Below are 72,089 nucleotides of genomic sequence, written 5' to 3' on the forward strand. Positions count from 1 at the left end.
TCTTTTTCGAATGGATCAGCGGGATCCACGCGTCCGGCTTCCCGTTGCCCGTCCCGTTTTCTTGTTCGTCCCGCCAGACCCAGTACGTCATCATGACGTTCGCGCTAGCTGCGCTGTCATTGGCTGGACGCATCCGACAATCCGTCCGCCGTGCGAAACTATCTGGCGCGTTGGACGCACGTCGGATCGCCGATCCGACGCCTGAAGCGACCAAATTTTTCGGATCAGGCAGTCGTATTGCCGGATCGGACGTCGGATCGGATGGATTTTTCGCGCATGTGTCTCGCGCTTTATACATACAAAGCAGGAGAACGTACGCCGGGGCGCCTGCAACGTCTACTTTCTTGCACGACCCTTGATCCGTCTCCTCACGCTATCGGATCTCGGCGAATAGCGGCGCGGTGGCACGAGGAAAACTGACGCACATCTCTGGCTAACGTAGGGAGCCTATCCAGGAACTCTACTCCCGAACCAATACAAACAGCCGTGCAGTTCCCTCAGTGGCCGCTGCGGGAAAAATGGACGCGTTGCGATCGCCATTAGCTAGGCTCTCGAGTACGGATCGGTGCCACTTCTTAAAGAGCAGGCTCTATGGCAGTTTTCCAACTGAGTGGTTCTAGTAACGTTGGAGCCAACCAAGCAACGCCAAAATTGCACGATCACTGCTCTCGTTATTGTCGTCGGTTTGCTATGAGCGGCTAAAGCATTCACGTACAAAAGAAAGCGCATGAATTGCGGCGCATTTATTATGCGTGATTGGCTTTGTCGGTTGTTATAAACGCGTAAGAACGACGAGCGCCGTGACGATGCACTTTCGGCAACCACAGCCGACCTTACGACCATATCGTAAGGTCGGCTGTGGTGGGACTCGAACTGTAACAGACCACACTGCTCTGCTTTATCTTGAAGACCACCCTGGACCTTAGTGGCGATATCCAGCGGTTTTATAAGGCAAATCGCTGCAGCGTAGAATATCACGTTTCAGAGGTGTATCATACTCTTGTTCTGAAAAATATTCGAAGAACTAACCACGGTTTAAGAACTTTAGGCAGGTGCAAACTGCGGTAGAAATGATTTTTTTTGGACGAACATTTTTTTTATATATATTTTTTTTTCAAGGTCGAGACAATCCTCTTGGACTCAAGTGTTATGGCCAGGTTTACAGGTGCAGTCTTTGACTCCTCCCACCTGCTTCCAAAGCTACCATTGGCGGGAAAATTCTCATGGAATCGCACATTGTGAGGAACACGCCTACAATCTGTGATATAAATAAGGCAGCAAACTGTCCACATCTCAGACTAGCAATCGCCACTTCAAGATTCTTGAAGCAAGAAAGCCTTACGTAAGTTCTCCTCGAAATTGCTACACTTTTGTATTAGTTTTTGTCGCATTACCGTGCCGTGAAACTGTTTTCATAACGCCCTTGGTTTGAATAACGGATTGCTGTAGGTTGGTTTGTTGAGCTACGTTGTCATGCCATTTGTGCGGTTTTGAGGGATATTTTGAGTTTTCCAGAAATTAAAAAAAAAAACTAACTAATTATGTCTCTAAATTAGCAATCAGGATTGCGTACTCACGATCCATATCTTTTTAGGGGGTTCGCCCAGATAGGTGAGGAAACAAAAAGTCAACCTATGTTAATGAACTGAATGGAAGTACGCAAACGAGCTTGTGTATATTTCGTTATAATAAAAAACGATACTGCAGGTAAAAGACCGACACAAACTTAGACACTTCACTCTGTTTTTTTTTTTTTTTTTACTTGCTTTTTCGGGTGGTTTGTCCAGACATGCACCTAACGCGTTACTAGTATTGAGTTACTCCTACCTAGTTACTTTTTTCAGTAACAAGTAACCTACTTAGTTATCTTTTTACAAAAGGAACGAAAAAAGTTACTTTTTTCAGTAAAAAGTAACCTACTTAGTTACATTTTTAGAAAAGGAACGAAAAAAGTTACTTTTTTCAGTAAGAAGTAGCCTACTTTGTTACCTTTTTAGAAAAGGAACAAAAAAAGTTATTTTTTTCAGTAACAAGTAACCTATTTAGTTACCTTTTTTAAAAAGTAACGACTAATGTATTTAGTTACTTTTACGGCCAAGTAACGAGTAACGGTATTTCGTTACTTTTTGAGGAGTCACATGTACAACAACGTATCAACAGCCTCGTTTTAATTCCAAGCTTAGTATGCATCTGTTGCGACGAATGCAGGTGGGCAAACCGAAAAACAACCAAACAGTATGAGGGCATATACAACGTTTATTGCTAAACTCTTCAGGTGGGAATGTTCATCATCCAGCGAACACAATTAGGTTGGTTTGTTGAAGCTTCTAGAATTGTGCGCAGACCGAATGTGAGCCCGGAGGTTGTTAATCGGGGAAAAGCACAGAACCCAAAGTCAACATCGAACTTTAGAAGCAGTGAGAACAAAAGAGAGAGGAGGATCCTAGTTTTACCAGCTCTTCCTGAAGCACAACTCTGCCGTTCCTTCGAGCGCGTCAGTAGAACAACTCTTCTTCATAGCCGGAGATCTATTGTCAAAGAAGCGGGGAAACATGATTGATAAAAACTTCGAGAGGCAGCTACTTAATTTCAAAGAGTACTGAATATAACACGATAAACTGCGAAACAAAAGCAGTTGTGTATTTTGTCATCAAAGTAACGAGAAAACTAACTCGATACTCTTGAGGTAAAGTGACGCTTTGCTTTTGAGAATCCCTAAGAAGTATCGTATTTTGTTACTTTTTGTGCGAGTAAACAGTAACATCATTTAGTTACCTTTTGGGGGTAAGATGTACAGGTCTGGTTTTGTTGTGTTTAACCTACGTTCTAAAGTGCCGCTTGAAAAGAAAAAAAAATTGCGAGAGTAGTATTTCAAGGCATCAAAAAATACACGTTGCAAGCGAGATTTTGTTTTGTGTTTATTTTGCGAGTCTACCTTAATGTTTCTTTGGTTTCGTTTCGGCTCAAAAAAAAAAAAATCTACTTAATATTCCTGTTGACATACTCAAAAAATCTCCTTTGTGAAACTTCAACAAAAATATTTAAGTATTTTTATGCCGCGTTTCTTGTTTCGAACCGGACTTCGTATCACAATATCACAGTACCAACCTTACTAGTCCGCCATCTTCCCTTGACAAACGATATCGTGTAAACATCAGCACGTAAGGGAAGCTGGAGCCTGCCTCGCCCAGCGTCAGAAGCCGTCGCGATCGTCCGTGGAAAACTATGGACTAAGCTTCATGAATCTTTTTCTGGGTCAAGCAATGACCGGCAAATGTTTCAAGTTCAACATGAGATTTTAAACAATTCGCCGTTCGCATTTGATTTGCCGTCATTGCCTTCATATATTGCACCTACCGGTTTAAGGACAAAACAAAAAACAAAAAAACCTGGATAACAAAATTTATTTGATAAAACAAATTTATAACGAAACAAAAAAATGTTTTAGAACTATATTCACAGCGCGAAACCAATTTGTAGTTGGCGCACGTAGGAACACGGAGAAAAATGGCTACTAGAGTCACGTGGCTGGCCACTATAGTCACATGGTGCTTGCGCTCTTTCGCAAGCTTCCTGTGGGCTATAAAGTTTGTTAATTATACGAAAGCATTTGTCTCATGGAGCGAGCCGACGGCAACTAAATTCCCCTGTCCGAAAGGAGCGAAGTGAACCGCCATATGAAGCATTCCAGTTTTGAAGCCGCGCAATAAGCCACGCAGACTGTCAGCTAAATTCACCTCTACAAAAGGAGCGAAGTGAAGCCCTGATAAATTATGCTTCCATCGGCTGGCTTGCGTGTAGTGAGTCGGATACCCGTCAGGCGGCTACGACTGCCCGATAGGCTTTCCCCTCCTCCCGCTGGGTGCGCCCGCTCCGCCCGCCGACGGTGGGGCCTCGGAACATCTGGGCATACCCCCCTCCCCTCCCTCCCCCCCTCCCTGCTCCCCTCACACACACACACTACGAAAAGGTGGAGTGGCAGAAAACGAATGAGAGGAGAGCCACGTGACTGGCGCCCCGCTGTGGTGAGATGCCGAAACACACTTCTCCCGAGCGAACGAGTGTGTTTCGGGTCCTCGCCGCTGCAAAAACTTTACGCTGACGTCTAGGTTCCCCGAGAATGTCTCTTTGACGTTCTGTATAGACCTTTTCTGTGTACTCTCGTCCTCAATCACCCAATAGGCGTATCCGGTATGGGCGACGAAAAAATACTAAAACGTTTTAACCTGTAACTAGCAGAAAAATAAGGGGGAGGCAAAACTAGAACGTGTCACGGTTACGCTTATATCCTAAGTGTCTTCTACTGGCGTGGCGACGGCTAAACAATGTTTTCGCCCATACTGGAAGTGACGCCAATTAAATATGGCGGCGCCCTTGGAGAAAGGGTCTATAGTACCAGATACTCGCGCTCCAAATCTGCGACAGGGCAGTCTATGGCCCCGTTGTCAAACTACCAAGCTCTGTGAGTGTAGAGGAGGCTATGGTTTTGTTCGCTAACTCGGTGCAAACTGCTTGCTAGCACGCCGGGAACGCTGAGAGCCTGCTTTCGCGTCGCACTGGCCATGCCCGCTTCCATCTCATTCACTTGTCGGTCGTAAACCGATGATATCTCGCTCTCCTGCATTTCTTCGCGGAGTTGTGGCACCCACTACCAGAGGGTATATCCCCCTCCCCCCTCTTTATTGTTCATCGCATACCAGACACAGCACGCAAAGCTAACAGGAGCTCATTATTGACAGCGTTCGACACCTAGACGGGACGCGGGAAGCCACACGGGAAGCCAGTGGTTGGCAGCGCCGTCCACGTCAGCGTCTGCGTTTATCGAGGCTGTACCCACTCGGACCTGTGCCTGCAGCATCTTCGCCGCGTCTGGGCCTTCCCGCGACCGTGTTTCTCGGCCTCGATCCAGCGTGAAGTTGTGACACCCTGAAATTCGAAAACCTGCCCGCGTCCAACATTCTCTGTGTGGGTTTTCACTTCATTCGACCCGTAGCCGTTGCTCGGAGCTCGGTTTTAATCTTGTGTCCGCAGTCGTAAGCGTCAGCGACGGCCACCCGACGCCAAGGTTTTATTTTATCTACTCTGGAATATGCCTCTGCAAAGCGTTCGTGTTCGCGGGGGTCTGCAAATCACTACGAGACGACATGCATCAGAGCCAGCAATTGATAAAATTTACGTGAGAGGTAGTTTTCGCTCCTCTTAACAATCAAATTGCTCTTCGCTTGCCGGCGGATTGCTTACACGTGCTGGAATTAAAATGATCGCGACGTTTCTTGCCGGCGCATGGAGGGGGATCTGTGCAGTGCCCTCAGAAAGGGGTGAGGGGGGGGGGGGGGGGGGGGGGCGGACCGCCTCGGGTGCCGCTGATCATAGTGACGCCACTGGATCTGTGTTCTCAAGTTCGAGTTCTCGCGTAAAAAAAAGTTAGCGCCGAGTACGGCCTTGAATGCATCGCTGTGCTAAAAAGCCAACCTTAGAAACTAAGGCGGATTACTACACAGAATGTCTTTGCCAGTCATGTCGCGTTTAATACGAAATGCTTCTGCGAGGAGCTGCACCGGATGGGGACTGCTCTTGGATACAACTTTTGACGTCACAATCAAAGCTGCCGATGCTCAGTGTGGCCGGTAGAGTGGCAGTTTGAAGTTTGCGCGGACGCGTAAACTTCAAAATTTGTTTTCTGAAAAGAAAATAAATATTTTGATCTTTAGACTTGTGTCGGGGAGAATATTTAGTACGTGCTGAATGTTTTATAAAATTCGATTATCATTAATGTTTCGCGGGAGCTCTCCTTTAAAGGGGCACTGACACATCAAAGTCATATTTTTTTTTATTATCCGAAACGATTGAAAACGATGCCGGAACATTACCCTCAAAATTTGAAATTCGGGAATTCAGTATTTGTGAAGTAAAAAAACAATTTCCAAATGCCGAATTCGAAGTTCCCGCACGATCGGCGCCGGTGCCTTGACGTCAAAAATTGCGGAGACCTGAGAGTCGACTTTCTTTCACCACTCCCTGCTGTTGCCATGGCGACCCAAAGCGAGGAGGAAAGGAGTGAGCGGCGGCGTCGCGGCGGACCGGTTTTGAGCGGTGTCGCCTGTTTTCCGTTGGAGGATACAAATCCAGGAGACGGCACCACAACGAACTCCCGATTTTCGGTATTTCAAAAAGAAGGGCCGTAGTGCGTTCGCAATTGCGTTAAAAAACATGTTTTAGGATTGCCGTAATTAAATGTTATAGAGATGACGCCTACTAAGCTTCTAAATTTCCTGATTTTTGACGTCACCGATCAAAAGAAGCGAGGAGGCGAGAGGCGGGAAAATCAAACGCCAAAAACAAAAAGGCGCGCGCGCGCGCGCGAAAATTTTTTTTCGCGATGCGGTTTTTTTTGCGTGTCTATGACTGCAACTTGCATCGTTTTAAACAATAAAAATAAATACGACCTTTGGGGTGTCAGTGCCCCTTTAAACGCGTTGCCTCTACATTTCAAAATCTCCAAGATTCAAGCCGTTACACGATTTCAAAAAAACAACAACAAAAAAATGCGTTGTCGAGTATAGAGGCTCTATTTATGCTATTGCTACTCTTTTAGGTAGACACTCCCGTTGGACTGTGATTATATTTTGGAATATATGCAACATGCTGCTCGTACTTTGCGCCGTGGTGCTTCTTCTACCGGCATTTCAAGTTGGTAAGTCGTTTTAGAGATATGGACATTTAACAAATATGATATTTTCTTTGTTATTTCTTTCGAAATATTTTTGCTTGTTTTAATTCTTTAAGAAATAAGAAACACCAGTGATTGGATGTCGCCGCTGCTGTCTGAACGTCGTTTGATATTGCAAGCAATGCTTTAGAACGGCAGGTGTCGGACGACTGAAAAGGTTGTAATAAGTAGTATTAATAGAGATATGACCAAAAGGAAGTCGGTGTATCGCATACCATTTAAGAGTCTCACACACGGTACACTGCAGGACTGCCAATCTTTAATTTATTACATGGATTCAAGAAATTAGATTATCTTGATGTTGCAAATAAGGTGGTCACGACCCTCCGGGGTATTGCGGTTTGAAGCTGTACATAGGGTTAAAAAATCAGTTATGAAAAACCACATAAGTTGTAGTACTAAAACTAACAGGGATGAAGATATTCATCAATATCATTGGATGTTTTTTGCAGATGGCCCAATTTGCAAATCTGCCATTGAAATGTTTTGTTCGATTACCTAAAATTGTTATTGTTACTAATAAAAAGGTTCAACAATAGTAAAAGTAAAATCAAATTTAATTAGGCAAACTTGTGCCTACAATATTTGAAAGAAAGGTACCAGCATTTACGTAGTGTTAACGCAAACACGCAGTGCCTGGCGTTTGCTCGTATTCCAAATACTAAAACTCACTCTAATCTTCTTGCCTACTTTTACCCTCATAACATTTTTTTTTTCAGAGGGCGAACGTTATCGTAGGGATACTCGTGGTGCTTCCTGCTACAGAACTTTTCTTGGGGCAGTAGATATTTGGTGCGGAATAAATGGACATGGCGTAAGTCGTAATTAGTAAGTCTTGCGAACAATAAAATACACATCAGATATTCCAAAGCGACTTTATAGTTTTTGTATGATGCGAAGACTAATATTTTAAGACAGTTTTTACCGAAAACCTGGGTTTGACATGAAATGTTTTAATATATTAGAAAATGCTCACAATGTCAGCAACTTAGTGTTATATGGCTTAAACATAGGGGCACATGAGGTGAAAAAACACGGCGCTTTTTAATATATCGTCGTTTCTACTGGTATCAGGTGAAGCGAGTAGTTCGACATGCTCGAAAGCGGTGGGTATTCAAGAGGTTAAAACTCCTTGACAATAAACGTCTCAAAAAATCTATTTTGAAAACTTTTTTTTTTTTTTTAGTAAAACAAAGTAAGAATTTTTAGCACGAACGAGTACCTGAGGCTTCTGGTGCTCATTCATTTCTTAGCGCTGAGGTCACGCTTGTTCTCTCACTAGCATATTATCACATATGCCATGGTTATTTAACTGCTCACGCAATCTTAGATAATTCTATAGTGTGCTTGACAATAGCCAACGTCTCTGGTCAACTCAGACACTAATAGTCGTTTTTTATAGACACACCAAAAGACGGCCCTGACGTCAGACAGCTGCGGTGGCGCTGCTGTCATCGTGGCACATCAACAGACATATCAGTGACGCGGATCTGGTTCCCGTGCACGCGCAGTCCCCACCTCCTGGTTTTGGCAAATTCTAACTTGTTTGTAAAGAGGACCCACCAGCATACTGTTAAGCAATACGTTCGCGTGTGGCGTGGGCACGGAGTACGCGCAGGAACGTGACCCGCGTCAAGTAATACGTCTGCTCGTCCGCTGCGTCGACAGCAGCGCCACCTCAGCTGCGTGACGTCAGGCCACGTGCCAATGTATACACCCCTCCAAAAAAAAAAAAAATGCTTGGCCACAAAAAAAAAAAAAAAAAAAAGAAAGAACTTTTTTTGAGTCTGTTTACTAGGTTTGAGGCTAGTCTCTCACCGTTGTCCCGGCTTATTTTAACCGCTGTTCATTTCGACAGGCGCTGCAGCTTGCGTAGGCGAAATTTCAAATATTACTGGCGGTTCAATTCTCGCCTTTTCCCGCTATTTTTTTGCGTTTCATTGTGTACGTATTTTTCCGATGATATTAAGAAAGCGCTGTAGCACATTACAAATCTGTAAACTATTTTTGGGGGTACACGCTCGACACAGTGACTGCTACTAAAATGCTTGTTTTATTTTACGATGAGTTTTAACGGCGCCGCCGTCTCAGCCAATATCTATCGACAAAGCGCTGAGCTGTCGAAAATAATTTGCGAGAGAAGATAGCCGAAAGACACGCATATTTCTCGGCCAAAATTGACGTGATTAACGACCTACACAACAGGAGTCGTGCATGAAATTTAGCGAGTGTCAGTATTCGAACAATGCGGAGAGCATATTCGTCTGCTTCTTGCGTACGGGTTGCGATGATGTCAAAACATCGAACTTTTATTTGCTGATTAACAAAAATAGTGGGTAGACTTCAAGCGATCTAGCATTGAGTTCTACCCACTTTCCTTTCAATCAAAGCCAATAGGAGCATTATAATGCAAATGCAAAGGTGCAAGCGAGCTGGACAAGAATGACGGAATGAATCCCTGGAGAAGGGGAACAAGAGGGACAGAGGACAAACATAAATCTCCAAACACAGCTAGGTGACTGGTGAGCGACCGAAAAGCTTCACCCTTGTTGGTGTTCGACTGGTGGCAGCTGATAAAACCCGTCTGCTCTACTGACGTCTAACCCCTGGTTAGCTCAGTTGGTAGAGCGCTCCACCTGTAGTGGAGAGGTCCCGGGTTCGATACCCGGACCAGGCGGATTTTTTCGGTCGCGCACCAGTCACTTAGCCCGGTTGGAAGATTTGTGCTTGTCCTTTGTCCCTCTTGTTCCCCTTCTCCAGGGATTCATTCCGCCAATAGGAGCTCTGCATCGTTTTGACGTTACCGCAACTCCTGCGCAAGAAGCAGACGACTTGCTCTCCGCATAGATTCTACCATAGCCTTTTCTATAGAGGCTCTGATTGTGCGTATCACACGGTGCAGCGTTATCCGAAAGCGATCTATTAGATAAAATTATCAAATAACACAGCCCAACAGTGTAAAAGACAGTCACACCTCGACAATCGGACGGTATCCGAGACAACCTTGTCTTAAAAAACCTTCTGAAAAAAAAAATATTTTTTTTTTCAAAACATTAAGACAATGAAACGTACACGACTTGTCTGTACCCCCTCCCAACCTGAAGAGCTGTTTTTAGAGATGATTCAGAAGGACTCTACGCGGATTATTCCTTGGAGTGAGGAGAACAGTCGTCATTAAGGATGGACAATGTTAAACATGTTAACCCGATTATTCGGCACCCATTACTCACTCAATTAACCGATTGATTGGTCGCGTTACTTTTCAGGAATGATAGCGCCAAAAAGGGCAAGAACACAATTTGTTTAATGCTTTTTGTATTATGGTAAACGCTGCAATATGCATTTTTAGTTGTCGATGAGCGTGTGCAGCCGAGCACATTCAAAATATGCTCACAGATGATTATTGCACCGAAAGAAAGGTTAACAGACGTTTTTTTTTTTTGGTTGTTGTTTTTTGTATTTTTTGATATCAGCGAGTCCCCTGCTTCTTCACAATCATACTTGCTTCCCTAGGCAGTTGCTTGAGAGACGTTAGACCAAAATACACATTTTACAGCGGACCTGTTAAGGGCTAAGTTCCCCAGGATCGTGTCCGTGTATGTCGACACAAACCTACCTTGACAGCTACCGCCATATATAAGCGACGGCGGCAAACACACAACCAGTATGGTTTCCGCCATCGCTCGTAGATGGTGCCCACCTTTCCAGCTATAATAGAAGAATGGATAGTGGGCGCGCTGGTGGGAATTCATCGCAGGAAACAGCGCGAGAAACAGACGACGACGAAGAAGAACCACAGAGTGTATCGAGTACAGCTCCGCTGGTCTTCCTTCTTCACGAGAGTGGAAAGGCTGTTTTTCACGACGGACACTACGTCAGAAACGAGGAAGACCTGCGATCGCTACGGCAGTTCGCCGTTTGTCACGTCGACTGTACAGGGTGAAACAAAAAGACGGCAGGCTCTTTAAATTGACCGCAAAATTCGGTTTCTTAGCCTATCACGCTACGACTTTGTGCAGCGTTGCCCACAAATGGTTAATTTTTTTTTGTAAAATTTGCAAAGAGCGAACTTACCTGAGGAAAAAGTAAAGAAAGAAAAAGGCTTAGCTCCTATGGGAACGCAGCGACGCCACCGGTCTTCAAACAACACGGCGCCGTTTCGCACGGGAGACAAGAGATGGCGCAAGCGGTCGCGACGCCAACTGCCGTTAACGAACGAGCAGACGACGCCGAGAGCCGGCCTTTCAGCAGACAAGGAACTGCAGTTCCTTGTTGTTACCGCGCCTGTTTTTGTTTCTGCGACTGTCGCCGCCTGCGGAACGCGCGCCGCTTTTGAGTCGAAAAGATCGTCTGCTAAAGACGCTGGCTCTCGGCGCCGTATGGTCGTTCGTTGGCGGCGTTCGTTGCGCCATCTCTTGTGTCCCGTGCGAAACGGCGCCGTGTTGTTCGAAGACCAGTGGCGTCGCTACGTTTCCAGAGGAGCTAAGCCTTTTTCTTTCTCTACTTTTTCCTCAGGTAAGTTCGCTCTTTGCAAATTTTACAAACAAAAAATGCACCATCTGTGGGCAACACTGCACAAAGTCGTAGCGTGATATGTTAAGAAACCGAATTTTGCGGTCGATTTAAAGAGCCTGCCGTCTCCTTTCTCACCCTGTAGAACGATAGAACGACACTCCCGGGCTTTCCGGTTGGCCAGCTGACACCTTGGCACGACGCACGGCTGGCCCAATGTGAAAGTCGGCTGCTTCGAGAGAATTGACAACTTCCGTAGAGCAACCTCAACGACGGATTACGAGGAACCGCGACGCAGCCCGTTTATGTCCACACGTCTCCAAAGCCGGCGACAGGAGCTTCCGAGGGCGTCCAAAGAGCGCACCCTAGAGTAATTGTATAGGCTCTGCTTATGTGCTCCGCAAGCGGAGCATATACAGTGACTCTAGCGGATGGATGGATGAATGGATGAATCCGGCTGAGCCCTTTGGATCGGGAGGTAGCTTACGCCACCTAGCCATTTTGTTTTACCATTTAAGCTTAGAATATTTAGATGTGAAATCTATATTCACTCCGCGCTGCAAAGAAACTGAGGCTATAAAACCCCCTTGCCATCAATTAATAAGAAAATATCTAGTTTTCTCTCGCTTTCTGCCACCATTCACTTAATCTTTACTTGGTAATCTCTACAGTCTTGAAATCCACTCTCCCTTCGCTGTCTCTAAGACCCAATGACTTTATTAAATCCATGTTGTCTTCTGTAGGCATAAGGTGAAGCCCTTTACAGTAGATTATCAAGTGCTCAGCCGTCTCGTCCTCCTCTCCACAAGCAGTGCACACTGTATCCATTTCCTGCTACTTCGCTCTGTATGTTCTGGTTCGCAGAACACCCATCCTCGCCTCAAACAACAATGAGCTTCCCCTAGAATTGTCATAAATGCTTTCTTTGGCAATAACTGTTTTGTTTAAGATATAGCTTTCCAGAGCCGTCTTTGTCTGCATTCCGTCTAGCCACCGATCTCTTTCTGTGGCCTTAACTTTCTTCTTAACTGAGACTTGCTCTTCCGTATCTCCACTATAGCCTAAAAACTTTCCTCTTAATTTCCTAGTGCGCTGTCTCCACTTTGTGTCTATACTCCTCATGTATAAACAGCTGAAAACCTTTCGTGCCCATTGCTCCCCATCCATTTGCCTCATCCGATCCTCAAATTCTATCTTGCTCACCACTTTCCTGCTCTCAAATGACGTCCATCCCATATCTCCTTGTACTCCCTGTTTTGGCGCTTTGCAATGTGCCCCCAAAGCCAGCCTACCTATACTCCGCGCTGTTTTATTTCTAGTCTCGCATGCATTTCGAATTTCATGCATAGCACTGCGTTTCCAAAAGTCAAGCCAGGCACCATGACCCCTTCCCAAATCTCTCTCACAACCTCATACCTGTTGTAATTCCAAAGTGCTCTATTTTTCATTACAACTGCATTTCTGTTGCTTTTAACTATTATGTACTTTTCATGCTCACCGAGATATTCTGCACCATCACATATCCATACTCCTAGATACTTGTATTTACTAGCCCTCTCAACTGTAATATTCTGTATCTTCAGCCGCTCAACTTCATCATCGTTAAAAATCATGACTGCTCATTTTCACTACTGAATTCTAAACCTAATTCCTCTCCTTCCTTACCGCAGTTGCTCATTAATTACTGCAAATCTCTCCTGTTGTTAGCCATTAGTACGATATCATCCGCATACATCAATCCCGGTAAGGATTGCTGAATTTTTTGGCCTAGCTTACTGTACGAAATGTAGAATCCAAGCCCACTCTTCTCTAGTCTATCCTCCGATCCTCTCAGATACAACATGAACAGCAAAGGCGATAACGGGCACCCCTGCCCAAGGCCTCGTCTTATTCCTATTTTCCCCGTCGCCTTTCCTTCCCATGTTATAATCACCTTATTATCTTTGTAAATGTTCCTTAATAAGGCTGTTGATCCTTCATCTAGGTTTAAGCTCTTCACTATGTCCCACAGGTTCCTTTGGTTTACATTGTCATAGGCACCCTTGATATCCAGAAATGCCAGCCAGAGCTGTCTGTTTTGTTTTTGCGCTATTTCTATACACTGTGTTAGAGAAAATATATTGCCCTCCAACCTTCTTTGTTTCCGAAACCCGTTCTGTAACTCGCCCAGTATGCCCTCGCAATCTACCGATTCCTCCAATCTGTTCTTTATAATCTGCATTGGCAACCTGGAAATAACTGGTGTCATGGTTATGGGACGATAATTCCTAATATCAGAATTATCTCCCTTTCCCTTATATATCATACTCATCCTACTAAGCCTCCATTCATCTGGAATATTTCCTTTTGTTATCGTAGTGCTCACTACCTCTCCTAGTTTTGCCTTAGATTTAGGACCCAAATTCTTCACCAGCTTGATTGGGATCCCATCTGTGCCTGTCGACGTGCCACTAGGGACTCTTCGTTCCGCCTTTTCCCATTCTCTTTGTCCAAAATCCGCGATGTCACAAGCTGGACTGCTACTTCCTTCGGTTCTCCTATCTTCCACATGTACCCGTACCCGAAACTTCTCCTCCATCACTGCTCCTATATATCGTATCGCATCATCTCCCTCCAATTGATCTCCCTGATCCGAGAGTATGAACCTCTGTCTAGCCTGCGTCGTTTCACCGAGTGAGTTCAAGTGCTTCCAAAACTTCTTCGCTGCGTTTCTATCTTTCTTGCTTACCCATTACTGAACTATTCCTCACCCTTTCTCTGAATTTTCGCATTGATCAAACTGGATGCCTCTCGGCGACCATGTTATAAAAGTGTCCAATTTTCTTTTTACTAGCGCACCCGGCGCACCCTTGATACTCTGCTCCGCTTGCGGAGCAGAGTACCGCAATGGTGCCATTCTGGAGCCAAGCACTGCGGGAAGCCACGGTCGGTTTCGGCAAGGGCACGAAGGCGCAGACGCGTGGCGGCGTGCTGCGGCGTGCCGCGGCGCGCTGCGGAAGGAAAATAGTGCGGCGTGCGGCGACGAGCCGCGCATGCGCCGTGATCGTTGCCCCGTCGTTTCCTGTGTCTCGCAAAAAGCGCACCCGCGTACGCACTCGCGGGTCCCACGGGTCGCGTGTGAAGTGAAGTCGTCAAGTCGCTGTTGCTGGGACGCAGATAGTCTTAAGGGCCGGCAGGGCATTAAACTTCATTCAGCGAAATTTAAAATGTTCCGAAACAAACTTGAAGAAAACGGCATATCTGACATGTGTTAGACCAATTCTAGAATATGCATGTGTTGTATGGGACCCTGCGCAGAAGTATCTAATTGAAAAACTAGAAAAAATTCAAAATAGGGCAGCGAGGTTTGTTCTGGGACGATATGGGCAAAAGGATAGTTGTACTGACATGAAAAGAGAATTAAATTGGGAATTACTCTCAGCCCGACGGAACAAATTAAAACTGAAATTTTTGTTTTCAATATTTAATGGTCGACTGGGCATTAACAAAGACGATTACCTAAAGCAACCGCACTATATTTCAAGCCGGACCGATCACTGTTTTAAAATACGAGAATACCGTGCCAGAACAAACTTGTACGCTAATTCTTTTTTTGTCAAGACCATCCAACAATGGAACAAGCTGTCGGAGGAACAAGTGTGCTCCGCAACCGAAGAATTGTTTTTTTCACGTTTGTAACCCCCCTGCAGTAACGCCTTCGGGCAATGCGGGGTAACTTATGAATAAAGTATAAATAAAGCGTCGTGAGCCCGCTGTCCGCCCAACTTTTGGAAGACCCTTCCCCTCGAGCGATCGCAAGAAGCAAAATAACTCAGGCCTGCTTATTTTCCTCTTGTGTTTAATCGAAGAGCAAGTGCCGCTGCTCAGCCTCTGACTTAATTTTTTTTTTTTTTTTTCAGCGGACAGTTTATTTATTTATTTATTTATTTTACCCTCAGGGCATGAGCATTACAGAGGGGGAAGTGGTTGCATGAGTTAAAAAAAAAAAACACAGACACAGATACACAGGGAAATACAATCAGTGAAGTTCAGAAAAAAATGCGTTCCAAGGCTTTTTTAAAAAGAACATGATCTATGATGGAGACTACGGGTGCAGCCAGGTGGTTCCAGTCAAAGGATGTAGACGGTATGAAGGAATGGTGAAAGACGTTGGTGCGAGCATATGGGATGCCAACTTTGTGTTGATGGTCAAGTCTAGGTGAAACGTAAAGAGGAGGTATAATTAAATTATTACGCAGCGTGTCATTAGTGAAATAAATTTTATGAAACAAACTGAGACGGGCTACTTTTCTACGGGTTGATAATTCAGGGAGAGAAAGATTAGATTTCATAGTGCTTACGCTGGCAGTCCGATGGTAATTTGAAAATATAAATCTAACTGAACGATTTTGGACGGCTTCAATCAGATCAATTAGTACAGACTGACCAGGGTCCCAAACAGAACATGCATATTCAAGCTTTGATCGTACGAGGGTTTTATAAAGAATTAGCTTCAAAGACTGGGGTGCTAAAAAAAAATTCCTTTTAAGAAAACCTAGCATGCGATTAGCGTTGTTAATGATGTAGTTAATATGAGTCCTCCATGATAAATCAGATCTAATATGAACTCCTAAATACTTATAGACCGTAACTAATTCAAGGGGATGGTTATTTAGCGTATAATGGGCCTAAGATGAAGTACAACGGGACACTCTCATAACCTTACATTTGCTGGAATTTAGTACCATAGACCATGAGTCGCACCAGTTTGTAACAGAGTTAATATCGTTTTGTAGTATGTTAGAGTCAGAATCATTAGTAATTTCTCGATAAATAACGCAATCATCAGCAAATAAAGACATTTTTGAGGATACATGAGAGGGTAGATCGTTAATGTATATAAGGAATAATAACGGACCGAGCACAGAACCTTGAGGAACACCTGATGTTACTGATACCATAGCAGAGCTTCTGTTATTTACGCTGACAAATTGTTTACGATTCGTTAGAAATGATTGTATCCACGTGAGAACCGCCTGATCAATATTTAGTTTACTAAGCTTGGACAAGAGCAAGGTATGAGGCACTTTATCAAAGGCCTTAGAGAAGTCTAGAAATACGCAATCTACTTTGGAGCAAACGTCAACGATAGAATGAAGGTCGTGCGTGAATGATACAAGTTGTGTTTCGCATGAGAATGTCTTTCGAAAGCCGTGCTGGAAGGGGCAAAAAAACTTATTTGATTCTAGAAAATTGACTATGTTAGAATAAATGATATGCTCTAAAATTTTGCTTGGGACACTGGTCAATGAAATCGGGCGAAAGTTTCGAGGGTTGAATTTATCACCTCCTTTGTGAACTGGGACCACCTTGGCTACCCTCCAGTCGTCTGGCAAAATACCTTGCTCTAAAGACTGGGAAAATATGCTCGCAAGAAGAATGGAGGAGTACATTCTAGTATTCTTCAAAAACTTGGAGTTTATACAGTCTATACCACATGATGAGGATAGTTTAAGGGAATCGATTATGTTCATAATGCCTTCAGGACTAATTGATATGGGGTACATTGGGAGGTAGTCATAGGACATGTATGTTTGATCATTATTTATAGGGAGGTCAGAAAAACAGCTGATAAAAATAGCATTGAGTTCATTGGCACACTCTTCACAAGAAATAGGGCTACCATCATCGGCTCTGAGCTCTACAACTGTACTACTTTTCTCTTTCGTGGTGTTCCAGAATTGACGGGGGTTATTAATTAGCATAGACGGTAATGTAGAATTAAAGTAAGTACTTTTCGCACTACACACAGCTGCCCTGTACAAATCAGCAGAGGCATGGTATGCGTCCCATCGGTCAGCTGTGGGTTTGCGCTTAGCGGCGCGGAAAAAACGCCTTTTCTTGTTTCCAAGTCTCCCGATTGTTCTAGTGAACCATGGTGCATTTGAGTTCGAGTAAATTCTTTTGAGTGGGATGTGCGACTCAAGGAGCTCATTTACTTTTAGTTTGAATATATTCCAATTTTCGTTAACAGAACGCCTGAAAAAACCACTTAGAAAAGTGTCTAAAAACAATGCCAATTCACAGTTAATAGCATTGAAGTTTGCTTTACTATAATCCCGTATTGTTTTAATAGTATTGGAAGTAGCTTGTAAAGGTATATTTAAATCAATATGTAGCAAGCAGTGGTCGCTCAAACCAGGCAGGTACAAAATAGATGATACTAAGTCTGGACATGTTGTCAACACAAGATCTATAATATTTGCGGAGGTAGAAGTAATTCGTGTAGGTTGATCAACTTGTTGAGAAAAATTGAACTCGGAACATAAGTTAATGAAATCATCCCCTTCTGATGAAAATGGGTGGACAGTAGGTGGCGTAGTAGACCACTTAATGCTAGGATAATTAAAATCACCGAGGAGAATAATTTGTGACGTAGGAAACCGACTAACGATTGCATTAACCGAATCATGTAATTGTTCACAAAAGGAAGACGAAGCGTTGGGTGGTCGATAGCACACACCCAAAATTAATTGCTTGTAGTTTACAGTTACGCTGACCCAAAGCATTTCCAAGTCAGTTAAAACATCGACAACGTTTGAGACTATACCATCGGCCACAGCTATAAGAACTCCACCACCCATTCTTTCACCTCGATCCTGCCGATATACGTTAAATTTCTTACCGCACGTAAATATTTCACTGCTCGAAATTCTACTAGATAGCCATGTTTCAGTCAACAAAATAATTTCGCAGTCAGAAGAATCAATAATTGAACTAAGATCGTCTCGGCAGCGCATGACGCTCCGAATATTGCAAAAGAGTAAAGGAACATCACGTGCCTTGAGGCAGCGGCTTGAACCAATCCCCCCAAAATCCTATCTGGACGTCGCCCCGGTCGATGCTGAAGCCCCGCTGTTTTCGGCTTCGTCACGAACTGGCCGCACGGCGCCAGCGGTAACGACCTCGTAAACGTTGTCCTTAGCGAAGTCGTAAGCGTATATCTTTTTGTTGATGTGCAATTTGTTATATTTTAGTTTAAACGCAGCATTTTTTGATTTTCCGAAATCAATTAGTTTAGATCTAGCTTGGCGTGTCGCCGGTGAAAACTCTTCACTGACCGATAAACCGCTACCTTTGATAGCAGCTCTCGACTGAAGGACACTATCTTTTGTTTTGAATGACTCGAATTCGACGATAACAGGCCGACATTTATCTTTACAAAAAGAGCCTAATCTGTGGGCACGGGCAATGTTTTCGCAAGGAATTCCCAGATCGGAAAGAACATTGACAACCTTTCTTTCAGTAAGCGACCAAGTTTCAGCGGGAGAATCAGCAATGCCGTGAAATATCAAGTTGTCACGACGTGACCGGTCTTTTATTTCATCAAGACGAGAGCGGAAAACAACAGCTTCATCCTGAAGGTGCTCGATGTTCTGGCGCGTGGCGCTTAGCTCCCGCTGAACTTCGTTAATCGTCAGTGCTCCAGACTCGACTGCCGCTAGCCTTTCGTCAATAGAGCTTAGTCTAGTTTCAATCTTTGTCTGGTTTGCCTTTAATTCGTTCACTGTACTTATTATGCCGGCCTGTCCTTCCTCAAATTTGATAGAACGAGTGTTTAGCTCTTGTAATAAACAAAACATTTCATTGAATTGCTTAGCCTGGGCATCCGACATAGGACCTGGATTCATTTCCACATCCCCAGATAGCAACAGTAGCTTCAAAACATCAAAACACTGACATGTCAGAACCAGTAACGTTTGTGGGCATGGGAACAGAATAAGTAACACGTCGTCTGACTTCTTACAATGTAAAGAAGGAACAGAACCAACCTGCATGAGCAAGAACGGAGGGGTGTTATCCATCCGCATGGTGCAGCTGTTCCCATGCCCACTACGAAGGTGAACGCTCTCCCAAGCGCTTTTGTTGAAGATCGGAGACGTTGTCGATGTCGATGAAGATGCCTTGACGATGCGATGGAAACTGAAGAGGCCCAAAGTGCTGACCGGCCCATCGCTGAAATCCTTGGGCGTTACCGCGGGCGACGTAGCAAAGACGTTTGCTGCCGGACACTGATATGTCGCCCCGCCAGCCAGGGGAAGGAAAGCGAGTATCTGCATGAGCAAGAACGGAGGGGTGTTATCCATCCGCATGGTGCAGCTGTTCCCATGCCCACTACGAAGGTGAACGCTCTCCCAAGCGCTTTTGTTGAAGATCGGAGACGTTGTCGATGTCGATGAAGATGCCTTGACGATGCGATGCAAACTGAAGAGGCCCAAAGTGCTGACCGGCCCATCGCTGAAATCCTTGGGCGTTACCGCGGGCGACGTAGCAAAGACGTTTGCTGCCGGACACTGATATGTCGCCCCGCCAGCCAGGGGAAGGAAAGCGAGTATCTGCATGAGCAAGAACGGAGGGGTGTTATCCATCCGCATGGTGCAGCTGTTCCCATGCCCACTACCATTTGATATTATGTAGACGGGACAGCGCTTTACCTTCGTGCGTTTCAATTATATGCGAATCTGAGGAATGTCGAGCACCCCCCACTTTTATGCTAAAATAGTGAACAACTTTTCTTCTTTTTTTTTTATCCGAAGTTTTTGCCATTTCACGAATTCGAGACGGCCGAATTGAGAGCTCTTGGAGACCGGAATTTTCGCATGATTCAAGTTCTGCTAAATTTTGAATTCGCTTGAATCGCAAACATTAGGGGCTCGCGAATAATAAATGTTATACGGTGCTCCAAACTTTGGTAGATGACGCATGGTGCAAACTGCCTAATATAAAAAAAATCCACCGACGTTCCACTCTCACTGCGGATAATTCTTTGAAAACGCAGTCCAATTCGTTGCAGGGACCAGAATGATGCCGAGATTGATTGTTTTCCTATTGACCAGTATATTCCACCCCGAGAATAAGACGATAACGCTGTGTCTACTTTCAGTGTGTGACACCAATCTACATCTCGCTTTCTTTTCTATTTTGAACATTTTGATGAACCTACTAAACTGGTTTACGACCGCCAAAAAGGTTCCTTGAAGAAATTGCGAACAGGCACAGCACTAAAAGTCTCTAAAACATTTTTATCCACAGAACTGCCAGCAGAAATCTTTTGGGGTATTTCAAAAGGGCAGACAATGATTAAAAATATCTCCTTCCCATACGAAAAAAGCCAGACGAGGCGGCGTCTCACATCGTGTCTCGCCGTCGGATTCTGGTACAAGCTCTTGCCGCTGTCTGCGCGATTTGTGCACTTGGTAACACTACAGCCTGTCATTTTCACGGGGCTATTTTTACGCGCGTGCAAAATTTAATGCGGTAAACGACGAAGCGGCTGACGAAAACGCCGTCCCCCCGCTTTCAAACGAGACCTCGCCAACTCGCCAAGATGGCCGAATGTGCCGGTCGCGTATCGGTATCGCGTATCACTCCGCGAGAGCCGCAGACGCGGGGAACGTGATCGTCGTCCGTGTCGTCTGCTTCACGTACCCTGATAACGAATGTCCCAAAACATCGCTCGCGTTATAAAAAATGGGATTGCACTGTACCCAGTTGATACACATGATGTTAAATGACTGAGGAAGCTTTCGGTTCGTTCGATTTTGGACTAAGATCTATATTTTGCGAACGCAAAGCGGAAAATATGTTCCCCCCAAAACTCGGCGCTCTGAAAGGCCGCTTTCCCGCACCAAGGTCGGATCTAGTTCTGCGCACGTGACCACTCCTCCGCCAATACGGAGATGGCGGCGAAAGGAAAAGGAACGCGCTACTCTGGCTCTGCAAGCAGAGCCCCCAGAGCCGTATATTGGGAGAGTTTGGCCAGTGGGTGTGGCGACGAAGGCGCCGGAGAGGACAAAAGTAAATGAAAGGGCGGAGAGCGCCGAAGGAGCGAGAGAGAAAGAAGGGAGCAGAGTGGAGACGACCGCCATTTTTTTAGCAACGCTGTCCGAGACTGGTCGGAGAAGACCACTGCTGAGGCTACGCGCCGTCTGCAACGGGCCGACTTCTTTTTCGGCTGAATAAATGCTTGTGGCCATACGCCGAAAAATCTTCATTTATTAGCTTTTTAACCCACCGAGGAATAACCGAATGTCATTTTCTTGCCAGAGCCAGCGATATAAAAGGCAATAATCGAGATTTAGATGCCGATTCCACGCATTCCGCCGGGAGAATGATCGAAGATGACGGCGCTCCCTACTCAGGTGGGAGCAGCCGGGAGTTCAGGCGCATGCGCTCAGGCTTCTCGCTCTACGCCGGGTGCTGATTGGCTCACTCGGGAGGAGGGCGTTACGGCGGCGAGATCATAGACTGACCAAACTCTCCCCATATACGGCTCTGGGGAGCGCCAGGGCCGTATATAATAACCTTTATTTGGACTTCTTGAGTCACGGGTGAGTGGGCAAAAGGTAAACAGACTTTACCTGACAAGGCCCCCCCACCCTTATACATCACACAGCAGAAAAAAAAGGAAATGGTAATTACACAAACAGACCCACCAGTTGCAAGCATAGAAACATTTGATTAACATATGCACATTAAACAGGAAAACATGTTTTACAATCAGGTTCAACTTGAATACACAGAAATATAACAGATGGCGTATGGCTAGACGCTTCTCACAAAACTACAAATACAAATACAGAATACAAAATACACATCATTCATATATACATGCACTCATTCACAAATACAAAACTATTCAGAGGCGTCCAAAAGGTAGTGTTTGGTGGTCTTCTTAAATCTAGGTAATGAAGTTGGAGGTTTTAATAGTTCAACCACACAGGGGTGTCCATTTAAGATTTCTGGTATTTTGTAGGCTAATGCTTGCGAGCCATAGTTTGTCCGTATTTTGGGTTTTATGTAAATTTCATTCCGCAGATCATATTGGGTTGTCTTGGTCTGATAAGTTTCACAAAATTTATTTTGTTCATTGTTGTAGTAATAATATATTTCTATGGCTAGCTTTAGCGTATACAGCATTTTTATATCCAAAATTTTGTACTTTTTGAAGTATGGAGCTGAATGATCGGTGAAGTGAGCACCTGCAATACAGCGAATTGCTTTTTTCTGTATGCCTAAGAACCTATCTAGATTGGTTTTTGTGGTAGTTTCCTAGACTAATAAGCAGTAATGTAAGTGCGATTGTATTAGACTGTAGTGTAACTGACATTTTAGCCATCTGGGGAGGAGATCTTTTAGCTTGTATATGATGCCTGTGGATCGAGATATTGTAGAACGGACATGATTTATATGGTGGGTCCAGCTTAGTGTTTCTTCGAAGAAAACGCCTAGGAATTTTAGGAAGGTCACTCGCTCCAGTTTCATGTTTTTAAACGCTATTTTAAAATTACTACCAAGTTGCTTAAGTCTAGGTTTGAAAATAATGTATTTTGTTTTGTTAACGTTTAGTTCCAGTTGGTTGGAGTTAAGCCAGAGTTCAAGCTCGCGCAGCCATGCATTTGATGCACCCTCGATTACACCTATATCTTTATCCGTAAAAAACACATTAGTATCATCTGCGCAAAGTATAATGTCTGGAGTTTTAGGAATATTTACTATATCATTAATCTAAATAAGGAACGGTAATGGCCCTAAATTTGATCCTTAAAGGGGTCATGAAACGCTTTTCCAACTTTTTCCTGTTTCGCTTTCCTCCTCAACTCATAAATCGCGCATTCCACCAAACAGTTAAAGAAGACGAAAAGGGGGAGTCCCCTCTTGCTCGCACTCTCGTTCATGTAATCCCGGACACATCCATTCTCCCCCTAGAAGATTAGCCCGTCGCTCAAAATTCAGACAAAAGTTGCTTTCCCCACCCCGTTCATTCCGAAGCTGACAGTGCTGTTGAAGCTGCGTGCTCGTTGGGCCAGCCACGCTTGCCACGTGAGCGTGGCAAATGTGGCTGCAGAGAATGAAGTCAGGTGATGAAAGGGAGGCGGCTGATTGGTCCGGCAAGCGCGTAGCTTCCACCACAATGTCAGCTTAGGGGTGAAGGGAATAAGTGAGGTCCGGTTGCGTGTGACGTCAGTTTGGACCCGATAACGCGCTTTTGGGATCGCGGTTGTATCACAGTGAAAAGGCAGAGAGGTTGCGAAGGGGAGGAGGTACGAAATAGTCCGCTCTGTTTTCAAATTTTCGCACTGAAAGTCAGGCTTTTGACTTTCTACCGTTTTCTTTTGGTCCACTGAACGATGTGCTATTAGTAAAATCCCAATCTAAAATGATTTATCCCAACCCAAAAATCGTTTCATGGGCCCTTTAAGGTACGCCATACCTTATTTTTTCTTGCTCAGATTCAAATTTATTTATTTTTACATATTGTGACCTGTCAGATAAATAGCTGCGAATTAAATCCCAAGTTATTCCCCTTATACCATAATATGATAACTATAATAAAAGAATGTCGTGTTTAATCGAATCAAACGCTTTCTGAAAGTCTAAGAAGATTCCTACAGTGTATAGTTGATTTTCAAAACTACTTATTAGCTTATCTTTAATAAGTAACAATGCCTTTTCTGTCGACTCACTTTTCTGGAAACCGTATTGTTGTTTGACAATTATTTTCCTTTCTGTCAGGTAATTTGAAAGTCGAACGTTTATAACCTGCTCTAGGACTTTAGAAAATAAAGGCAGCACCGAAATTGGTCTATAATTATTTACATTGTTATGTGGGCCCCGTTTATGTATTACACACATTCGGGCTAGTTTCATTTTTTCTGGAAATATGCCAGTCAGTATTGAAGTGTTGCAAATATGTGCCAAGGGATCGACGACTTAAAAAATGGGATACTGCTTTGATCGGTACAGCCTTTAGGTCGTCGGCTCCAGCTGCTGTGTTATTTTTTAAGGCAAATATTAAATTAATTATCTCCTCCTCTGTCACAGGGCCAAGAAATATTGAGCTTGCAGATCCAACCGAAGGCATGTAAAAATCAATACTAGTACCAGGTGAGGATGCAGCGGAAGAGGCCCCGGAATTTAAGAAATGCGTGTTAAATTTATTAGCCATTGAGGAATTAGAATACAAAACGCCAACAATTAATAGCTCGTTAGGAAGTATAACATGTGGCCGAGCGATAAGACTTCCTAGGCTATTCCAAATTTTTTGGGGATCATTATAGATTGAGGAGAATTTATTCCCATAATACAACTTACGAGCTTTCTTAATATCTGCATTTAACTTATTTCTATATTTCTTATAATCGCGCAATATCGCTTCGTCCCTCGTTTTTACGAAATTATCGTAAAGTTTATTCCGATGATTGATTCGTTTGTACAGATCACGAGTTATCCAGGTTTTTTTTATTTTCTTGTTTTTCTATACATTTCGAATAGGAAATGCTTCATCATAGCATTGTTTTATTTTATGTATAAATATATCATTGCATGTACCAGGATTCTGCTCGCCATATACGTCATCCCAATTTATGGATGATATCATGGCACCGAATTTGTGTATATTATCATAATTGAAGCATCTTGCGGTTGCTAAAGCCGCTTCGTTACAGTGTTGAGTTTTGCGTCTTTTTTTAGAAGTATGAAGGATACAGAATATTGGTAAGTGATCCCTTATAGCGTATGAAAATATTCCAGATGCCACTTCAGTGGGTACGTGACTTGTATTACATAAATCAATCAAAGTACTGTCATGAGTTATTCTGGTTGGGTTGGTGATAACGTTATGACACCCAAAAGGTTCAATGATATCAAGAAATTCTCGACACAGCGTCTGTGAACCCAGAAGGTTGATATTGAAGTCACCTATCAGTATGACTGGCAAGTTTATTCCAGTAACATGCTGCAAAAGATCAGTCACGTAATTCATAAATTCAGATGTTGACCCCGAAGGAGGCCGATATACAGAAACAACTACCAACTCTCACATTTTGCAGCAATCGATTCATAATGATTAGTAACAACTGAAAATTCGGGCATGACGTGATATGTAATGTCGCTATGAAAATATAGTGAAAAGCCTCCTCCTCTTTTGTTCGTTCTGCATACTTCCTCACACTTGTACCCCGGAAAAGTAACGTCGTCACTATTGCTCATTTGCCATGTTTCTGTGAAAGCTAAGACATCAAAGCTATAATTCAGAGAGTTCAAAAGCATAACAATTTCATCATGTTTATTTCCAACGCTTCTAGCATTTAAATGAAAAACTGAAAAATGGTTAGGAAACGACTTATTTTCAGCAACGAGTTGGTTAAATATAGTAGGATTATAATACAATGACTTAGATATTTGATCATCCATTTTAGATTATTTTTGCAAGATCGTCCTCGGATCCGATTTTAATTACGTTGTTGCCTTCCGCTTTTCGTACATAGATGTTTTCATTTTTTTGCCATGTAAACCGGTAGCCTTTTCCTGGGCTTTTGTTTTCGTCATTCAGAGTAGTTGCCTGTTGTGCGCGGTGAGGTTATCAAAGAAGGTCACATTCAGACCGGTTTCTTTCAAGCCACTCTTTTTAGCTAGCCATTTGTCACGTGTAGCCTGTGATACAAAGCGTATCAAGATGACTGGATTCTTTCCGGGCTTTGGCGGCAGTCTGTGCAGGTTATTCAGATCATTTGTTGTTAATTCATCTAGACTAAGTTTTTCTGCAAGGTCATTTATTTTACAGAGAAGATTTTCACCTTCGGATTTTGGTAGTTCGTGGATCTCCATATTCTGCCTCCGACTGTACTGCTCTAGCCTATTTATCTCTTGTTTTAGTGCTTTGACTTCTTTGGTATTTCCTTGGTCTTGGGTTTCGATGTCAGTTACTCGTTCCCTTAGTTCTTTGATTTCCTGAGACTGTTCTTTGAATGCAGAAAGTAGGTTGTCATACTTGTCTGACATATTTTGTACTTTTTGTTCGATACTGTCAACAGTAGTCTTCATTGCCATCAAGGTGTCCACCTTTTCGCTGATTGACGCGAGATCACCCAACTTCGTGTTCATTTCAGCCAACACCCTAGCAAGACCAGATTCCGTCTCCCGCTCATTTTTGTCTCCTCGGGATTTCAAAGTTCGGCATGTTTTGCACTTCCACGTTTTTTTTTGTTTTTTTTTTTTGCGGTCTCACCTCTAGATTTAAATGTGCCTTCGCTAACTCCCGAGCACGTGGCCAGATGGTACCCGTACTCGCAATCACAACATTCTGCGAACAGACCATCTTCTGGTAGCAGTTCATTACAAAGCACACACAGATTATCCGCCATTCAACCTAACAGACAACAGTGCTCTTCGACAGCAGCAGCAGCAGCAGCGGCAGGGAAAATAGATAGAGTGGGTAGGTAAACAGTGTATACCACCAACCTGAAAAATTGACGATTGCGTAAGTAGCTGCAGTGCTTCTGTTTACGCCGCTGCTGCTCTGCGAGTGCCGGCGATATGGGGAGAGTTTGGTCAGTCTATGATCTCGCCGCCATAACGCTCTCCTCCCAAGTGAGCCAATCAGCACGCGGCGTAGAGCCAGAGGCGTGAGCGCATGCGCGTGAACTCCCGGCTGCTCCCACCTGAGTGGGGAGGGCCGCCATCTTCGATCATTCTCCCGGCGGAATGCGTGGAATCGGCATCTAAATCTCGATTATTGCCTTTTATATCGCTGGCTGTGGCAAGAAAATGACATTCTGTTATTCCTCGGTGGGTTAAAAAGCTAATAAATTAAGATTTCTTGGCGTATGGCCACAAACTTTTATTCAGGCGAAAAATAAGTCGGCCCGTAGCAGACGACGCGTAGCCTCGGCAGTGCTCTTCTCCGACCAGTCTCAGACAGCGTTGCTAAAAAATGGCGGTCGTCTCCTCTCTGCTCCCTTCTTTCTCTCTCGCTCCTTCGGCGCTCTCCTCCCTTTCATTTACTTTTCTCCTCTCCGGCGCCTTCGTCGCCACACCCACTGGCCAAACTCTCCCAATATACGGCTCTAGCGCACCCTAAGGCCCCTGTATACGGAAAGGTAGCGCCATCCTTTGATCCTCCGACACAGCCTCACCCTCTCCAAAAATCCTTCTCCTCCTCTGGGAAGTTCTCCCGCCCGCCACCTTTGATTGGCCGAGCCTGGCCGAGCCCGTGAGGTTTCGGTTCGCCACTTCCGTCCGCCATGATTTGTGGCCCACCGGCCCACCGCTCCTCGCATCCGGCTGCATACTACGTCGCCGGCCGCTCGAAGGAGCTTGTATTTTTGTGTCGGTAGGGTTAGTGTCGAGTGTTTTGCTTTTATAAACGACATCAAGCCAATCAAGCTGCCGCCATGACGTGCTGCTGTGCGGTAGGTTGTTTGAATCGTTGTTTGAATCGTCCGGAGAAGGAAAGAAGCTCTTCCGAATCGCCCTTGGGGTGCGGGACAAAAAGCGAAGGCAGATTTGGATGTTGCGAATCAAACGAAAGAATTTTACGTGCGCGCCTCAACCACACTGTGCGAGGTAAGGTATGGCTCAGGAGTGACCTCTTATTATCTCATCTCGTAACTATCTAGCGTTAAAGTAAAAACGGCAGCGACACGCGAGGTAGCTTACGATCATTGCGGCGCGAGTGCTCGACTCGCGCGGAGACAAGATTGTTCCTACGCCGTAAACAACCAACTGGCCTTAAACCGGCCCACTTCCAAGCTTTGCTGGGCTTCAATTCTAAGTTGCAATCTTGCGCTGTGCCCGCCTTCTTCGCTGACTTGTCAAAATAAACATGATCGGAGTACAAGGTGATCGAATGAATGGGTAGGGGCATGATTCGAGTTGCGACGAGTGAACAGCTTGACCTGGCCCTCATGATGTCTCACGCGTTCATTACCGAGGCCTCCTGAACGGACAATCTCTGGTAATGATGAAATCAGTCAGGCGTATGGTCGGGTGTCACTTCTGTGTTTTACATGCTGAAGACGACAAGTCACCGGTCTTACTGCATTGGATAAATTGCCCATCTAAAGCGTGAATCAGAGTGGTTAGATTTTTACACAGGCTGAGCTCGTACTATGTTGAATTTTGCGTGTGTGTGGGAGGAGGGGTGTATTTCTAATTTGTCTGAAAATGCCTACGCACTGAATAATAAGAATTACCCGGTCGCAAGAAAGCTGGTCTCGTGAAACAATACAATGTTTTGTCTGCGGTTGCATTTATAAGAGCGATGTTTCAACTATTAATTTAGAACTCACTAAGCCAATTAGAACGGACCTTCGGCCTCTGATACGCATGAACCGTCCCAGATCAAAATAAAAATTGTCACTCTTGCAAAACAGCAGTGCGTTCAAAGCGAGCAAATCGCCACGTTCATAAATTTCACGGGCAGACGTAAAACGTACCAACATCTGACTAAACGAACCAAGCACTTTATTGGAAGCATACAGAGTTCTAGAACGAACTTGGACCAAACTTCTGGAATTTTAGTGCTCGCCCTGCGTTACTAAATCACTTGCGAGCGCCCACAAAACGCCCATTAACGTTTTAGCCTCATCCCTTCGGCGTGTGAAGGCAGAAACAAAAAGGAACAGACTGTTCTGGAAACGACCAAGACGACAACTCGCTTCAATAACAGAAACAAGTGTTATTTCCCGCTAAACGAGTTGACAACTGAATGTTGAAAAGGCAGTGGAATTAGGACGATGTGTTTCACAGTACAGTTCAATATTAAGAATATCTTTAAGGGGAATATTGCAACGGACCTAGAGCCGAATTATCCTAGCAGACGAGTCTTCGGCTCGGCCGAAGCCTCGACTAAGCTTGCGTCCCTGCTCCAAACGTGAATCAATGAACAGACATACCTACTTGCAAACGTGTCGGGGACATCAGTAACTAATATTCTAACAAAAATGCGAAAGCTGCAACTCATGTTTGGATGGATGGATGGATGAATACGGCTGAGCCCTTTGGATCGGGCGGTAGCTTACGCCACCTAGCCATTTTGTTTTACCATTTAAGCTTAGAATATTTAAATGTGAAATCTATATTCACTCCGCAGTGCAAAGAAAGTGAGGCTATGAAACTCCCTTGCCATCAGTGGAAAAGAAAATACCTAGTTTTCTCTTGATTTCTGCCACCATTCACTTAATCTTTGCTTGGTAATCTCTACAGTCTTGAAATCCACTCTCCCTTCGCTGTCTCTAAAACCCAATGACTTTATTAAATCAATGTTGTCTTCGGTAGGCATAGGGTGAAGCCCTTTACAGTAGAGTATCAAGTGTTCAGCCGTCTCGTCCTCCTCTCCACAAGCAGTGCACACTGTATCAATTTCCTGGTACTTCACTCTGTATGTTCTGGTTCGCAGAACACCCGTTCTTGCCTCAAACAGCAATGAGCTTCCCCTAGAATTGTCATAAATGCTTTCTTTGGCAATAACTCTTTTGTTTAATCTATAGCTCTCCAGAGCCGTCTTTGTCTGCATTCCCTCTAGCCACCAATCTCTTTCTGTGGCCTTAACTTTCTTCTTAACTGAGACTTGCTCTTCCGTATCTTCGCTATAGCCCAAAAACTTTCCTCTTAATTTCCTAGTGCGCTGTCTCCACTTTGTGTCTACACTCCTCATGTATAAATAGCTGAAAACCTTTCGTGCCCATTGCTCCCCGTCCATTTGCCTCAACCTATCCTCAAATTCTACCTTGCTCACCGCTTCCCTGCTCTCAAATGATGCCCATCCCATGTCTCCTTGTACTCCCTGGTTTGGCGTTTTGCAATGTGCCCCCAAAGCCAGTCTACCTACTCCGCGCTGTTTTATTTCTAGTCTCGCATGCACTTCGGATTTCATGCATAGCACTGCGTTTCCAAAAGTCAAGCCAGGCACCATGACCCCTTTCTAAATCTCTCTCACCACCTCATACCTGTTGTAATTCCAAAGTGCTCTATTTTTCATTACAGCTGCATTTCTGTTGCCCTTATCTATTATATACTTTTCATGGTCTCTGAGATATTCTGCACCATCACATATCCATACTCCTAGATACTTGTATTTACTAGCTCTCTCAACTGTAATATTCTGTATCTTCAGCCGCTCAACTTCATCCTCGTTAAAAATCATGACTGCCGATTTTTCGCTACTGAATTCTAAACCTAATTCCTCTCCTTCCCTACCACAGATGCTCATTAATTCCTGCAACTCTGTCCTGTTGTTAGCCATTAGTACAATATCATCCGCATACATCAATCCCGGTAAGGATTGCTAAATTTTTTGGCCTAGCTTACTGTAAGAAAGGTTGAACCCAAGCCCACTCTTCTCTAGTATATCCTCCAATCCTCTCAGATACAACATAAACAGCAAAGGCGATAACGGGCACCCCTGCCTAAGGCCTCGTCTTATCTCTATTTTCCCTGTCACCTTTCCTTCCCATGTTATAATCACCTTGTTATCTTTGTAAATGTTCCTTAATAGTGCTGTTAGTCCTTCATCTAGGTTTAAGTTCTCCATTATGTCCCACAGGTTTCTTTGGTTCACATTGTCATAGGCACCCTTGATATCCAGAAATGCCAGCCAGAGCTGTCTGTTTTCTTTTTGCGCTATTTCTATACACTGTGTTAGAGAAAATAAATTGTCCTCCAACCTTCTTTGTTTTCGAAACCCGTTCTGTAATTCGCCCAGTATGCCCTCGCAATCTACCCATTCCTCCAGTCTGTTCTTTATAATCTGCATTACCAACCTGTAAATAACCGGTGTCACGGTTATAGGACGATAATTCCTAATATCAGACTTATCTCCCTTTCCCTTATATATCATACTCATCCTACTAAGCCTCCATTCATCTGGAATATTTCCTTTTGTTATCATGGTACTCACTACCTCCCTTAGTTTTGCCTTAGATTTAGGACCCAAATTCTTCACCAGCTTGATAGGGATACCGTCTGTGCCTGTCGACGTGCCACTAGGGACTCTTCGTTCCGCCTTTTCCCATTCTCTTTGTCCAAAATCCGCGATGTCACAAACTGGACTGCTACTTCCTTCGGTTCTCCTATCTTCCACATGTAACCGTTCCCGAAATTTCTCCTCCATCACTGCTCCTATATATTGTATCGCATCATCTCCCTCTATAATTGATCTCCCTGATGCGAGAGTATGAACCTCTGTCTAGCTTGCGTTGTTTCACCGAGTGAGTTCAAGTGCTCCCAAAACTTCTTGGCAGCGTTTCTATCTTTCTTACTTACATTACTCATCCATTCCTCACCCTTTGTCTGAATTTTCGCATTGATCAAACTGGATGCCTCTCGGCGACATGTTATAAAATTGTCCCATTTTCTTTTTACTTCCGTTTCGGACTCCCCACTACGCTTGGAATACCAGTGTTCTCTAGAGGCTTCCTGACGTTTTTGTATCGCTTGCTTCACTTCTTTGTCCCACCAGCTTTTTGGTCTATATCCTTGCTTCCCCTTTCGTTTACTCTTAACTTTGTCTAGTTCTAGAGCAAAAAGCCTAGTTAGGCTCTCATAGGTCCAATCTGTATGCCGTTGCCCTGAAACTGCTGCCTCTATTCTTTCAACAACTATTTCCAACTCTTTGTCGCTGCAGAAAGTTTGCTTTGAATTATGTTGTCTAGTTTCAGCATTTACTTCTCTGGCAAAATTCAGCTTAATACGTTTGTGATCACTACCAAGACTTTTGGAACCTTCTTCATCTATTTTCATTACTTGTAACTTACCATATATTTTGTGTGACATGAGTACGTAATCTATAGTTGAATGCAGATTGCCAGTTTCCCAAGTTATGTGCCCGTCACACTTCTGACTGGTATTACATAAAACTAAGTCATGTTTTTCCACCAGTTCTAGTAATATGCTTCCAGTTGAGTCCGTATACCCATCCAGACCCTCAATATGGGCATTCATGTCTCCCATAATAATTATTTCGGAGCCTTCCCCTAGTTCACTAATGTCTCTTGATATGCAATCAATCATTTTTCTGTTTTCCTCTTTAGCACCTGTCCCTGTCCATAAGTAAACCACTCCAAGGACTGTTGATTCCCCAGTGACTTTTCCTTTCAGCCACAAATGTTCGGCGCACTCCTTTCTGATCCTTTGAAAGTTCATATTCTTCTTAATAAATGCTCCAATTCCACCTCCCTTCCTCGTTCCCTCCATTCTGTTGCATTCTTCCCACACATAGTCAGGGTTGCAAGGTGGCTGCTCCATGTCTCTGAGATGTGTTTCCACAAACCCATACACCATTAAATCCTCCTTTCTTAGTTGCTCCTCTACCTCTTCCCATTTTAACCTATTTCTACCACCCTGCATGTTAATATATCCAATGTCTGATTGTGCTGTTTTTTTATACCTGTTCTTACGTTTTATCCTCTTTTTAACCCTGGGTGCCTCTCCTGACTTCGTTGGGTTTTCAATTACTTCAGTGCCCCCAGGGCCCTCGGTCCCCCAAAAAAAGCAGTCACCGTGCGGCCCATCCTATCCCCACCCTGTAACCCGTGGCCTCACTGTAGTGAATGCCATCTGCAAAAGGGCGGGAGCCAGCCTCGTACACCTCTCTGTTTACTTCCATTACGTTGTACCGAAGCTGTCGACTCATACCCTTAATTACTCCGTTGGCTTCGACAACCCTCCTCTCCGTTAACCCGGACTGCCCCCGAACTTCTGGAATGGTGCACAAAACCACATGCACATTCTCAGACACGTCCCTCAGCTTACGTATTCCCACGTTTAGCTGCTTTCCGAGGTTCTGGCTCCTACCCTTCAGCACATCATTAAGCCCCGCATGAACTATTACTAGGTTCCTTCCCTCCCGGTTATCCCACACCCCCTCACGTGCTGCGGTCATAGCATCCACCATACACTTCCCTGGCTGGACCTCTACGGTTACCCTCTGGTCTCCCTTCACCCTGTTATGTACACCCCTCCTAACCCGTGCTACGTTAGAGCTCCCCACTACCAGTACCCTAGATCCCCCTGGTGCCTGCGCGCCTTTGTCCTGCGACTTATCTCCTGTCACCTGACTGCCCGACGCCTGCTGCTCGAAGGCGCCATTGAGCTGAGGTTCAATCAGCTCTCCAGCGTCGTCGAGCCCGCCTGCCAACAGGCCGGACTCCCGACCACCAGGGACCCCAGCCTGCAGACTGGTGGTTCGTCCCGCTAGAACTGACACTTCCTCCTTTCGTCCCTCGCTACTCTCACTCGCTCGAATTACCCCTTCCAGGCGCTCTACCCTACTGTCACACTCCCTCTTACGCTCCTCTAAACCCGCCTTCCATACTTCCCCCAGCTCTTCCGCCTGCTTCTCGAGGCCGACCCGCTGCTCCCTCTCATGATTAAGCTGCCTAGTCAGCTCCTCTACCTGGGCCTCGAGACCCACCCGCTTCTCTCCTTCTGCCTTAAGCTGGGCCTCAATCTCCCGAACTCTACCCTCCCATCCCCCAGTTACCTGCTGAAGCTTCATACAAAGCCGACACTCGAAACTCACCTCCGCCGCCACCTCCAGGCTCCCGAAACCCGTCTCCTCCAGGTAACACCACCTCCCACACCCCTCGCACTGCACCAACTCGTCCCTACCCTTGTCATGCCGACCCAAATCTAGACCCATGTCTAGACCGGGAACAAACCGTCCCTTCCCGCCAAAAATTCAAGCAGAGCCTACTTTGCGAAACTAACGTTAACTGCTGCTGTTCAAACCTAATACTGCTACCGCATAGTCACTTCCAATCAACTCTCAAAAAAAGAGAGAGGAAAGAAGAAAAACTGGCACTTAGCTTCGGATGCTCGAGGAGAACCAGGAAACACGTCCGCTCACCGCAACTCAGTACGAGAAAACTTTTACAAACAAACCGGAGCGCTCCTAGCGGACGCCACCGGCGCCGCGCTTGCCCGAGGGGGGTGTGGGCAAGAAGCTCGTCGTCGCCCATAGACAAACCATTGAAATGCGATGTTATCGGCGTCGGTGTGAGTCCCCCTGCTCTTTTTCGCGTTCGAATTGTTGATTTTACGTCTTCCTGGCGATGTCTGACTACTTGAGCTCCGTCAGCGAAATTACCGAGGCTCGTTACACCGCGAAACTTCGCGCTAATAATGTGACATGTGGCGATTCATTCCGCGTGAACGCCGCAGTATGTACGCAAAAACCTGAGTCGCATGATGAGATTTCGCTCGCAATTTTCAGTCGCGACGCCTCTCGGGCTGCAAAAGCTTGAACCGTAGCTGAGATGGTCGATGTCGATACTGAAAATCGCAAGCAGAATCGGACCAAGTCAATTAGGCGTAGATAGTCGGTGATAGTCACTGGTAACAATGATCAACATCTTGTATTTATTGTTTACATCGAGCCTGCTTACCAACCTTCAAACGTAAGTCTTTTGAAGCCTGCACTTACTTCTTATCGCAAGTATACGGGCCAACATATATGGGCCGGCGTAGTCTAAGAGAGCAGACGACGAGCAGAAACGTTTGAGAGAGCAGACGACAGCTCGAACGAACAGGCGGCCGTTTGAACTTGAAGACGCACTGAACGTAGTCCGCAGATGGTCCGCACAACTTGATGGCTTTCTTGCGTTCATGTTGCAACAACACAAATAAATCTGATGACCACAAGTGTCCGTGAATTCAACCCAAAGTGCTTCCCGCCCAAGCAATCGTTGTCCGAAGGCGTCTGCTTTTCCGTTTTTACGGCACATATCCTGATTCTCGGACGAACTGAGCACCTGAAAACTGACCTTCAAATTTTTCTCGACACTTTTGGTACGGCCCCAGTCGCGGCGTTTTGACGAGAAGGCGGGTTTTTGTCTGGTTCCTTTCAAAACAACGCAGGAATACACGTCTGGCATGGGGACTTCTGCCCACATCCCCAGACCGGAAGTGCGACCGACGCGCCACCACCGCGCCGTGACGTCACAGAGATGAGTTAAGGATTTGCCAGCAGACTTCTGCAGCGGCGCTCGCCGGAGGGACACCGTTGGCGGCGCCAGCGTCGAAATAGCAGAGTGTGCGAGTCGCGGAGGGGAGGAAAGAGCGGGAGAAAGAGGGAATGGCCTAGGCCGCCGCCATGTTGCTGATGCTGATGCGGCTGGCGCGACTCTCGCGTTCTCTATCAGCTAGAAATTTTCTGCCACTCTCTGGGACTGTGAAGACCCGCTCAGCGCGGTTCTCTGCCTACGTTTTTGCGGTTTTGCATTCGACGTTTTCTCGCCTCTCTTCAAAGTTTCCACTTAATTTTTTTTATGCGTGCTGCGTACCCGTTTTGGGTTATCTTCCATTGTGAGAAATAAGGCTGTTAAGTGCCTGCCATTCAAGCTTTTCTGCTCGACATTCACGGGAAACGAAGGAGGTGAAGGACGTCGAACGACCCTCGACGCGATTTTGCGAACATTGTTCTCCCCCCTCCCAGAGATAATCCGCGTAGAATCCTCAGTCCTCTCCAAAAATAGTTGTCCGGGTTGGGGTGAGAAACGGGTCAGTCGCGTTCGTTTCTTTGCCTTGGTGCGGTTGTGAAAAAAGGAAGCTCTCCCCAAAACGTGCCCGAAAACGAAGTCATTTCGGATTCCGTCCGATCGTCAAGATGTGACTGTCGTCGACTGTGACTGTGTTATTTGAGATCTTTCTCAAATAAATTCTTTTCGGATAACGCTGCATCGTGTGGTGCGTACGATATATTGTTCGAATGTTAACACTTCCTCAATTGTACGTCCGTGTCCTGTCCATCGGTAAACACGTTATTTGTGAGCGTGAAAAATGCATGCCTTTCGGCCCTCTTCTGTTGCAATTTATTTCTGTCAGCAAAGCGCTTTGTCGTTTCACATGCGGCGAATCCCGCGGCGCCGTCAAAACTTATCGTAAGAAAAAACAAATAACTAGAACTATACATTCCAGTCGCATTCGTTCTGACGCGCGCGTACCCAACAAAAATAGTTTGCAGTTTTTTTTGTTGCTTTTTTGTTTTTTCAAATGTGGCACAATGCTTTCTCAATGTCCTTGGGAAAATACATGTACCATGAAACACAAAATATAGCGAGAAAAGACGAGAATTTAGCCGCCAGCAGCGTTTGAAACTGCGCCTACGCAGGCTGCGCCTATTGAAATCACAGTCCACTCGGTTAGGTTTAGGAGAAAAGTGTGGGCGGTGTACTTCCGGTTGTATCTCAATACATTTACCGGAAGTAGACTGCCCTACACTTTTCTGCACATGCGCAGGAGGTGCAAGTAAGTCGAACGCAGCTTCTATCTCACTCCTGGGTGAGGGTCTCGTACCCGTTGCGTTAGAAAACCTACGCGCGTCCAGCATTGCAGTATCTGCATTGTCACGTGACTTGATCCGCCGGAATAACTCGGCGCCATTCGAGTAAGATTCAAACGCAGCCCCAGAGTGCCCACCTGCTGACCGCGATCTGGCCAATTTGATCTGGCCAAGGAGGTTCGATCTGGCCCACCTCTGGGCGCGACCATTTTAACGTTACGTGATAACTAATGTGGCAAACAGGCAAGATGGCGGCAACCGGGGGGTTGCCATTTTTGACTGCTGGTTTACCGCTCTAAGTTCACTCAAGCTCGTTGGTTTTCCCCGAAGATGTTCCTAAACAAAAAAACCCTGAAAAACCGCTAAGCGCGTGTCGTTCCCGTGGGCAGCGCGTGCATTTGCAAGTTTGCCAGGTATATTTCCCCGCACTAACACCAGTCGTAACGTCTTTTTCTGGCCTTTTGGAAAATAGCGAGAGTGCGCGTGCATAGCTTTGATAGGCGCTCAATATGCGCGAGAACGGAGACTTTGAAAACTTCTTTTATGACATAACGCTCCGAGGAGGGGCTTCAGCGATACTCTGAAATTGTTTTGTGCAATCTCCATGCACCAAACTAAAAAAAAAAAAAAAAAAAAATACCGATTTTTGTGGGTTTTGAAGCCAAATGGAGACGATTCAAGCGTTTTTACTAAAATACAAACCCGCTTAAATTTTCCTTTAAAAGCCCTAACCCACATGCGCATGCGTATTAGAACGTTAAGCTGCGAGACTTAGTGGGGTGATCTTAAAAAAAAGATCGATTTAAGGGTGGCTTGTCGTCGTCTTTAAATCAACTGATGCTTTTATATGCTAATTTCAAGTGTGTGTTATAAATGAATCTTGAACTTAGTTTTTACCAGAAAATAAACATGGGGACAGGAAAAATTTTAAAGCATGCAGAGGTGGACAGCTGCATTAACGCGCACTGATCGAGGGGCGGGTTTGAAAGTAATGACTAAAACAATAAAATTAGGATAATTCTAATACTTTTTTTAGAAACAAACTATGGGTATAGCTTCCTTGTAATATATCGTAATTATACAGTTTTTTTTTAAATTTTATTATTTTTTTTTAAATTGTCAACATACCTCCTGGAATGACAAATGGCAAACTTTGGAGGCCTAGCTGTATCTCATAAAATAAGTTAATCACCATCATATACTTTTCAGATAGTATTGTCCTTATATATGTATATATGGCTTTTTAAAATATCTATAACGTATCTGAGTTGTACATAGCCATGATATATTTAGGCAAACATGGGGTATAATCAAACAACAAAAAATTCCGATGCAAATAAAGAAAAAACACCTTCGATTTTTTTATTTGGGTACTTTGTTATACTTTATATCGGTATTCATTTCTATTAAAAACATGTATTATTTCAGTAAGAAGGAACACACAACTTCTCAAAGTAGGGTCCTTTTTCAAAGCCTACACTTATAGCAGTGCCTTATACGAGAAGTGACTCTGAGTTCCAGTTTCATAAAACTAACACGCATCTTTTATATATTTTTGTAGATATAAAAAGCCGGAAAATGGTGAGGATATAGAAGAGGGGATTTTCTCCCCTAATTGGGGGGGGGGGGGGGGGGGTTGTTGGCAGAAGTAAAGTGAGGGTCTGGTTCTTTTTCTCTGATTGAGGGTCTGCCTTTAAATTCACCATTCCAACGAATTTTTATCTCATGGACAGAGATTTGTTTTAATGTTTGTTTTTAACATTATATGTCAATGCACCGCAGGGTTATCAACGTTTTAATTATCCCGGGTGTACTGTGACATGCAACGATGGTACCGAGACCCTGAAATTGCCAGGCACGGTTTGCCGCAACAATAGCCCGGTAAGTCACGAAATAAAGTTCTCGCTGCCTTCACTTTTTTTTTCGGGAATCTATTTATATATTTATGTACCCGGTTTTATATACTTTTAAAAAGGTACTTATCGTTCCTGTTTACTTTACTAAGGGCATGGCACAATTCTGTACCAAACGTTTAGCCATTGTCTTTGTTTAACCATAACACAAGTGGTACTTATTGGCTCTCTATTGGCTCTGTGCAGAAGTAATACGTGAAACATTTTTTTTTTCTTTTTACATTGTCAAGACCATGCGTCATTTCATCGGATCCCCTGGGCAAGACGCAGCCGGCCATCTTTGTTATGTATATTCAGATGATCAGATATTTTCTTATATCCAGTCTACTGACGGCACATAGCATAAAATAGTTTTTGCCGTGTTATAACTACATAACATTGTTCACAATTGTTTCATGAAATCGAAAATGCCTCTCATGTTATACCTAGGGCTCCGTGCTTTCGGATAAATCCGAAAAACTCCGAAAAACACCCGCCGGTAAAATTTTTGGCAATTCGGATTTATCCGATAAACTCCGAATTGTTATGTGCCCATGCCACCCCCGCCCCCCCCCCCCCAACCCCCCCCCCAACCCCCCCCCCCCCCCCCCACCCCCCAAACAATTAAAAAATGATTTTTTTTTTTTTTTTTACATTTCCGGCAGCGCAGGTTAAATGGTCCTAGGAAATTGACACCATAATTATTTTTCAAGCCTCGGACCGTTGTCAAAAGGGGGTCTTCCGGCGCGCCTCGTCAAGGTTCGCTCAGGGAGACAGGTCATCGTACCATTCGTGTCACGACAAAAGCCACTCTTTTGGTTTCTAGTTTGGGCCATGGGGTTCGGGATTTAGAGAGAGGAGAGGGTATGTTTCTGGGGCTAACATTGACGAGACATTGTATAAGATAGGGAAGAGGTGCAGTTGAAACTTCTCTATTACATCCACCTCGCGCGGAGGCGGGATAGATTGATGGGATGACTACGAGCTTCCTTGCGACTATCTTCGGCAGTTTATTGATTTTAAGGTATCGACGTTTATCGAAGCCACATTCGTGTGCGACGTTTGTCGTGGCACAAATTAATAGTGCCAATGACACTAACGTCAAAATCAACTGAAGAAATGTTAATTCATACAAGCGCGTTTTATTTTTTACTGGCATACGTTTTCATCCGGTTATTATTTATTGTTTTTAATAGGAAGCACTGCGAAATTAATCTCCGAATTTCGGAGAATTGGGGATATATGAAAAATAAACTCCGATAAACACCGAATTTTCGCTAAAAATAAACTCCGAAAAACACCCTCCGAATTTCACGAAAAATAGACTCCGAAAACACGGAGCCCTAGTTATACCCAACTCCACGTGATCACGTCGACTACTAAAAATGCTAGTAGGGACCGGAACCTGACGATCCAGCGAACAATTCCTAAATCGTCTCAGTGTTGCGTTTAGGCTAGCAACCATCTCGACGATTCCTGGGGGTCTAGATGGGGCGTCAATTGCCACGTGCAACATACCATCCGTCTTTCAGCCTAGTTATGAGGCGAATTTCTGCTTGAAATTTACGACCTCTCCTGCAGGTTGCTTTGCTGCAATATTTATTAGGATAATAAACTATAAGAAATAATGGTATAAGTGTATTTATAAAGAATAAATAACATAAAATTAACAGTATTAGTAGCGGAAGCAACATTAGCAACAGCAACAAGTAAGAATAGTAGCTTTTAAAGGACCTTGGAGCGATAAGGGAAAAAACTATGTAGGGACAGAATACAGAAAGTGCAGTTTTTATGGATATTCTTTTCGTGTTTTGTTAGGCTTTTCATTCATTCTCATGTCTTTACATGAAACCAACGTGCTCACCTCGAAAGGAACGACATTAGGTTGGAACGTTTTTTCATTTCACATAAACATACTTATGTATGTTTATGTCCTCGCATCCTAGCATGCTTGCAAGCAATGCCACTGACCAAGAAGCGTCTTTGTCGTTGTGTAATTTCGACGATACGTGTGGACGTTTTATTGCAACTTACCCCTCGCCAAGCATAATACCGTAGTAACGGGTATCGTATCGTTGTTGTAGTCACTGGACTATCTTATAATAACGATATTCAAAAGTATCTCATAGGTTGGACGGGGGCCAACTGTTTGGTCTCATGACAATCAATGCGCCAGCAAGTATTCGGGTGGTGACTCGAGTCCAATCGCTGCAGCGACGGGAACAGCCGACACCTAACACTCTTTGCGGCTTCACACGAGCGATATCCTTGCCAACCCGAGTGCACGGCTGTGATGAACGTTGGGCGGCATACAATCAGCACGAGATCACGTGGCCCCTCATTTTGCCTGTAACCTGAAAAAGTTAACGCCACTTTTTTCTCAAATTTTGTTGCGACTGCCCAATATGAGATATAATCTAACCCATGTATCGTAGGTTGTGAATGTCAGAGATTAATGCTGCGCGTTATTTAGTGAAAGTCCAGAAATACTGGCACAGCACCCTTATTTATTTATTTATTTGCAAAAACAACCTGCAGCGCCGAAGCATTGTAGCAGGGAAACGCTAAATAAGCCACATACTCACGAACATAAATACAATGGCAGAAATACATTAAATACTGTTAAATAAAAGAACACACACACACTCTTGAATGTTGAAAAATTAGGATACTTAAAAAAAAAAGATATCCTACGTCATCTGTAGTATGTTCAAAGTATATTCAAGAGTAGTATATTCAAAAATATTCAAGAGGCTAAAAGTATATTTTCTAGTGCAACTACTGAAACGAAGTCTCCTTCCAAAGTACCTCAATCTCATTTGAAAAAAAGTACATTTTGGTGCCTCTTTTGGGGCACTAAATCAGGCACTTTTTTATACATGACCAGCGCCTCCTATATAATTACACAATGCCTGTCAGCTCTGAACACTGGCAAGCGGAAGGGTGAGGGCAAATAGTACTTGTGGCTGCCGTGCGGTGGAGCCACCTAGGCGTACTAACCTGCCGTGTAGTGAAGCCAGCCATCTCTTCCGTAGGAGGTTCAATGAGCTCGCCGTTTTCAACGAAATATCACTTCTTATTTTCCTACTTTTCACCCGCACACGACCCGGCGCCAAATATTTCTATGCGCTTGATCCAAGGTGATTTCTAAAGCCCCAAACTGCCGCCAAAGCAGTGCTGTACACGTTCCTCAAAAAAAGGAACGACAGCTCGTTCCTCGTTCCGTCTGATTTTCGGAACGCGTTCCCGTTACAAGTTCCATATGTGAAAAAGAAACTCGTTCCCGTTACAGTCAAAGAAATGGAACGTATCGCTACATATACGCTACATTTGAATTTTGCTGATTACCATATTTAATTAGATTAATCGAATCTTTTTATCAATCTTATCAAATGGGAACATACACATTTATATGTCGTGATGGAAGGGCACCAAGAGAAGAAAACAAGCGGAATCAAGGTTTGATTTGTTGATATATTCAAGTTTAAAAATATCAGCTTTTAACCATATTTGAACGATTCAGACGAGCCAAATATACTGTTACCCCACATTGCACGAGCGTTTTACAACAGCCTCACACGTTTCAATCTAACGAAGTCCCTTGTTTGAAGTTAACAACAGTTTAACAACAGTTGCTACTCTATGTTGCTGTCCGCAAGACGAACAAGTGAAGGAGAGGATAGGGCTTTTGGAAGGTTAGTCTTGAAAACTACAAGTACGTCTTCGTGGAGGTTGGATTCGTTGTTCAGTTTGAAGGCGGGGGCCAAGGGGAGAAGGGATAAAGGTTAATTTTTATATATCTTTTAAGTGACCAATGTTCGGGATTCAAGGGTGCGTTCGATGTCTGGTAGTCTGTGATTTTGTTATAATTGTAGATCTCTTTATGGAAGTTCAGAAATGGCTTTAGTCGGCCTTAGACTTCTGGGAGGGGGTATGAGGATTAGAGGAAAGGGGGGGGGGGGGCATAGAAAGGAGCTGAGTTTGAAACGTCTCTCTTTCTGTGTCTTTTCCTGCGACTATAAGTTTTGCTTTTTGTACCTCAGTCTCGGGCACTCAAAAAAGAATCAATATCCACCAGCTCTCCTGTACCCGGCTGTTACCAGGTGAGGACCACACAAAATAAACCCGAAGATAAGCAGCCAAAAAGTTAACGAGTTAAAAACAATATGTTCGTAAAGATATAGTTCTTATACTTTTAAAATTTCCCTCTTAGAAATGAAACAAAAAATTACCCCACTGAGCGAAAGAAAGGAACGCCGATACTCTTTCCGTTCCATTAAAAATGTAACGCGTTCCCGTTCCAGTTCCACCGATGTAAAACGGAACGGCGGCGTTCCTTCGTTCCTCCTAAAAAAGAACGCGTTCCAGGAACGCCGTTCCTTGGAACGCCGTTCCGTACAACACGGCGCCGAAGCATACGGTCAAGCGGCCAAGTGCTCCGCGTTCGCGCTGCAAAAGCTGAGCCTGGCCGTGCTCGTTTCGTAGTTTCGTATTTTGTCTCAGCGAAACTCGTTTGGATCAGTGCGGTCACATCCACAAACGTGTTCCACGTGTTGTTGAAAAAACATATATATGATATATCTTCAATAATAATGTAAATACAACATTCTAGAAAAATAGAAAAAACGAACATCCGCCAGGCGGCGCTACCTAGCCGTACGCGCGTGTTGTGAGGTGAAGCATCGGGCCTGAACACCTCTTGGAATGAAGCTGACAGGCATAGCGTAACTTATATAGGAGGCACTGACATGACTTACACTGCAATTAATAAAACGATGAAACGACTACCAGCGAAACGAAGTTGTTCGAACGCTGACATTTGTGTTGTGATTGCTGTAAAACAAAAATTGCATTTTCTTTCTCTACAGCCCTGCAAAGAAGACAATGGAGATGCCGTCAGTAAATGGAAGGAGGACTTGGAGAATAGGAAAGCAGATTTACTCAAAACGTGGTGCTATTGTCCTAAATGTTATTAGGATTTAACTTTTGTTACAGCGACTGCGATATATAAAGTAGTCTCATGTGCCCTTTATCTGTATATATCCTTTATAAAACTGTATATCTCTTCCTTAGTTCTTCAGGTTGTGATGCCCAGTAACTACGAGCTGGGCTGTATTGCGTTAAAAGTGTCTTCTGTTGTATTCTTGATATATTTTATTTTTCAGTCGCATCTATTTCAATCTGCATCGGAATAAAATTTAAAAAAAAATTGTTAACTCAGTAGTAAAATGTATTCAAAATTATCGATTATATTTCAATATCTTCCGTGGCTTATGCATTGCGTTACATATGGTTTCAAAAATTAGCGTTCTTAATTCAAGGAAACAATGAATGCAATGGTTAGCTCAAGGTGTCAAAATGTCTACCTAAGAAATCTGGAACATGGCCTCGGCAATACACAGACTAACAAAATTAAAAAAAAAAAAAAATTAGAAAACAAAAATGAACAATGGCTGCTCGGGAACCCGAGCGCTAGCTTTAAAGTCATTGGTCGACTCCAATATTTTTTTTTTTTTATGCTTTACCACACAACAGTGTCTGGGACAAGTGGGAACGAAATACGCGCTGTATGCATTTCTGGCATGTATGGAGGGAAACGGCGTTCGATTTTCCCGAAAAGAATTGCTTTTCTGAGGAATTCAATTTCTAGGAAATTCAACTTTCAAAATTCGGCCGAGTAGAGACCAATCACACGCCGAAAGTCTTCCTACTTCTTCCTCTCCTACCCATCTGCTATCAATAAAACGGGTCCATATCATATGAGCGAATGACATTTTAGCGAACAGCGACATTTGAGCGAATGAACGTTTTAGCGAATGACCGGGGCGCGCGTTAACCCATCCGCCGCGCTGCGCTTTACGCCGCTTCGCGGCGACAGTCTGCGGCGGCTCATTACAAAAGTGTCAACCCATTTGGCCCACCCGAAAACGCCGCTTCGCGGCGTCCGACTATTCACTAAAGTGTCATTCGGTGAAACGTGGCCGTTCGCTAAAACGTCATTCGATCAAGTGAGTGCTTCCCCAATCAAACTATTCAAATCTCAATTCGATGCGCCAAGGTCGCACCCATGTAAATGCAGCGAATGATGTGTGGGGCATTATGCGGCTTAGAATATGCACGTACCATGAACGTGCCACACACGTCCTATCGTTCGCGTGCGTGTGCGATGTCGACGAGAGACGAGAAACGACGTTCCTGTTGTTTGGAACTTAGGATTACGCCGGAGACAGCAGGGAGACGGACACGAGCTCTCCTGACTTCCCCTTGGCCTGGCCTTCAGCCCTACGCTGTCCCAAGCCTACGCTAAAGGCTGGTGTGCGTGTTCCTGGGGCACCCCTCAAGACGCGGCAGAGCCTTCTCCGAACGCCGTCGTCTGCACACTTTGATCCACCAGCGGCTCATTTTCGCCCCGCTTCGCGTCAGCACCCACTTCGCTCAAGCGCCCTTTTATATAACAGTGTGCACGCGACTGAAAATAACGGCCGAGCGGGTTCGGTGTCATCGCGTTTGCATCTGTCTGCCTGTACACAGCCCTGTTTACAGCGTTCCGACGGCGCGCGTTCTGCTTTCGTCCGCAGGTTTTCGCCCGGTGACAAAAAAGGTTTCCCCGACTCCTCAAGACTAAAGGCCCGTTCACAGTCTTGCGACCGAGTACGACCGAGAGAGACCAGACCGGTTTTTAAGCCTCTTGCGATCGCTTAGGACGGGATGCGCTACAGCGGAACTGGTGCTAAGAGATCGCAAGAGGCTTAAAAACTGGTCTATTCTCTCTCGGTCGTACTCGGTCTCAAGAGTGTGAACGGGCCTTAACGGGTTCTTCTGAGCCCGACCCCTCACGCCCCCCCCCCCCCCCCCCCTTCATACGTGGTTCAGCTGACGGGGCTCTCCCTCACCCATAGCAGGATCAGCTCCTGCCACTGTGCGCGTCTCTTGTCGAGTTTCCGTTACTTGGTCCGCGCTTTCTCGTTGTGAATCCGGAAGCTTGGGGCTCATCACCTCGACCTTTTGCGTAGTTTCCGAGAGGTGCTCCTTCTCTGACTCTGACGCCTCATCAATTGGTGGGCTCGCACTTTGTGCAACGGATTCGAGCACCTCACCACTCGCACTCCGAGGTGCATTACGCGCCTTTCTACGAGGTTGGCCTTGTGCTCGACCCGCGTCCTGAGGTGGCTCAACTACTTCACCCGTGGGTGGGTCCTCCGCGTTTCTCGCGGCTCATTGTGAGCTACGCTTCCTTCCCTCTGTTTGAGGCGGGGTTTAAGCCGCACGTCCGGAGGCCTCCTGTCCTTTGACGACGTCCATCCCCCGAAGTGAAGAACCCAGTGGTTCAGTGGAGGTGAGAAAATTGGTAACGTAACGAACGGTTTAATTACATGGTTGCGATACAGTCGTCCAAATCAGAGAGAACATCGGAGCAGCCTCACGCTCCGTCTTATACAGGGTCCGTTTCTTCTTCACTCCCCGCCAGGGCAGCAGGTGCGACGTAGCAAACCGCCGCCAAGTGCGTTGCAGCAAAGTCCGCCGCCATGTCGACGCAGCCAAAGTCCTCCACAGTTAGGCCATGCCTCTCTCCCTTTCCTGAGCGCACGAACCCACACGCACACACACACGCCCCGTTGACGTCACGGACGCGTTGAGACTTGTCTCCGCAGGCCCAGACAAGCAGGCGACGGTCTCGGACTCGTCGGGACTCGTTTCGAGCAGGCCCCGACCAGCGGGCGACGGTCCCGGACAGATTGTGACTCGTTTCCGCAGCGTTGAAACTCGGAAAAAGGTCGCCGAAGGTTCCATTCTTAACACATCTCTAGGGACTCGTCCTCGGCTTCTAAAAGCGGGATCGTTCATTCTAAACGACACATCTCTGTCTACGTTTTTAAAAGAGGTTTCCTGCCCATTCCCTGGGACTTGCATCGCAATTCCCACTCCCATTCTTTGACTTCCTTTAAGTCCCCTCTGGCTTCGGCCAGTGGGTTTCTAACCATTTCTTGTAATATGGGCCTTTGAGTTTGATTAGCTTGCCTAGGGCAAGTACTTTCCCAACCTCTCCAATTTTCTGCCGAACACAGCGACAGGCGAAGCTATGCCTCAGAAGGAACCAAAAATAAACTTGCAAATAGGCACACTATCTTCTCACGTCAAAGAGTCGCCCGGCTTGTCTTTACCTCACCATCCCCGAAGAGCGGACATCCCGTCGCGGACGCCAGTTTATGTCACAAACGCCGGCGGTACTAGCGCGGGTCGCAAAGGGAGGGGTTCGGACGTCTGGTATCCCACATGTTGTAAACTCGGGGGACGCGGCGGACAGAGACAAGAGCACTGCGACGAACGGGATAGTAAGCACATTTCATATCCAAAAGATTGTTACCATACAACCAAAGCACACTAAGAAAACTACACAAATACACAAACAAGTGAATGATAATAAAGCATCTAGTAATACGGAGTTTTTACAATTTGAGGGCCAGAAGAAAAAGTACAAGGGGGAGAGGGAGATAGGTACCTCACAGTGGAGCAGTCCAGCACGACGGGTGCAGTGATCCAGGTGCGGAAAAGGGTGTTGGGAACACGTCGCACTGGGGCAGTCGGGCAGGGGGTGGACTCGCCGGGCTGGCGCTCGGAGATTAGCCACTCGCTGACCAGACTGAGTCCTCCTCGCCGCAACGGTGCCGGCGTGGTGACTTTCGGAGCTGAATAGTCTAGCGGCTGGTTGCCGCTAGTTCTCCGAGTTGGCTCCTGGCGACGGCACGTCGGTCTGGGGCAGACTTGGACGTAGTTCAACTACTCTACTCAAACTACTGTAGTTTAACTACGTTTTCGAGTAACTTGGTAACTTTCAATTACAACTTGATTTGGGTAATTAGTAGTTTAATTTAACTACTTTTTCAGGTAACTTCTACTCGAATTACTAACTGCTTTCGAAATTATATAGTGCTAATTTTGCCCATCACGGAAGTTTCAGCGCAGAAATGATTAAGACGCCGGCAGATAAAGTGGCATTCCCTAACAAGGGGCCCCCTTCTTCGGGAAGGCGTCCTTGGGTCAAGGTGGCGACGAGCAGCCAAAACATAACACCGGCACGCACGAACGCAGGAAGAGATGTTTAACAAGCCTTGGTCGGGTATTGACCTAATTCGGTAATGCACGCAGGCGCCGCGTTTCCAGCTGCAACCGTGAAAGACGGGGACACTCCGAGAGTTGTTGTCTGTCTTTAGTGAGTTCTGACTCAAGCGGTAGGTTCCACGGGAGGCGCCACTGGAATGACCTCGCAGCTGGGTGCCTGTTCCCATGGTCGCCTTGTCGTCAGCGCATACGCCTTTGCAAAGCCGGACTCTCCCGCGCACAAACCCTGCACGGATAATCCGTTCATGGGAGCACGTTCCCGCTTCCAGCTGCAACTGTATACGAGCGACGATGCTTGTTCACGTAATCCTTCGCGTCCTTCCGACCATCCATGCCAGGGAGACCTCCTCTTCGTTAAAAACGATTTACTTGTCAGGCGTGTCACTCACGTCAGAATATTGTAGTCGCCGGCGAGGATTGCGAGTTACCCTTGGGAGATCCTCCTTTTGTTGGACCCGGCGTCAGCGGCGAAGTATACTTCGGTTCATCTTCTGTTAAACCAAAACATTTTTTTTCAGTAGCGTAACACTAGCACTACAACGGAACGCGCAGTCGCCCGGATGATCTCATCGTCGTGGCGCGAGACTTGAACCCTTGAAGGTGTGGTGCACTCTCTCAGCATACTCTCAGAACGACGTCGGAATAAAGAGGGGCCAGTCATAACAATCTAAACTTGACGAAGAAAAAAGAAAAAAGGAGGAAAGTTTGTTATAAAAGACCCTCTACCCGAGGCAAACCTCACATGTTTCGTCATGGACACCTAAGATGCCGACACTCGCTTACCCGACCCTGCACAGCCTGTTTCTCAAATTCAACGCTGCCGTTCCATTCAGTGCAACGGTGGAACGTCTATTTAGCTTGGCTGGGGACGTCTTTAGAAGGGAAAAGGGAAAATTCTCCTAACAAGAACTTTGAAAGTCAATTGCTTCTACGAGCAAATAAAGTATTTTGGCGAAAACGCGAGCTATAAATAGACTGCATTTATTTTAGGCTCGCAGGGTTTTTCATTGATCAAAACTGCTGTTCATTTTGCTTCCACAAAAATATAAAAAAGTAACTTCGAAAGTAACTTCAAAGTAACTCGCTACTTTTTAGAGTAGTTAGTAGTTTACTCAATTACTATTAGAAATGCGTAATTTCTACTCTACTCCAATTACTTTTGGCGTCGATACTCAGTAACTTAACTTAACTACCTTTTTTGAGTAATTTGTACATGTCTGGTCTGGGGTAGTACGGCAGAGGAAGAACTCGCAGGAACGGCGCATGGAGATAAGCCTTTTGCTGCCCAAACCGAGTCTTCCTTGGTGCTCTGTTTCCATGGGGTGACGTCGGAGTCAAAGGGTCTGGCGACCGCTGGCTACGAGTTCTCCCTATCGACCAGCTCCTTGTTAAACCAAAGCAGCGCGCACAAACACTCGAAAAACAATATAATAAAAATAAATCCCCGTTCTTTCCCGAAACAAACATCAATTCCCCAAGTGTTCCGAGGGAGAAGCCGCGCATAGCTCCAAAACCCATAAAAAAAAAAAAAAAAACAGACAAAACGCGTAATTTGCTGTACATCTTCAAAGCATTCTCTAATATTGAGACTCGGTCCAAAAGTCGGCCATAGAAAAGTCAAAATGGGGTCCCCTCCCAGTGGTAAGAAACAGACCTCGCAATAGCCACCAATCTGAACTCCAACAATGGCGATCGCTGTGCGTGCTTCGCCGCTTCGAGGTGGCCGAAAGGTATGTGACGGTGGCGAACGCAAAGAAAAAAAAAACTTTTTTTTCTTTGCAGTTACCCTTTAAGGGCGGTTCAAACAGACCCGGAATACGGAACCCGGGAGCCGGAACCCGTAGTGACGTAATCACTTCCGGCTCCCGTTTACGGGTGCTGACGTCACGGTTTGGTTTGAACGGCGCGCGACACGGGCCCCCGTATATACGGGAGCTGACGTCACGGCGGCTCCCCAGGCACCTAATCAGCGGCTGTCGTCAAGCCGGGTCGTCGCCCGGGCAGCCCGGGTGGCCCGGGCGCGCGCTCCGTCTAGAGCGGCAGCGGCACTGGCGGCACTCGCTTTGTTTCGCGATAGCGTCGTCTCCGCAGGATCCCGGCTACGAAGCTCGAATTGCCTCACTTATGAACATTTGTGTAGTAAGGTGCGTCACAAATGCAAGAACTATCAACTGGCGTCGGCTGACTACTTTCGCGGCTGCGTGTGAGCAGTACCTACGGAGCGTGAAGAAAAAGAAGAAGCGAAAGGCCGTCCGCGAGAAGCCTCGAAAAACGCTCGTATGCCACCATCGTGAGACATGTTCGAAGACCCCGACGGCCGGGAATTCTTCGAGTGCTTCCGAATGTCACGAGCCAGGTAGGGTGTGCTGCTTTTTATTTTGGATTATTTTCATGTGCTATAAAAAAAATAGCAATGGCATGCACATGTGCAGCTCGTACGACACACTCTTTCGGTCCACAAAATCTGGTCACGGTGTTGTGCTCCTTTGAGTGCATGTATGAGGGAAGCCCGTTGTGCTTCCTTGTCCTTTGCGCTAGCTAGGATGTGTGCTTACAAGCTGCTTATGTGTCAAATCTGCACGAAAGCTCGCGCTGCAGTACCCAGGGATCTTGGGTTCAATCCCCATCCCTGCCCGTTTCGATCTGGATGGGCATCGTACCAGCAGACGTTCGTGTTTCACTACTGCGTGACGGGTGTTAAAGACCCTAGGCAAGCGGTCGTACAGTACTGCCTAAAAACTGGTCTACAGCGCGTACCGGTGTCGTTGACCCTTTTAACCTTTTAAGTGTCGGATGTAGCTCACACGCACAATGGTTGCAGCTAGGCATGTAGCCAGGATTTTGTTTCGGGGGGGAAGAGATTTTGTCGGTCGCAGAGTGCCCGAGGCTGGTAAAACATTGTGTATAAAAAAATGGACAAATAAGTTGCTTCATTACAATTGTAGCGAACAAGCATGCCCTCAAAGCTGGAAGCTTAGCAAATTTGCTTCTTAATAACATCCCACTGCACCTCCAATCTCTTTGCAGCCAGCAAGCCAACCACTGCCTGCCTCTACAAACGGCCTTTCTAAAGGCCACTCATATTTGCATTGAAGATACCGTTTCATCCGGTTGCAACCACCTCCCGTGTCTCCAAAACAGTGTCAATAAATTATTAAAAGCAGTATCGAGTTCTTTCACTTGTCCCGGTCCTTGTGGTCGCTACGATACCTGTCGTAGATCCAGGGGTACCGCTGAACTAGCTAACTAATCCATAAGCTTTCTCGGGTACGTCAAACGCAGCAGCACTCTTCTTTGCAGCTTGAGCTGCTTTCCTCGCGTCGGAGACGGGCGGGAAGTTCATCGCCGGAGCTTTGCTTGCAAGCAAGCACGGAGCGACTGAGGGCACTGAGGCATTCGCACGCGGAACCACGTGAATGCCGGTGGCCAGGAGGGAGGAGGTGGGAAGCGCGTCGCGCTGATTGGCCCCGGAGAAAATACGGAAACCTACGTCTCTACCCGGGAAGGAGAAAGGTGAAAATTTTTACTACTCTTCAATCCGGGAGCCGGAAGCCGTAATTACGCCACCACCCGTACGGAGGGAGCGCTGACGTCACTACGGGTTCCGGCTCCCGTCTCTGCATTCCGGGTCTGTTTGAACCGGGCTTTAGACTCTATATTCCGTATACGTCCGACGTAGTACCTCCAGACACAGCGAAAAACAAAAACCTGGTTTTCGGGAGATTTTTTCTCTCGAATTCCCGACCGCAAACCGACCGACCTTGAAGGCGCAAGCAGTCCAGGGAGCAATAGCACATTGCGCAATTTCAAGAAGCAGTATTGCCGACACACTTATAGATGGCGCCAGCTGACAGCTGGATTTGGGACATTTTGATTGGCTACAAACTTCGTTAAAATGTATCACAATGAATATTTCTGGGGAAAAGATATTGTTAGAGATATATTCAAAAATTCCTCGTCTTCAATATTGTGGCGCCTGAATTCGTATTTAGGCCCTGGTATACGTTTAAATGTTCATGAAGAAAGGAACGAAAAAATGGCTTTTTCAAGCAAATTTAAGTTCCCGTAAAAATATGTAGCCTTTAAGATGGGGAAATGTAGCATCACAGTATTGCTCAGTTTTTTTATTATATTTTCAATAAAACTTTCCCAAGTCAATCTGTTCGGTGGATGCTGAGAAAAAAAGGACTAAAAAGTTGACATTTGAATTGCATAGGGCTCGGAAGCTGCGATATCTTCTTCAGGGCCTAAGTTGACCTTAGTTAGCTCACATAAATATCACAAAAAGAAGCAGTGATGAATGTCAGAAACACAAGCCATTGCATGTTTGCGCCATCGCTTTTAGAATTCCTCTTTCGCGAACCTTTGCAACATTCAAGCATTTATGTAGAAAGGTGCAAAGCACTCCGGTCACAGTGGTATGTTGCACCGACAGCAGATATACCTTGTCTAGTTGCGGCAGCTTGCACTACGGCAACGCTGGGCGTACTTCTGGTCGGTCTTCTGGTCGGTCATCCAACCTTTTTTAGCTACACACGTCGTGCAGGGTCCTCGTTTTCTTGACTGCTGATACAGAACCACTCCAAGGACGTCCACGACGGTTCGAGCTTTGTGCCACTTCCCCCGTTGTATATCAGTGACCTTGCTACACGGCTTCTAAACTCAAGGTGGTCTATGAGTTCATCGGGATCTTTGTCCCACCTCCACACAAACCAGGTGTTCACTACTGTCACATTCAGCAGGTGGTAGAAGAGTCTGAGGTACCCTTTTTTCTTTCGCATGACGTTTCTGTGCAGTGCCACCATTGAGTCTATGAGGTCCACGCTCTCCATGCGCTTGTTGTGGATCTCCACTGAGTAAGGTCTTTCTACGTCGATGACTTGTTTGTCTTTTCCGTTGTATCGCTGTGTTGTGCTTACAGGATGGTGACCAGCTTAGCTTCATACAACATGAACAAGGGAGTTATCAAGCCATCGGTTAACCGTCACGTTGTCGCTCGAGGTGCACAGGGATGTTCTTCCCCTTACTTTTCCCTTCAGGTCTCTGAGCGGTTCGAGTTTAAAATCGACTCCGTGAAGCCGGTTTTGCACGGCACGTTCCAACGCACAATATTCCATCTTTCAGTTTCTTGATCAGCAGCAAGGACGTAAACAGGTTGTTTACATACACTTTGTGATTTTGTCCTTCAAACCCTAGGGTCAACCTTTTTATAACACCTCCAGCCATACCACATTAGCTGGATGGTTTTAACCCACCTCCGCTTCCACCTTGGTAGACCTCAAATTTGTATATGTACTGTGAGGACTACGGCCGGGCGTCGGCCAGGTTAGGCCTAGGGTGATCAGACGAGGGCGGGGCAAGTAGCAGTCGAATAGAAGTTTTATTAACGGGCGTATAAGAAAAGGAACGAGGCGCTGACGTGCCGCATGGCTCGGTCGCGCCAAGACACAGGTCGGCTGGAACACATTTCGGGCAGGCTTGACGGTAAGGATAAAAAAAACAGAGGGCCGGGGTAGGTGGCGCTAGTAGCTTGATCGCAGTGTAACAAGGAGCTCCTGCGCGAACCCCGACTTCGAAACCCCAGCGCTTGGGTTTACTTGGAAGTTGCTGACTGCTTGATGGACGATCGTCCCTTGAAGGGGATCATAATCTCATCAACAGCTTGGTAATCTTCCCGGTCAACGGCTAAACAAAATGTTCTGTTCAGGGTGTCAATGACAGGTCTAATGTTCAAAGCGCGGTTGTCATCAGTAGTTGACTCGTTGTTGTCATTGAAGTCAAGAAATCTTCGAAGCTCCTCGATGCGATGGACAGACATCGCGTCAGCCACGACACCCATCCGAAGACCGCTCCCTTTCGACCAGTAGTGCCGAATTTTCAAATACTTAATGTAGGTCACTACCGGACAGATTCCAAGAAATACGTTCGACTATGGCACCGTTAACCGCAGGGTTGTATTTATTTCCCTTCTGCACAGCATATAGGTTTGATTTTTTTTAGAAATCAATATGCTCCAGCAATGACTCGGGGAAGAGAACAAGTATAGTCAATTGGATGATCTCCGTGAATGTTTACACAGTGCTTTCCAGTGAATTCAGGAGGCTCACCCGCGTAGTCGTTGTCCTCGTCGTGAAACCAGATAATGCGTTTTACTTCTGAACAATTATTCCCACTTGTAAAACGACCGCTGAAGCACTGTCCCTTGATGAAGCGGGAATGGTGCTTGCTCTGCTCGCGTCGTCATCTGAACCTTCCTTCTTGGTTAGCAGGTACTCTCGGTCGTCCGAGTCCCTGAGCCCAGGCCCGTCTTCGCTACCGCTGGAGAGATCTAGGAGAGCATAGATTTCCTCTCTTTAAGGGTTTCTTTTCTTCCTAAGGTCATCGCAATCCCTACTGAAAAAAGCCATTTGGCACCTATATGAAAGTAAACGGGTTCATATCGGTAACAGTTTAGCCATACCGGTCACCAGTTTGTCAAAAGGGTCCCCCGTATGAGCCATAACGGCCACCCATTAGTGTAAACAGGTCACTCCCTTGGCAAACGGGTAACTCGTCTCGGCAAATGGGCCACTCGTTTGGGCAAAGTTGTCACACGTTTGCTCAAACCGGTGACCATGTTACATAAACGAGTGAGTGGTGACCGACAAACTGTACTGGTTTAATCAAACAACTGTCCGGAGCCTGTTTGATACTGAACGTACAGAGCGGCGGCGTGGACACGTCTGTTTCAGTCGTGGCAGCCTAGGTTTCCGAAAGGCTGGGAGCGGCGGTTCAGCTATTTCGAATCGTCCGCGTGGTGGATGTTATTATATTTATATTTCAATTGCACTGATGTTCGGTTATACTGCAACTACAATAAACGAGTTTTTTTGTTGGAAAGAAACACATGATATTGGCCAGCCGATATTGTTGAGAGAATTTTTGAAACTTTGGCGTTCTTTGTTGCCTCTATTTACTTATTCAGCTCGAATCTCTCTCGCACGAGACGCGACCGCGTGAAAGAATATACCTCTAGACTCCGTTTCACCTCGCGTCAACACGCAGCGAAGGTAGCGCAAGAACACGTGGCTGCAAGAACATCGAGCATTGCGAGTCCACGCCCGCCGTTGCAGCAGTCAAACTACGAGGTCGCGCTGAGCGCTTTCTTCGCTCGGGCGCAAGCCGAGCTCCTTGGCCGTCGCCATTTCCAACGTTCGAGCGTGCTTAAATGCGCGCGACTCACCTGCTATCCGAGGCTACAAACACGTCGTTCTAGGCCTTGAATTCAAAAAAAAAAAAGAAAGACTGGAATGGTGTGAGCACGTTTTTGTGAACTTCATCGTTTGCTCCTCACCCGTTCCACGAGGCAGCTGCTATATACAAAGCGGAACTAGTTCACATATTATCCACATGTTATCTCTTTCATTTGTGGGCTCAACGTTTAGTAATTGTTTGAATTTTAATGCCTATGGATTTACGTGCATATTTTATAGTTAACGAAATTAAAGCGAAGAAACTAGTATTTTCCCATTCTCAAGTAATTGATGTGAGATAAATAAATAAGTGAATTCACTTGTTTCGTGACTGAACTAATTATCAGAATACAAAACAACTCATTGGACAAGACAAATGCACAAAAGAAGGAAACAAACGGTCGAGAGTGTGTGAAAGTTTATTATTAAAGGGCCTCTGGCACGCCAAAAAAAAAAAAAATGTTTTTTTCATGCTAGGCGTTGAAATGCCATATCAGGACATTACAAAAAAAAATTGTTTCACTACAAAGTTGCGTAGTTCTTTTTGTAAAAAATAGAAATACGAGGCCCAATTCAAAGTTCCCGCCAGTGCACTGTGACGTAACAGTGTACCGCAAGGTGTCGGTGCGGTCAGAAGGGAGGCATCGACCTACGCCAGTAAAAGTAGGTTCACCGGAAGTCACGTGAGTTTCACTCCTCGTGCTCTCCGCGACCGTGCCTAAGATTTTCTTTTTCTGCTCTTCGTACGAGCGATCGTAGGAAACGAAGTTTTAGTTCCACTAGCTCTTCATCGCTGCACCGTTGGTTAGTTTGCGTGCTGTGAAGTTTGAGGACGAATAGTCAGTGGATCGACGTGATGGAGGTCAATGATGAAAGCGTTGCGACTACAAGCCAGCGTACGAGTGCATGCCGTCAGTCCGATGATACATCGCTATACTGGGCGAAAAACAAACTGTCAAGTTAAAAAAAAAAAAAAAAAAATTTAGAATGCTCGCAGAAATTAGGATTGCTAGCATACAACACGCCCGATCGCATTGCTGAAGGTTCAGACACCAAGGTCGTCGAATCATCGGATACTCTCCAGGCTAAAGATGCCTGCCGTCTAAAGGACACGAACTGGTTTGTGTACCAAGTACAAGTAAACGTCGAGCACAAAGTACGTATTTGGTCTAGAACATGAGTAGAACTTGTTAAATAGGTGCACATGCGGCCGATGTATGTCCCTCGGAAATGCATGCAGTGTGATCTCTTCTCCAGTTGCTGAAATACCGGGACAGTCCCTCAAACAGCACCTTCTAGGCATAGTAGTTGATCACGTTTTTTTTTTTTTTTTTTTTTTTTTATTATTATTGATTTGAAAAAGGGTGCCAGAGAAATTAGCCGGGAAGTATCTCCTGACTTGCTACTCTGGTTAGGGGGAAGGGATGTGGGTACAAAGATATAGTAAGAGTTAAAAACGCACGAAAATAAATAAACATAAAACGAAGAAAATTAAAATCAGTGTATATCTTGTCGCAGCGTTAGTTTCTTGTTGAGACCGGTCGCCGATAGGTATCGCAAGAGGGCATTTGTTGCTGTTGTGGCAGAGACTTCGTTTTCCCACGGTCCCAGTATCTTGCAGACGGTGAGGTCTTCTCCAGAACGTAGTTGCATTTCTTTTTGCAGTTGAGTGCGTTGGTCAATTCACTCACTCCTCTTCTTCTACCTTTACAGCAACAACAAGAGACGAAAAGCAAATAAAAGAAACCTTCTCTGCTTGGATCGCTCGTGGAGGTGCGAAGAATACCAAAAATATTAAAAAAAATATTACACGCGCTCGCGGTAAGGACGAGGAGGGATACAACTCACGTGACTTCCAGCGATGCCTCCCTTCTGACCGCACCGACACCTTGTGGTACACTGTTACGTCACAGTGCACAGCGGGAACTTTGAATTCGGCCTCGCATTTCCATTTTTTATTAAAAAAAAAGTACGCAACTCTATAGTGAAACAATTTTTTTGTAATGTCCTGATATGCCATTTCGACGCCTAGCATGAAAAAAAAAATTTTTTTTTTTGGCGTGTCAGGGGCCTTTTTAAGATGTACTGAGTTGCAAACACAACAGAATTAGCACACAAGAAAGTTACTCTGCGCCTCTGAGTGACGGCGGCTCGAAACACGACCGTCACGTGTTTCGGCCTGGAATGCCTAAGGAGATAGTGCGGGGGTGTCCCGGTGTCCCGGTGTCCCACGCCTTGACCGCGCTCCCTCCCTCCTCTCTGGTCACTTCTGTCACGTGACCTGAAGAGGAAGAGGGAACCAGCCGCGCGCGACTGCAGCGCTTGCGAACGCTTGAAGATAAACTTTCGGCAGCCCTGTGCCTTTTTAGGAATAGACATTATGCGAAAAATAGGGACTCTAACCAAAAGTTTAATAAACATTTACCAGACGTTTCGAGACCAGTTCGTCCTCTTGTTCAAGGGCGAGTGACGGAAAGAACACCCGTGGCTGAAATACGCATAGAAATGTATGAGGCTTTGCTAACGGCACGCAGTCCCGAGACGTAGGTGTTGGGCAGGGAGCCCGAACAACGATTCACGTTGCCCTTTGTGTGTTGAATGGACCAAGACTCAACAAAGAGCCGCTTTCGACAATTTCTCTCCAAGGCCAGCACGGTGCTTCTTTCGAAGTCGACTGTGTGTCCAGCTGCTTCTGCGTGTGCCGCGCATACCTCGGCAAACCTCACTCATGAGGGCCCTCACTCACCCTCCCTCACCCTCATCTTCACAGGTCAGGTGAGGGTGAGTGAGTTCCTGAACCAGGAAAATTCATGAGTGTGAGGGTGAGTGAGGGCCTTGAGGGGCGGTGAGGGCTGTGAGGGCCGTGAGGGCCGTGACGGCCGTGAGGGCGGTGAGGGCGGTGAGGGCCGTGAGGGCCGTGAGGGCCATGAGTGCGTGAGGGGCGTGAGGGCGGTGAGTGGCGTGAGGGCCATGAGTGCGTGAGTGGTGTGAGGGCGGTGAGTGCGTGAGGGGTGTAAGGGCCATGAGTGCGTGAGGGCAGTGAGTGGCATGAGAGGCGTGAGGGCCGTGAGGGCCGTGAGGGCGGTGAGTGCATGACGTGGTGTGAGGGCCATGAGTGCGTGAGGGCGGTGAGTGCGTGAGGCCCCCTTCAGATCGAGCATCTTTCTCAGCAATTTTGGTGTTAATGGCGGGTTGTTCTCTAGCTTTCCCTAGATCGACACGAATTGCTGAGATGGGGTCCGGTTCGAAATAAGCGAGCTACTTGGAGCAATTCGAATACGCTTGAAGCGGCCGCACCCAATCAGGGACGCAAAATTTTCACGTCATACCTCGTGCCGGTGATGATGACACCGAAAGACTTGGTTCTGGTTTGAAATCGATCGTTTTTTGGAAATAAACTGCTTCAGAAAGGTGCATTAGTATTCTTAACGAGGTTTACATGCATAAAAACACGTTTATAACACGTAATTGTGTCTAAATAGTGCAATAAAAATAAAATTTTATGATGACGATGGCAAATTGCAGCAATTGGTTGCTGCGTGTGATCGCGGGCGGCCCGTGTTGCTAGTGTTGCGACGTAAAGTTTCTGGGTGAAATTGCCCCATCTGAAGCTGGCCTGAGTGGCGTGAGGGCCATGCGTGCGTGAGGGGCGTGAGGGGTGTGAGGGCCGCAAGGGTGGTGAGGGTCGTGAGGGCGGTGAGTGGCGTGAGGGCGGTGAGTGGCGTGAGGGCGGTGAGTGGCGTGAGGGCGGTGAGTGGCATGAGGGCCGTGAGGGCCGTGAGGGCGGTGAGGGTGGTGAGTGGCGTGAGGGCTATGAGTGCGTGAGGGCCGTGAGGGCGGTGAGTGGCGTGAGGGCGGTGAGGGCGGTGAGGGCCGTGAGGGCGGTGAGGGCCGTGAGGGCGGTGAGGGCCGTGAGTGGCGTGAGGGCGGTGAGTGGCGTGAGGGCCATGAGTGAGTGAGGGCCGTGAGGGCGGTGAGGGCCGTGAGGGCGGTGAAGGCGGTGAGGGTCGTGAGGGCGGTGAGTGGCGTGAGGGCCATGAGTAAGTGAGGGGCGTGAGGGCCGTGAGGGCGATGAGGGGCGTGAGGGCCGTGAGGGGCGTGAGGGCCGTGAGGGCCGTGAGGGCCGTGAGGGGCGTGATGGCCGTGAGGGCGGTGAGTGCGTGACGGCCGTAAGGTTCAGTGAGGGTGAGTGAAGGGCTGAAGGTGAGTGTGACTGTGAGGGTGAGGGTGAGTGAGGGGCTGAAGGTGAGTGTAGCTGTGAGGGTGAGGGTGAGTGAGGGGCTTAGGTGAGTGTGGCTGTGAGGGTGAGGGTGAGTGAGGGCGACCTAAAATGCCGACCTCTGGTGCCGCGAGGGCGCTGGCTTCCACATCCGCCTTTCGGACATCGTATTTGTGTTGGGTAAGCCTCTCTGCGAAGTTCTTACTTTCGCCAATGTATGAAACCGGGCAATATTTATACATGGTATGCGATAGACCAAACCTTGGGCCTCTTCTTTGGGGCGCCGATCCTTCGGGAGGGGGTTGGCGATGATCCATTGTTCACGTAGGCTTATGAGGCACCGCAAGAAGGTCTGAGGTCCGTCTCCCTGCTGCCTCCGTCGTAGAACTAAGTTCCGAACAACTCGAACGTCATTTATCGTCAACCTCCCACACCCATGCGAACGATAAAACGTGTGTGGCACGTTCACATTCCTAGCCGCATAATACCGCGCACATCATTGGCTGCATCTACACGGGTCGCATTTACATAAATGCGACCTTAGCGCGTCAAATCGAGATTCGACTAATTTGATTGATAGCAGCTGGGTAGGTAAGGAAGAAGTAGGAAGGCAGGCAGCGTGCGAATGGTCTCCACTCGATGCGTTTCGCTACGATGGCATTCATGCAAACGTAGCCATGCATGCGACCATAGTGAATCAAATCGGGATTTACTATTTTGAGTGGTAGGAAATTTTTATTTATTTTATTTATTTATTTATTTGGTAATAATGGGTAGGAAAGGAAAAAGCAGAAAGACAGGGTGCGTGCGCTTGGTCCCTCTTCGATTCGATATTCGATGATCGCATTCGTGTAAACGTTGCCACAGTATAATTAATAGAGTCGAACTTCCTAGAGATTGAATTCCACATAAAACAATTGTTTTCGGGAAAATCGAACGCCGTTCCCCTCCACACATGATTGAAATGCCATACAGCGCGTAATTCGTATCACCTGATCCCAGGCACTGTTGTGTGGTCAAACATAAATAATAAAAAAAATTGAAGACGACGAAATACTTTAAAGCTAGCGCCCGAGTTCCCCAGCAGCCATTCTTCAAGCCTTTTTTTTTTCTTTTATTATTTGAACTTTTGTTCTTGTTTCTGGTTTGCCGAGGCTATGTTCCAGATTTCTCAAGTAGACACTGTGAAACCTTCAACTGACTATTGCCTTCAGTGTTTCCCTTGAATTACAAACCCTAATTTTTGAAACCATATGTAGCGCATTATGTAAGACAAGGAAGATCTCGAGATAGATTCGATAATTTTAAATACATTTCACTCCTGAGTTACAAATACCGTCTGCAAATTTTATCTTGCTACATGTTGAAGTAGATGCCTTAGAAAAAGATATATCAAGGACACAGCAGAAAACACTTGTACCGCAATACAGCCCAGCTTGTAGTAACTGAATATCACAACATAAAATAAAGAGTAAATATACATCTATATAAATGATAGATACGAATGAAGGGCACATGACACTGCTTTATTTATCGCAGTCGCCGTAGCAGAAGTTGCTTCCTTGGTTAGTCAATATTGCACCCCCTTTTCTTAAGGCTTTCTTTAATCGTCTGCATTGTGTTACTAAATTCTAGGAGTGTGTTTTTCAGATTTGGAGAGCAAGAAGTCTGAAAAAGAAAATGCAATTCTGGTTTCAGAGCACTCAGAACACAAATATCAGCGTTCGATTAACTTCGTTTTACTGGTAATCACTTCTTTAATTCCACTGCAATTTTTGTGTAATGAAATGCGTGATAAAAGATCCACCTATAAAGAGAAACTAATATGTACTTTAAGAGCGCAGCTGTTAGGAGCCCGTTTCCGAGTTGAGCGGCGTCGGCGACGCCGTCGGTGTCGCCGTCGGTGTCGCCGTCGGCGTGGGCGTAACCGCGCGCATTGCGTTATGGGACGTTTCCCCGTTAATGATAGCAAGGAAATTTTCCCGCTAAATTTAGCGTGGAAATTTTTTCGCTTTATTTATCGGGTAATTTTCTCCGCTATATATAGCGAGAAAAGTTTCTGCTAAGTTAGCGAGGAAATTTTCCCGTTAAAATTACCCGGGAACTTTTTCCGCTAAATTAAGCGGGAAATTTATCCGGTAATATTCGCTAAGAAAGTTACCCGCTAATTTTAGCGGAAAAATTTCCCGCAAAATTTATCGGAAAAATTTTCCCACTAAATATAGCGGGAAACTTTCCTCGCTAAATTTAGCGGGGAAATTCACGTCACGTGGCCTCATCACCAATTCAATTTCTCCCTAAATTTAGCGAGGGAAATGACGTCACGACTTCCAGTCACGTCAGCCATGAACAAATTCAGAGGCAGGAGGAGAGGTGGAGGAAAGGAGGAGGAGGAGGAGGAGGAGGAGGTGAAGATGAGGAGGGAAGATGAATAGGAGAGGAGGAAAGGAGAAGGAGGGGGTACCCTCCCCTCCTCCTCCTCAAGAACTGCGCTCTAGTTTCTCATTATAGATATTTGTAAACGTATTTCTTCTTGTTTCCCAATCAGATTGGGCTATTTGGGGACGAGGCTTCGTTTCAAAACTTGCACCATGAAAATATACTTTTATCCTCTTGACTATTTTAATAAAGGTGCCGCGCCACTATTCCTGGGCTTTCTGTAAATAACGTGCAGCATTAGTCTTTGACATTCACAACCTACAAAACATGGGCTAGATTATATCTCATAATGACAGTCACCACAAAATATACAAAAATCGGCATTACTTTCTCAAATTACGGACAGAATGAGCGGCCACATGATCTCGTGCAGAATGTGTGCCGCCCAAAGTTCTTCACAGCCGTGCACTGGGGTTGGCAACCACATCGCTCGTGTTAATCTGCACACGGTGTTAGGGGTCGGCTGTTCCCGTCGCTGCAGCGATTTGACTCCAATCACCACCCGAATACTTGTTTACGCAATGATTGTCGTGAGACCAAATCGTGTGCCCCCGCAGTATTCGTGTCCAACTATGAGCTGCATTTGAATATAGTTATTAAAGATAATCCCGCGGCTACGACAACGATACGATATGCGTTACTGCGTCATTATGGTTGACGAGGGAGAAGTTGGAAGAAAATTTCCACCCGTATCGTCAAAATTACACAGCGGCAAAGACGCTTCATGGTCAGTTTCATTGCGAGCACAAGTTCCAGTATGTTTGTGTAAAAAGAAACACGTCCCAACCTAACGTCGTTCCTTTGGAGCTCAGGGCGTTGATTTAGTTTAAAGACGTGAGAAAGAATGAAAATTCTAACAGAACACAAACAGCACATTCATAAAAACTGTACTTTATGTACTGTGTCCCTATATAGTTTTTTCCCTATCGTTCCAAGGTATTTTAAATACTAATATTACCACTTGCTACTTTCTCTAATATTGCTACCACTGCTAATACTCTTTCTTTTATTCCTGCTCCTATTTTTGATAAATATACAATCACCTTTAGTACTTATATTATTATGTAATAAAATTAAACGAAGACACTTAAGACTGCTTACGTGTAGGAATGCCATAGCATTCCTGCACGTAGCGCATTCCTACAAGTAGCGCGCCACGTCTTCCTTTTTCACACGGCACTCCTGCCGTGACGTCACGCTCCTCACTGCGCAGGCGCGGCACCCCCGCCGGCTCCACGGCTTCCGTGACGACGCATCTGCGTTGGCGTGCTTTTCTTTGTGTTTTATTTTATTTTTTAATTATTTTTTAGGCGCGTTTGTTTTTCAGCCAATGGAAATTTACGTGCCGTTTCGCTCAACCAATTGGTATTTAGGTGTCGTTTTTCGCTGCTACCGACATCAGACAACTCCGGCTTCGTTCCATGGGCAGTTAATGCTTTCACAATTATATTTTGATATTCTAATAATTATTGCTGCAAAGCAACAGGGAGGACCGGTCGTAAATATTAAGCAGAAATTCGCCTCATCACCAGGCTGAAAGACTGACGGTATTGCACGTGGCCATTGCCTCCCCATCTACGTCCACCAGTCATCGTTAAGATGGTTATTAGCATAAACGCAACACTAAGCGGCCTTGAGAATTTTGGCTGGATCGTTAGTTTTCTGTTGCTTCCAGCCTCTTTAGTAGTCGACATGATCATGTGGAGTTGGGTATAAAATAAGAGGCGTTTTCGATTCCATGAAACGATTGTCAACAATGTTTGCAGCTGTTGCACGTTAAAATTATTTCGTGCTATATGCCGTCAGTAAAGTGGAATAGGAAAATGTCTGATTATTCTGAATTTATATAACAAAGATGACTGACTACGTCTTTCCCAGGGGATTTGATGGAATGACGCATGGTCTTGCAACTGTAAAACATGGTTCGCGTACTAGCTCTGCACAGAATAAGCAGAGAGACAATAAGTACCACTTTTTTCATGTCTGAACAACAGAATTGTGGCATGTCATTGCAAAAACAAAATAAACCATAAATGTTTTTTTTAATATATAAAAGGCGGCTGCCATAAAACTGATACCCGCAAGACAAACAAAACGAAAAAAGCGCGAAGGCAGCGCGAACATTTTCTCGTGACGTACCATGCTTGTACCGCTGGGCCAAACTGACTCCGGCAACTTCACCTTCTTGGTACCATCATCGCATCCGAGCTCGCCCGTCTCAGGATCCAAAACACGAAAATACTGCAATGCGTCGACATATAATGTCACAAATAAGAATGAAAATAAAGCTACCTCCTATAAAAAGCAAACTGTTACAATTGCTGTATACAAAAGCTGGCGCCACCGTTGACACACACGCGCGTTAGAAAATAAAGAAGTCAATGCACGGGCGCCGGTGGCGCGAGCAGTTCAGCGTGCGCCTGGAACACCATCGGACGTGGCCAGTCTCGGTCTTTATTACTACTTCGTAACAAGAGGCGACGAAGGGCAAATCAGGTATTTAACCTGCTTACAAGGTGCTGAAGTACGCTACACTGGAGCCTTTCGACCCCGAAAGTCAAGTCTTGCAAGAGTACCTGGAATGAATGGAACAGTTCTTCGCAGCAAACGAAGACCCAGCCACCAAATAATGTGCTGTCTTCCTGCGCTGTTGTTGGTCGCGGACGTATTCCACGCTGCGAAGTATGTTCGCACCAATGAAGCCGACGGAAGCGACACTGGAGGCTAGCCTACAAACGCTGAGCTATAGCATTATTCGCCGAAACCGTCTGTCATGATGAGCCGTTTGAAGTTTGATAGCCGAGTACGACTAAGAGGAACACTCGATCAGTGACTACGTAGCCTCACTTAAGATCGGAACATTGCGAGTTCGGCACATTCCTCAATGACCTCCTACGTGACAGAATTGTTTGCGGCATTAATGACGGACAAATAAAAACTCGTCTGTTTGAAGAGTACCATCCAACGTTGGAGCTCGTGGTTGTTACGATTGCACAAGCTATGGAATCCGCAAAGCGTGACGTAACCGAGCTAGGCGAAGCCGCGGCATCTTCATCAGCGAGTATCAACGCTGTTCAAGTTCCTCAGAAGAAGCACGTGAGCTGCTATCGTTGTGGCGACTGTCACTTTGCAACGAAGTGCCCGCACATCCGGGACATCTGCAACCATTGCAAGAAGAAAGGACACATAGCCAATGTCTGCAGAACGAAAAGCGCAAGCTCTGTCCAACGTGCTCTGCAACAAAGCAGAAGGGAGGACAAAAGAGTGACTTAAGTAAACGAGCTTCAGTACACGTTGTTGAACATCCAGAGCGCGAAGAGGTTTCGTCAAACGACGGGGAAATCTACAACATGTGGAAGTTGCACTCTTCTAAAAAGCCCAATCCCTTCGTGGTTGAGCTGGAGCTTCAAGGTAAGCCAATAAAAATGGAGCTCAATACCGGGGCAAGTGTCTCTATCAAAGGAGAGACTACATTCCACCAGGAATCTGCTAACCTTCCCTGCGAGCCTTCAAAGGTCCGTCTGAGAAATCACACCGGAGACTTGAAACCTGTGGTCGGGAAAGTCACCGTGACTGCGAAATTCAAGGACCACCACTTCGAGCTTCCACTACTGGTCGCTGAAGGCAATGCTCCTACGCTGTTGTAACGTGACTGGATTCCATGTTTCAGATATCTACTTCGTCAACCATGTCCAACAGCTCATAGATCAGCACACCACTCTCTTCTCTGACGAACCAGGAACATTCCAAGGAGTCTCGGTGAAACTGTCAGTTCGAGAAGGCGCCAAACCACGGTTCTTCAAGGCACGAAGTGTCCCATTTTCCTTGCTAGACAAAGTATTGGAAGAACTCCAGACATTAGAGTGAGAGGACATGCTTGAACCCGTGAAGTCTTCCGACTGGGCAGCACCGATCGTCCCAGTCACAAAGAAAGACGGTCACATTCGCATATGCGCAGATTAGGAAGTGACTGTAAATCCTGTTGCAATCCTGGACCAGTATTCCACTCCAAGAGTCGAGAAGTTGCTGCCTAAGCCTTCAGGTGGCTTCAAATTCACTAAGCTTGATCTGAAGGACGCTTACCAGCAGTTGTTCATCGATCCAACTTCACGGAAATACACCACAATCAACACTCCCAAAGGACGTTTTGTGTAAAAGAGGTTACCATTTGGAATATTTTCGGCCCCATCAATCTTTCAGGGGGAGATGGAAACCCTGCTCCAAGGTCTCAACCATGGCGTCGTCTATTTTAATGACATTCTGGTGACGGGAACGGATGACAAGGACCACGTGAGCAACCTCGATAAGGTATTCCAGCGAATTTCAGACAGAGGAAACAAGCTGAAATTCACCAAATGCAAATTTATCATGGACGCTGTCGGATACCTGGGCCACATCATCGACGAAGAAGGGCTGCACCCTGCTCTAGGCAAAGTCGAAGCAGTCCTCAAGGCTCCTGCACCAAGCAATGTCAAGGAACTGCAGAGTATCCTCGGCTTGATTAACTACTACAGGAAGTTTATCCCGAGCCTATCTTCTGTTCTACATCCCTTGCATCACCTACTGGTAAGTCGGCCACCATGGTGCTGGAAAGATGAACAAACAAGTTTTTTTACTGAAACAAACAAACTTCTGACTTCGGCCAGCGTGTTGGTCCATTGCAACCCAAAGGAGGAACTTACACTTACTTGTGACGCGTCCCCATTTGGTCTGGAAGCTGTTCTGGCCCACCGCAATGCCCAAGGCGTGGAACGTCCTATCGCATTCGCATCTAGGAGCCTACAGCCGGCTGAAAATAATTACTGACAACTGGACAGAGAGGCCTTGGCCTTAATCTTCGGCGTAACTAAGGTCCGTTAATTCCTCTGGGGAAGGCACTTTGAAGCAGTAACAGACCATAAGCCGCTGTTTAGACTTCTTGGCCCAAACAAGGCTATCCCAGAGCGAAGCTCTCCAAGAGTGGTACGTTCCTCATGTTAGCTGCGTACCATTACGCCGTAGTCTATAACCCCGGCAAGGTAATTGGACACGCGGATGGATTGAGCAGATTGCCATGAAAGAGCAAGCACATCTCCGTGGAGCCGCCAACCGACATCTTCATGTTGAAAGGGTGCTACCATCGAGTGCTGTCGTCAGCCATAGTAGCTCAGGCTTCAAAAAGGGATTCTCTCTTGTCAAGGCTTCATGACATCTTGTTTGAAGGTGGCAACCTCCTTCGGGAGGCCGAATGGATGTATTACAAAGTTCGAGAGCACGAGCTTAGTCTACAAGAAGACTCCGTGCTCTAGGAAACCAGAGTCGTGATTACCGCGTCTCTTCGACAGGAAGTCCTGAAGCTCATTCACGGAAGTCACCCGGGCATTGAAAAGATGAAAACTATCGCCCGAAGTCACGTATGGTGGCCTAACATAGATGAAGACATCTCAAACAAGAAGAAGTCCTGTGCGACTTGACAGGAACATCAGCACTTACGTCGACCAGTGCACTCAACACCTTGGCCCTTTCCAGAGAAACCGTGGTCAAAACTACACATTGATTTCGGTGGACCTTTCCAAGGTCATTGCTTCTTGGTTGTCGTTGACAATTTCTTCAGGTGAGTTAAAGTCATGCCTGTGTCTTCTCCACCTTCAGAAGCAACTATAAACTGCTTAAGGACCATTTTTTCAACTCATGGATCATTGTATATGACAACAAAACAGCCTTCACGGGTGCGAAATTTCTGGAGTTCCTCAGAAGGAATCAGATTCGAGGTGTCAAGGTACCGACGTACCATCCCGTATCAAACGGTGCTGCTGAACGCGTAGCTCAGTTAGTAAAAAAGAAGTTGAAGAATGCTGACCCCGGCGACTTTCAGACCAAGATCGCCAGGCTACTTTCTCAGTACCGAACAATACCTCATGACCTGACAGGTCGATCTCCTGCAGAACTACTCATGGGAAGGGTGCTGAGAACCCCTCAAAGCGCTGCGTCCGGACCTTCAGAAAAATGCCTCGCCCCGTCGGAACGGCGAACACATCACGTCGAGGGATGCCGCGAACCACCCTAGGTTCGAATTCGAAAGGTTTCGATATTTTTCTAACCGAACTAATGTTCGATTTCGAAAAGTTTCGATATTTTCGACCATAAGGAGGTTCGAAATCGAAAGATTCGGAACTTTCCAAAATCATGGATGAAGAAAGAATAAACAATTAAAACAGGGACAACACAACCACATCTTTCAGTGAAAGATGTGGTTATGTTGTCCCTGTCTTATTTGTTTATTCTTTCTTCATCCATGACTTAAACCAACACGCTCTTCTACCATGCTTTCCAAAATCGTGGGGTTTCGAAATCGAAAAGTTCGAAGCTTTCACGGTTTCTAAAAGTTCGGGTTCGATTATTTCGAATATTTGTTTACTTGAGGTTCGATAAATTCGAAGATTTTTTTAACTTCCCTAACTTGAAATTCGAGAGATTCGAATGTTTCGATTTTTCTTTGGATCTAAAATTCGAAAAATCGAACGTTTCGAATTTTTAAAGACATAAAGTTCGATAAATCGAAGATTTCGAATTTCTTTCTAAATAAAGTTCGAAGGTTTCGATTCTCTTTTAATGCTAAATTCGAAAAAAAAACAAAAAAAAAAAAAAACTTCGAAGTTTTCCGATTTCTTTGAAGTCCAAGTGCGCTAAGTTCGAAGTCCGGTTTTCATGTCCCGCCACAGTCTCAGTTTCAAATAACGTTTTCACGCCTCATTGGGTTTCACGAAATCAGGTTTAGAAAAGTTCGGGTGTGATATTTAGACTGCGCGAAGTTGGTCAGGCAATTAAATGAGATGACGAGTGCCCCGCATGTGCTGGAATATTTGCCAGTGCATCACGTGTAACAATTGATCAGTAATTGTGACCGCCAGCCCGGGGTGGTCATTAACGTGCATTACAAAGTAGTGATCCTACGAACGCACTGTTTAACGATACTCATCCAGTTCTAAACGGCCAAGGGCAGGCAGGTGGTTGAGGTCCAGAAAAGCCTTGAAGTGATCTGGCAAACTGCCCCCCTACCCCCTTGCACGCTGGTAGTAATCCGATCGAACGCCGCCCGAGTGACGCTGGCATATAGTAAGTTTAGTTTGTGCATGATGCAAAATCCTGAGACTGGGAATGAAATTTGAAAGAAAAAGTGTAAGAAGACAGAAAAAAGGAGACAGAACAACGTCTCAAACTCAACTCAGCTGAAAACTCAGCTCAGGACAACGTCTCAAACTCAACTCAGCTCAAAACTCAGCTCAGGACAACGTCTCAAACGCAACTCAGCTGAGTTTGAGACGTTGTCCTGTCACCTTTTTCCTTTCTTCTTACACTATTTCTTGCGAATTTCATTCCCAGTCTCGGGATTTTGCATCATGATCAGCATACACCAGCTCGCCTGGACCTCGACAATTTTTTTGTTTGTAATTGCTTTGGAGGTTTATTTTCTGGGGCAGAAGAAACGCCGAGCAAAACGCACAGAAGCTGACGCAACTTGAGGTCGAGGAGCGTTCTACCATACCAGTGGCGTCGGAACAGGAAAAACGGGGGGGGGGGGGGGGAGCTCCAGTCTCTCCCCCCTCCCCCTCCCAGATATTTCGGACTGTTAAAGAAAAATTTACGGGGAAAGAGGGCAGGGTCGAGCTTATTTTAATCTGAAATTATTTATGCATATGTATAGCTACTGTCGCTCTTCGCTGCATAAAAGATCGCGTAGATGGTCATTGTTGTTTAGAAAACTTTATTTACAACAGTGGTGTCATGCCCATAACAAAACCAAAACCCGAGAACGCGCTATGTACAGTATATAGTCTTTCAAGCTAGCCAACCCCGTGCCTAAGGCGCGGGCACGCACCCACCGCTCGGCAAAGCGCCCGTCCGCGCGATCACTCGCGCAAAGAGGCCCCCCAACCGGTACTGTGCTCGCACGTCCCGACCCTGCGACGCCTCAAAGAGAGGGCCGCATCGTCGTCCCGTTCCCCCTTTCTCCGCCTAACGCGGTCTAGATATGATCAACATATTGAAAACGGAGTTCAATGCGAGAGTTGTGCACGTGTAGGTATCGGCAGGACCAGCGCCGCAGGAACTCCTGCTCTCCAAGGAGGAACAGTTGCGTTTCGAGGTGGGACACGAGCTCCCGCCGTAGCCTGAACAGAAGCGGCCAGAGCGCGCGCAGCCTCCGTCCCTGTCCCACGGCGCAGCACCGGTTTCGCCACAGGACGTACTCGCTCGCGGCGAGCAGAAGGCACGCGAAGAGCCCCGAAGGACATCGTCCGCGCAGGAGGTAAAGTGCCACGCCCAGCCCCCGAAAGCTAGAGCGAACGACCCGCCAGAACGGGCGCGTCACCACACACTCCGACACAACATGCACGTTCGTCTCTCGGGCGTCGCAGTTCGGGCACTGATCGGTGCGACACACGCCCCACCGAAGTAGCCGGTCTCGTGTGGGAAGCACTCCCCAGCCTCGCTGCCACTCGAAGTCTCGAAGGTGTCCTGGAAGGTTGGAGGATGTGAGGCGGACCCATGGGAACGAATCCGAGAGTCCAATCTGCACGGGAGTGAGCTGTGGTTCCAACAGGGCCTGGGCGAGGCGTGACGCTGGTGTTGTCGTGATGTCCAGTTGAGGCGCCTGCTCCACGAGGCGGCGATACAGCTGAAGCGCCTTCCAGTAAGCCGGCGGCGGTGTCTCAGCACAGGCACCCGACGGGCCGGTGAGGTCGACACCCAGGTCTCGGCGGGAGTGCCCCACGAAGTAGAGAGCGAGAGATCTGGCCGGGTTCTCAGCCTCGTGTAGGATCATGAGCATGGTCTTCAGCTGGAGTAGCGCGGGCGTGCCATCCACGCAGGGGAAGCCCCATCCTCCCTTCTCGCGTGGGAGGGAGAGCACCTGACGGGTGACGAGCTCGGTTTTATTCATCCAGAAGAACCTGAACAAGGAACTTCGCACTTGCCTGGTGAAGCTACGCGGCGGTACTACCACCTGCGCTAGGTACCAGAGGCGCCCGCAGAACACAGAGTGGGCCAGATACCGGCGCTCGGCCATGGGGAGAGCGTAGTCGCGGGCGCGATCCACACTTGCCGTGATGTCGCGCGCAAGGCGGGTCCACATCTCGGGTGAGATTCCCATCGCGTTGTACGTTACGCCCAGTATCTTCACCACGGCAGCCGCCGGGAGCGGGGAAGCTGGGTCTGGTGGGCGGTTAACCCACAACGCTCTACTCTTTTCCTCGTTGAGGCGTGCCCCCGAGAGCGACCCGTACGTCGCGAAGACCTGAAGCGCCGCGCCAAGGTCGTCAGCGTCGCGTAGGTACAGCGTGATGTCGTCGGCGTACGCAGTCGCCTTCACATCGCCGCTGCCGGGGAGAGGGAGGCCGCGTACCAGGGAGCACCGGTCGATGTTGGCGAGGAACGGCTCGAGCGACAGGACGAAGAGGAGCGGCGAGAGTGGGCAGCCCTGGCGTACGCCTCGCGTGACGGGGAAGCTGGCCACCACGCGGCCGTCCACGCACAGATTACTTTTCATGCCAGCGTACAGGACCTCGAAGAGGCGAACACCCTCCGGGGGGAAACCAAAGGCGTCAAGCGTGGCGAAAAGGAAGGGGTGCTCAACCCGGTCGAACGCTTTCGCCTGGCCCAGGGAGGCGATCAAACCCCTGGCGCAGCGGGAGTTCGTGTAGTGAAGCACGTCCCTCGTGAGCGATGACAATGTGTGGACGCTGCGGCCCACGACCGAACACGTCTGGCGCGTTGTTACAATGTCCGGGAGGATGTCATGCAGCCGTTGTGCAAGCATCGAAGCGAGCAGCTTGTAACTTGTGTTGAGCAAAGTGATGGGTCGCCACGCCCCTGGTTCGCTGGGGTCTCTTCCCTCCTTCGGTAACAGGATTATCCTGCCCTGCCGGAAGGACTCCGGCAGGCGGAGCTCCGTGAAGAAGATGCGGAGGACTGCACACACATGCTCCCCCAGCACATCCCAGAATGTGCGGTAAAACTCGGTCGGGAATCCATCCGGGCCCGGCGCAGATCCAGTCTTCATTTTCAGGAGAGCGTTGTGAACCTCCTCTGCATTGGGAGGCTTGAACAGCTGATCGCCAGTGGTGGCTGGAACTTTGGGGAGGTCGTGCAAGAAAGGGTGCATGGCCAGGGTCACGCGGTCTATCGTTGACTCCGAAGTCGCCAGGGCCTCGAAGTGGGAGCTGAAGCTTGGGACAGAAGGTTGGACAGGCGGAGGCGTCAACGGAGGAACTGGAACGGGCGGGACTCGCCGCTCCTTCACCTGTGTGCGATGTGTGTAGCGAAGCACTTCGGGGTGTAAGGAGGGTCCGCCCCTCCCCTGAAGAACTGTCGCTGCTGTCGTCGACGCCCGTAGTAGGCGTTGGTACCGATCGAGGAGCTGCGACAGGTAGCCCCTCATAAGAGGAGCCCCAGCGCCCCCGCTACGTACGATGCGGATTCGCAGCGATGTTTCGCGGAGCTCTTCAACTTGCCGCTGGCGCAGGGCACGGCCCTCCGTCACGCACGCCACCCGCCAGGTTTCCAGAAGGTGGTCCCAGTTCGCTGGATCTGGCGTCACTCCATGTAGAGACCGGCGCAAAACTTCTTTCAGGCGGTCGCGGCTCGTCGGGTCCTGCAGGACGCGGGAGTCCAAGCGCCAGAAGCGTTGGTGCCCGGCCGAGGGAGCCAGACAGAGCTCCGCTAGCACTGGCCGGTGGTCTGAGATGTGACCGATGGCGGGTGGGAAGTTCACAGCCCCACAAGCTTGAACGGCTGAGGCCAGGGTCTCGGTGACGTAGACCCTGTCCAGGCGGCTGCTTGACCCACCACGTTGCCAGGTGTGCTC

General features: G+C 46.5%; 1 protein-coding gene across 1 annotated transcript; it reads left to right on the forward strand.

The window, feature by feature from the left end:
• Positions 1-6,627: 6,627 nt before the first annotated feature.
• On the forward strand, positions 6,628-43,212 carry LOC120836531. Its single transcript, XM_040205484.1, has 4 exons — positions 6,628-6,694; positions 7,450-7,544; positions 38,127-38,225; positions 43,105-43,212. Exons 1-4 carry the CDS (start codon positions 6,643-6,645, stop codon positions 43,210-43,212), a joined length of 354 nt encoding a protein of 117 aa, XP_040061418.1. The 5' UTR covers positions 6,628-6,642.
• Positions 43,213-72,089: the final 28,877 nt, after the last annotated feature.

The sequence above is a fragment of the Ixodes scapularis genome, unplaced genomic scaffold (genome assembly GCF_016920785.2).
Source record: "Ixodes scapularis isolate PalLabHiFi unplaced genomic scaffold, ASM1692078v2 ptg000312l_1___fragment_3__unscaffolded, whole genome shotgun sequence".
Lineage (NCBI taxonomy): Eukaryota > Metazoa > Arthropoda > Arachnida > Ixodida > Ixodidae > Ixodes > Ixodes scapularis.

Excerpts from the sequence above, each read along its gene's own strand:
- LOC120836531 (XM_040205484.1), top strand. The coding sequence starts at position 6,643 with ATGCTGCTCGTACTTTGCGCCGTGGTGCTTCTTCTACCGGCATTTCAA. Across the intron at positions 6,695-7,449 it reads TCTACCGGCATTTCAAGTTG|AGGGCGAACGTTATCGTAGG; the intron begins GTAAGTCGTTTT and ends TTTTTTTTTCAG. Across the intron at positions 38,226-43,104 it reads TTTGCCGCAACAATAGCCCG|CCCTGCAAAGAAGACAATGG; the intron begins GTAAGTCACGAA and ends CTTTCTCTACAG.